Consider the following 71035-nt stretch of genomic DNA (forward strand, 5'->3'; position numbering starts at 1 on the left):
TTTATTACAAACCGGTTTAATGTTTCGCAAAGCCGTGCTTTGAAATGAAGCATTTTCGAGATATACTGTATTTATAAACTGGACCCTTTCCCATGTGTTGTGTATACGTGGTAGTTTTTTTTAGCTAAAACTTTTGGAGCATGGGAATTTCAATCACAGCTCAGGCCTGCAATGATAAGCCAAGGGATTTCACGGACACTCGAGAGAATAATCCCTCCATTCATGGTGCATCTCTGCCTGAAAGTAATATTCGTCATTTTCTGACATTTTTACGAGATGCATGTGACGGGCCGCCGGGTTTTCCATCAGACAGATGTGCCATCGGCCCTGCCTGAAAATCAAAAGAATCAGAAACTTCTATTAGCTAAACACATTTTCACACATGAGAAATTTGCTTTGGCGGGTGCCCATGCAGACAGTTAGGGAAAAAAACAAAACAAAACATAGTAGGCTATGGAAAAAGGAGGGACCTAGGATTTTTGTGTGAGAGAGAAAAAAAACCTAACTATATTAGACTCTGTAATGTCAATTATGAAGTTAGCAGCATTCTATCTGTGAACAAAGGAAGAAGTATAGAAGTAAATAAGCAACTGAAAGGGAAATGGCATTTTTCGAGAGTAAACCAATACAAAATGTTTTAAAAGAAAGTTTGTTACAGCCTTGAAACTCAAGGCCTACTGAAAAAACTAAGCCATGTCTCAAGCCCCATGAGGCTCTGACGTGAGACCGGAAGTGTCTGTTATGACTATGAGCATAATGCACTTCTCAGCCACGAGTCAGGAAACTTGAGAAGATTTTTAACACAGCAACGGGCGCCGAAAAGTCGACATCATAAATTTAGGACGCCGTGCTGACCAAAAACAACCCAGAAATATGCAGAGGTTTTTCACTAGGGGTTGCAAAACAGAAACCAATTTGTGGGCACTTGTGTGTTTGTGTGTGTGTGTGTGTCATTAGATAAGAGCACAAAGGAACTGGTCAAATCCATAACCTACTGTTGATCATCTAACCTCCACCTAAAATGTAAATTTTTGTCACTTCTGTGCTTTCCTGCCTATATTTTTGGTTTCTCAAAGACAAACCGTGGATACCGTCACACATTGGTGGTTCTCTCAACTCAATCTCAAGTCTATTTAGCCTTAATGCAATTTACTATAATGAGCCATATCGTGTGTAGGCACTGGAATCTAGAGAATTCTTACAGGCCAAATCATCACAAGGTTATCACATGCCTCTTTGATACTTTGGAATAAGCAGTGCAGTCCATGCATAGCACAATTCCAGTTGTCATGCTCCATATAGTTTTCATTTTCTCTTGTTTTTCACACACACACACACACACACACACACACACACACACACACCCTCCCATCTACAAAATAATTTAGCGTCTACAGCTCAGAGTTTGAATTAGCACAAATCATCATTAAGTGATGGTGCAGGATTGCTTGTTAATGAAACTATAGATCTGAATTGACATTAGTCTCAGCAAGTTACAAGTGTTACAAGAAAAGTAACCATTTAAAACTCACCTAGTCATATAAAAAAGTCAGACACAAGATGTATCATCTTCCCCCACTAACAGAACTGAATAAGAAATCATTAAGGTATCTTACTATAATTAAATGGATATATTTACAAATATAACCTTTGTGACGCCCTTTCATTTCCTGTAAAGCTTACCTAAACCCTTAAGACGAACGTTCGCAATTTAGTGCTCAACATTTTGATAATTACACTGACCTGGAGGCAAACATGATTAATATTTCTACATTGAAGCCCCTTGTGCGAAATGTTGTAAATAATACATAGAAAGCGGTGCAATGATTTGCCCTGAGCTCGTTTGAAACAGGCCATGAATCAGTGGGCAGGGCATTACACATGACATTTATTCTCCCATCATTCCATTGTCCATGGAGGCTGCATGAGGTGTGGCCACAGTACCATGCGTATGTAATACCACTGAAGCAGTTCACAATCACACACTGTATTATTTAAACTACAGAGACTTCAAGCTCAGCCTAGCAAATTGGTTTATGCTGCCAGTGCTTGGCCCCCACTATGGTGCCCTTTTCCAGTATATACACCCTGAACCATGGGTATGTAATAACACTGAATCAGTGCTCTCTTGCCCTCTCTCTCTCTCTCTCTCACACACACACACAGTATTACTAAGTATTACTAAACTACAACACCTTCCTATACTTTCACTCTCAGCTCAGCCTACCAAACAGACCTTGTGTTAACAGTGCTTGGGCCCCTCTATGACATCTCTGTTGTAGAATTTACTGGGTATCACTGAAGCTCTCTTTCTCTCTCTCTCTCTCTCTCTCTCTCTCTCTCTCACACACACACACACACACACACACACACACACACACACACACACTGTATTATTTAAGCCAGAGGTCTTCAATCTCATCCAGAAAGGGCTGGGGTGGCTGTAGGTTTTCATTCTGACCAAGCAGGAGCTACACCTGATTCCACTTTCAGTTCATCTTGGTCTCCAATCAACTATGAAGTGTGCCACCAATTTGGCTGGAATAAAAGCCTGCAGACACACAGGCCCTTTGCGGATAAGATTGAAGACCCCTGACTTAAGCAATAGTGTCTTCCTATGCATTCGGTCCCAGCTCAGCCTATCAAACAGGCTTTGTTACCAGCGTTTGTTACCCTTCTGTGACGACCCTCTCGCAGCATTTACTCCCAGAACCATGGGTACGTAATACTACTGAGGTACTGCTTACACACAACACACAAACCCACACAGTGAATTATTTAATCTACAGAGCCTTCCTATGTATTCGATCATAGCTCAGGCTACAAAAGATTTGTGCTACTAGTGCTTTGGACCATCTATTTTTCCAGCTTTTATACACTAAACAATGGATATGTAATACCAGTAAAATGGTGCACTCTCTCTCTCTCTCTCTCTCTCGCTCTCTCTCTCTGTCTCTCTGTCTCTCTCACACACACACTGTATTATTTAAGCTATAGTGACTTGCTATACATCCGATCCCAGCTCAGCCTTTCAAACAGGCTGAGTTACCAGTGCTTGGGCCCCTCTGCGACGTCCCTCTCGCAGCATTTGGACCCTGGACCGTATCGGCTCACGCACGGCAGGCATTAGCATTTGCATTTTATTGGAACCGTGGAGATTTAGAGTGCTTGATACATCAGCTCGGAGCAGACAGAATTAGTTAACAATGCATTATCTGCTTTTTATGACTGCCATAACTCTCCTTCTCCCTCGGTTGCAGGAGGGGAAGAAGGGCTAGCGGGGAGGGGCTCGTGTGAGCACGAGGGCTTTTGTCTCAATGCTTTGCTGCACTTTGAATACGGCTGGCACCCAAATTGCAGTGGCGCTGCACCATTGTGCACGAATCAGGGACCGACAGGGTCTGAGGCGTAATGGTGTCCAGAAGGAGCAGCATAAATGGACGACCTTGTACTAGCAAGAGACTGAGTACTGTATCATAGTATAACACTCTGCTCATGGTACAGTTGTGTTCAAGGTCAAAAAGCAGATAATATATTACAACCAAGGGATTTGGAAGGAAACAGCTCTGTTTTTGTTTCCCATATCAGTAAACAGTGAGGTACTGGAACCCAAGCACTGTGTGGAGAGACTGTGTGTATGTGTGTGTGGAGAAAGAAAGAGCTGCAGTGTTAATGCGGCCCTCTGCAGCAGCCCTTTCACTGGACTCGAGCCCCCCGCCACAGCTGCTTGCCAGCCCCCTCGACACTCATCCATTTGGCTAACGCACAGTGGCCCCAAAGCCCAGCAAAGCCCAGCGGAGCTCATTTGGTCGAAAGGTTGCAGAGACAAACTGTTTCCTTGTGCATCCCCGCTTTGAGTCGTGCTGGCTCTTGATGAAACACTCATAAACACCTAGTAATCCAAGCTCCCGTTTTAGCTGGGTGGATTTGTAGGAGCTCAAACTAATTTGAGGATAAACATACTGAAACCCAAACACTCTGTCTTGTTTTATGCTGTTGTGTGAGGCTATTAAGACTGTAGTAAATAAGCACATACTCACTCGGGCACTCTCGTTTTTCATCTTACCCTGATAGCCTTCAGCTGCCTAGTAGTTTTCTTAATTTAAAAAAAAAGAAAAGGTAATCATATGCATAAAATCTTTTCCATGGATTTGTACCATGCAGTAGTGTAGTATAGATAAATGCTTCTATACCTACATCTAAACCAAAACTTAATTTCTCTTATTTGCATTTCCATATCTTCTTAATATTTTCTTGGTTCTCAATCAAATGGGAACATTTGGTCCACATAAACAGACACACACACACACACACACACACACACACACACACGTAGTCTCGCGCACTCTCCACTATGTCTGAATGGGTGTTTTTCTTTCCAAATTCCAAATCGATTGGCTCTCCACCCTTGTTCCTCTCTCTCTTTCTGCAGATCCAGCCAGTCTGAGAGTTTCTCCTCCAGGTGGAGACGTTGGTGCATCAGAAGAGGCCCAGATCCCCATAAAGCATGCTGCCTCGCACTCCCTCCGCTCCCTACGGCTGCAAATTTACTGGTGACCTTTGCATTCCATTTGGAACGATCCAGCTTTTCTCTCTCTCTCTCACTCCCCCCCACCCTCACTTTGGAAAATTCCACTGCCATTGAGGTAGGCAGGAAAGCAACCATCTATGCATAAGAGCTGGAGGGGGGGAAAAATGGGGGGACTGAAAGATTGCTTGTCTTTAGTGCTCTGAGCTGTGCAGAAGTGAGAGGAGCAACAGGCCTCCCAATGAAGTTGTTCCATATTACAGTCCCTACAGGATTTTGTGTGGGTTTTTTTTAGTAATTGTTGCAGACAAAAATTCTTGGTTTTGTTGCAGCTTGTTTTCTTCTAAATTTGCAATGCAGCTTGCAGTTTTTTGTGGAAAACTACCTGAATTGTCGAAATAGCAATTGCAAAAATTCTTTTGGCAGTGATGTTTGTTGGTAAACGAGAGCCATTAGCTGCACTCACGTTCGACGAACATGAATCGAAGAGGGCTGAATGCACGCTGTGATGACGTCACATGATTCATCTTGGCCAAAGTCTGCAGAAAATCTGTGGTTATTTTGAAAAAATGCAAGCTCCTCCGAATATTGCAGAGTTAGCTTGATTTTGCGTTCAAATTCAAACAATTCAAAACAAAAATAAATCTCTAAATATGTAAATAAAAGTCAAAGAATAAACACAAACATAAAACACAAAAACTCCAAAAATAAAATGCAAAACACAAATTCCAAAAAAAGTTTGTTTTTTTTAAATCCAACAATTAAATATTTTTAAAATCAAAATGTTTAAATAAATAAATTTGAAAGAATTTTTTTTTTAACATTTAAATGTTTAGATAAACAAATGAATAAATAGAATGTTTAAAAGTAACATTACAGATGCATTTGTTCTGCCCAAAATGAACAATGAAAGTCTCTCTGAATCTCAAATCTGTTGTCACAGCAATTGGTCTTATTTATAATTTCTTTATTTTGATCTGACAGTTTTGACCGAATGTCCGCAACATTCTACACTTACAAACACAGCTGTGAGAGATTTCACATGTAAGCAGTTGTGTGGGCTAATTTATAAAACGCTCTCCAAGATTATCAATAATAGCCACCATGAGGAATATATTAAGACCAAATGTCAAATGTTGTACTACTAGGTAATGGTGTACAGCTACTGCTATACTGTGTGTGTGTGTGTGTGTGTGTGTGTGTGTGTGTAAAGAGAGTGTAAAACAAATCAAAGAAAAGCATCCATAGAATTCCTCAACAAAAAAAAAATTAAATTAAAACATCTCAAACTTCTTTTTTTGGTCCTTGCATGTACATACTCAAAGTTGTTTTTTTTTTGTTTGTTTGTTTTGCTGCTCAGTGATCTCTGCTTCTTCTTTTTTTTTTTTATAGGAAAATGTACAGTTCTCTACACCAATACAAGTAATCAAATCAACAAATAACATCCAACACCAGCACAGTTTGATATATTATGGGTTGTGTTGAGATTTGGTCTCTGGACATAAGAGTGTAGCTGAATAGCACCATCTGCTGGAAATGTTCAACCATAAAACCTGTGTTCTTAAACTTCCGATCCAAAAATTCACTTGTATTGACACAAACATGTTTCGCTTTCAAGTCTGCCTTTAAACTATCAAATCAAAACACGTCCATATTGTGGATTTAAAATGAAAAAACTATCAAATTCGTGTGGAAAACTAGGTTTACTACAATTTGATACAAGACATTAAAAAATCTATAGGTAAAAGACATCAAAATCTTATTCTGAAAACACATGAGTATCTGATGAAACAAGCAGAAATGGGAAGGAACTTCCAGTAACATGAGATAAAGACAACAAAAAGAGTCAGGCCATACATTTGAAAGTGAGATATATATAGACAACTGCATTGACGGGTAGGCAATAGTTATTTCCATCCAGAAATCTGAAAAGAAAAATAAAACAAACAGACTTCTCTAATTGAGACTTAAACCAACCACACACACACACACACACACACACACACACACACACACACACACACACACACACTACAGTATCTAAATCATAGCAGTCCATAGCACATCTGATGAAGTCTATTCCCAACATTTCCCCTCGGTGTCTAAACATAACCTGGCTGTGAGTTTTAAAAGGGGCTACCGCCTGCTTGGAGACAATAGAAGAAAAGCTAAGAAAACGAAAATCTGAAGAAAGTCAGTTCTTTTCATCTGACTACATTCGGCATGACATAAAGTTAGACTTTTTGGGTTGTTTTTTTCCCCCCCAGAATCAGTAGCTATGTCATGTCAAGGAAAGTCAGGAAGTTTATTGGGTTATTTTAATTTATTTGTCCAGTGGCTCTACAAACACAGCTTTACAATTAAACACCTGAGCTCATAACCCCGTTAAGGACAGGTACAGCTTTGATTCGCTTTGAGAACTGAACCTTGGCAGGGACAGACATGGCAAACAGTAACATGGTCACAGTCTACGTTAGGGGTCTTTCAATGTGGTGTGGTTACAGATTTTCACTACAAAAACAGGCCACACCCAATTTCAATTGGTATTTAAGTGACCATTAGGTCTGACTTCAAGTCTGCAGCCACAACAGCTCATTACAGTTAAAACTGGTGGCCCCATGAAGCGTAAATGCTTAGCAAATGGCCACAAGGTGGAGCACTTAGGTATGAACATCATTGATGCGTGCCCTCCCAAACTCAAAGCAAAACACTAGCATTAACAAAAGTAATGACTGTCCCCATACCTTGGTCTGAGCACAAGCAGTTGTGAGAAGTGCACTGTTTATAATCTGGGCATAATTAGATTTTTATCTAGAATTATTCAGGAAGAAATTTGCTTTGTAAAAAATAATTAAAAAATGGATAAAATGATTCATGTCTAGTAAATTGGTTCTAGATTAGTGAAATTCATGTCCTACATTCTCAGGACATTATTTCAGAGAGAGAGTGGGTGGGGGCGATCTAATTTGGGGGTGGGACAATGAAACTGATGTGACTAATCCAGCACGGCAGATACAGAACAACGATCTCTGATAAAACACTTAAAAAATATATCAGCTGTCTCAATACATTTCACCAACTGCTGTATGGAATCTAAACTATCGAGTCAACACACACACAGGAAAAAGAAAAAAAATATATATATATATATATATATCATTGGGTCACAATACTCATATGAAAAACATGAAAAAAGAGGGTGAAGTTCTGCAAGAATAACAGGGCCAAAACACTATCCATGTGATTCCATCAGTCTAACATCTCCATTCCCCAAGCTCTTGGCATAAGTTCTCAATTACTCGCTCATCCTTCAATACTTGAGATATTGTTTGATAAAGAGTTGCCGTTTATATGGGAGATGAAAGGAGACTAAAGAAGGTGGGAAGTGACCTCTGATGCCAGGAGGCCAGTGGTGGTTTGAAAATGGTCCATAACAAAGGACGGATTGTGAGTGCACTCGTGTCTGTCTCTAGGAGGGGAATGGAGCCTTACACAGCTGCGGCACCCTTCTCCTTCTTCTCCCCATCTTCATGCCAAGTGAGACGCTCCTCGTAGAAAGCGATGACGATCTGGGGACACTTGTGATTGGCCTCCTTCGCGAGCACAAGGTCTGCCTCGTCAGAGTCTTTCCTGTGGAGACAGCGCGAGTTGGTTTTAGACTCACTGTGCAAAATCCAGCTCATGTGCACCTTACACTGTACACCTCACAGCTAGGCCCGGTCACAATAACTACTTTTGTTGGACAATATGCTGTCCCAGAAATAATTGTGATAAACTATATTATAATTTTACGACCACTTATTTGTATGCCACTGATCATGAATAATTATAATTTTCACTCAAATATTTCCAAAATTTAAACTACTACGACTAAATTTTTTCTCAAATTTGTTTATAAAGGGTAGCATACACCCAGAATGACCATCTATTTGGTGTTGCTTTTTAAACTTTATACAAACATCATGCTCAGTGTGAAGGGTTTGATGTTAAACTACAAGTTAATATGCAATGTAATACGCAAATATTTCATGATAATGGCTCTTTGCATGTTTGGTGTAAATTTTAATACCATTTTCAAGAAATTTCCAGAAAATGTTAAGACCTGCACATCATGTCAATCATGATGCACGATACATCGGCTATAGTGTACATGCATACACATCCATTTCTGGGTTTAAGTAAACTATAGCAGGGTAAACTTCTATTTATAATTTTTGCATTAATATTTACTCCAACAATGTTGGTTGACTTAATTAGGTTGTGCAAAAAAACTGGCAGTGAGGTGCTAAAGGCCGGAAAATAAATAAAAAGTTAGCTAGATTTTCCTGGTGAGGCTACAGCGCTATTTTGTTCATTAGGCGAGAGGAAGTTACATTTCCAAAATTGCACAATTTGGTATTCTGTAACACAATTTTACAGTTAAAGCCCAAAGGCATCTGTCCATATTTTGTAGCTAACAGCTAACCAAAACAGCTCTTTTAGAGCTTTTCAAATGGAAGGCAGTGGGACTCTGGTCTTCCCAGATGGCCGGGAGATTTGTAAGAACATGCATCAATGCCAATTCTTACATCTATCACATGTTTAAATGATTTTAATAAATAAATGTCACCTGAATTTCATGCAATTGTTTGCTAATTTTGTGAGCATTTGAGCAGAATTTTAGCATACAAACAAATTGCATTTTGGTATAACTGTAAGGAAAAAAAGTATAAACGACACGTGTTAATTTTGTTATTTTTTAACAGCTTAGTGTGGACATGTTTAACATACATGTTTTAAATGTACTAACACACTGTGTTAAAAGCAACACAAAATGTGTTGTCCTTCACTAGACATGCAGGTGTTAAAAATTAAAACGTGTTATTTTTAACACGTCAATATACATCAATTTTGTGAATACATATTTTAAAAAAAAAGTTTGCACTTAATAATAATAAGAAGAAAATTTATTTGGGGGTACAAATAATAATATAACCATGGTAATATATTTCTGACTTAATCAACCATGAAATCTTACCATTTCATGTATATAGGCGTTGTTTCTCTGAAACATTATCTACATTTTATTGATCTGTGTTAAGCCTAACTCGACCGATACGTGGTCAACAGAACAGACCACTTCCTGGAGTGTCTTTAGTCTGATGGAAAAAAAGTGTACGCTGGTAATAATTACATTACCCCACCTTCACATCCACGCGAAATAAATATGCATATACATTTCAACAATGTGTTTCACACTTCACTTAAACTAGGCGTGACTGTCACCTACAAGTAACTACTCTGAAGACTCTGTAAGTGAACAGTAAACCCTGTTCTAAAGGCAACACAATAAGAAGTAAATTGGTGACCTATTTGCCTCAACAAAAGGTGATAACGTTCTGCCCGAGATCTGCTGAGCACACGTTGACTCTGTATTGTCATGCAATGGTTCTGTTGGTGTGACATGTGTTTCGTCATGAAACAGTCGGGCACTCACCACTTCATTAAGAACATAAGGTCCCCACAAGAGTCGGTCGCACCAATGATCTTCTCTGGCTCCAGGCCTCTCTCAAAGCCTCTAGCAACTAGGATCTCGTCCTGAACAGGGCAGAGAAACAAAACATTAAGAATTTTCTAAGACAACATCATGACCTTCTCTTAGAGAAACAGGACTGTTGCAGTTGCATTTCCTTCCATGACTGCTGTCCTTGACATTCCATTCTGAAGAACCTCACGACCTGCACCAAACCTAACCAGCCATGAGCACACTACTTCCCCAAACAGCAGCATGTAGGCTAAACAAAAACGAAATGTCCATTCACCTCTTTTTTCCGCTTCTGCTTGCTGCCGCCCTCCTCTTCTTCGTCCGAGTTTCTCCTCTTGCTGCCGGTTTCTTTGGCGCGAGCTGGAGTCGCACTGGATGGCTTGGTCCCGCTGCTCGGAGTGCTCGCACCGCTGCCGCCCTTTTTGTACGTCTTCATGAATTCGGAGATGAGATCTGGACAGTCGAGATTTTTCTCTGGCTCCCATGTGTTGTGTTTACTAGGAATGACAAATCAGCAAGCACAAACATTAATCTGCAAATAAGCGATAAACAATATAGACATGCCAACACAGTATCAATAGGAAATGAATCAGGTGATGACTTACTCTGTAAAACCTTTCCACTTAAGATAGTACTCCACTCGTCCCTTTACAACCCTCCTGTCCAAGACCTTCTCCACCACGTATTCCTCTTCGTCCGAGGACGCAGACTCGTCATCTTCACGGTTCTGACTTTTCTTTCCCATGACTGCTTCAAACTCCTTGTTTTCCACCCACAAGTAACAGAGAGACTGAGTGAGGAAGGGAAAGGATCCCTCTGCAATAAAAAGGCATTATGTATTTAAAAACTAGGCACAGAAATGCAAGCCACTTTCATAGTGCACGTATTCAGTGAACTGCATGGGGTTGGACAACGAGAGCCTTCACTGAATCTGTTATTGGTGTGAATTTAATGGCCAGATTTGTATATTCACATATCGGCTCTGTTAAATCCTGTATTCCCAGCAAATGAATTGTTTTCACATACCAGAAACCAGTGCCGGTGTGAAAACACCAAAACATCATGATAGAAAGCAGTCCTCCTCATTCCACAGCCTTGTTTTCATAACGATGTTCCCAGTCAAGGCCGTTCAGTTCCTTATCAGAAAACTATTAGCGGGCAGCTCGGCTGAATTTAGTTACCTATCTTACCCAAGTACCATGAGCAGTGATCAAATGATCAAACACGCTCGTCACAGATCTGACCTGATTAATGTCTCTGCTTCTCTAACAGCACAAATAATATTTTAGTAGTACTAAAGTTTCCTACTCTCATCAAAAAGTTTGATTTCAGGCAGATTTAAAAACACCGCAATTTATATAACTTAAGATAAGATGATGTACAGTAATATCAACACCATGATAAATTGCGTCAAAATTCTGAGACATCACAGCATAATGTCTAAGAACTGTGTTTTATTTGTATCATGTTGCTTACCCCTTAATTTGTTCATATTTGCCCACAGCAGCATTTTCTTAATGTGGCATTTCTTCCCCGTGTTCAAAGAAATAACCAACATCTACTTGGAGCAAATCTCAAATGGCTTCCCATTCACCTTGTTTGTGCCGTACAACAGTATATAAGATAATGGACTAGAACACCCTTCCCTGTGCCCTCAGTAACGGTGTAGACCAGAGACAGTAACGGTGTAGACCACTGATCAACAACCCTGTTCCTGGAGATCTACCTTCCTGAAGACTTTAGTTCCAACCATAATTGTGCAGGAAGGCAGATCTTAAGGAAGAGGCTTGGTGACCACTGCTCTGGTTTGAGATTCAGCAAAAAACTTAATGTCATCCGACATGGTTTTCACTCAACCACCACTGTATTTTTATTTTTTTTAAGAAAGCTTAATCATTTTTATTTTCACCAACACACTTGCGTTTGGGTGTATATGCATCACCATCGACAAGCTCACGCTTGCACAGTCGTTTACTCCATGAGATACGTTTCTAAAGTAGTATTTCATGCCTCCAGGGAAAGTCTGTTCCATGAGTGGATGTTGGTGACGGGAACGTGAGGAACTCGCTCGGCCATGATACGGATAGTTTACATTAGGGTTTGAGTTTTGCGGTTTAATGATGAAGTGCATCATGATGCCTCACATCCTTAGTGCTTACCTCTGGTCCAATTTCAAAGCAAGCCAACCGGGTCTGATGATATAACTGCTGATTAAAACTTCGGCACAAACGTCATCCCTGAAAAAGAAAGGTTACAAGAGAATTGACGTTAATTTGCTTGCTTTATGATTCATAGCTTAACATTGTTGTCTCGCGTTGCGAACAATTATGTGTTTAATAGTGACTAGGTTTGTGTGTGTTTACAGCTGTGCGCCCCCGATTTCCCTCCAAATCTCTTTCACTAATTCTACTTCCCACTATCTGTCGGAAACTAAAGTATTGCAGAACTTTTTAGCACCTTCAGCTCCTTTAATAGTTTTGTTTTGTGAGGAATTCAGTCTAATGTTTTACGTTTATCTGTTACCTAATAAAACAGCTGGATTTCAAAACTTTAACACCTGGAGAAACAATATCCTAACAGCTAAATGAGTGCACTGTTGGGGAAATTTAGACAAAACAGTAACAAAACCGTGCTGCAAATAGTTGTTAATAAAAAAAACTTTAGCAGAAAGCCATTTCTCACAACATACAGAAAAGTCAATGAGTGACACTGACACGAGTTTACAAATGTCCCCTAGCTCAGAGCTAATCAACTGTAAACCATTTGAAATGGTTGTAGATATTCAATGTGTTCAAGAAGGCAAAATATATATATATATATATATATATATGACGAATTATGATATTTTTTATTCATTCCAAGTAAACACAAATTTCCAGCATAAAAGTCAATCGTGCCGCAAAGAGCTAACTCACTTAGCTAGCTTTCATATCACATTTGACGCTAAACAATGTGTCGTTAACGAAAATACTACAATAATTGGTGCATTTTTTAGGTCTGTGTGTTTATAGCAAAAGTTGCCAACATTCTCATTTAGAAAGCACCTGTAGTGTAAAATTGTTTAGTCGGCTAACAGCACAAGTACTCGCTAGCTGTCCTTGCTAAGCATGGCCATGCTAGTGCAGGCTGATAGAAGCCGCCATCATTTCATCATTTCATACAGCGGCGGAGCACAGCTAGCAAACTCAGCTAGTTAGCGTATGAGTTAAGAACTGTGTACGCTTTTTCTTTTACTTAGTGTCGCACTGAATGTTATTACTTGCACCACAGTAACTCACTGTTTGTTTATTAATGTTTATTAAAAAGCTAAATCTGAAGACACTCGTGTTAGAAACACGCCGTGAGATATTGCTAGACGCGTTTGCTAGTTCTGCACTAACTAGCAGCAGGAAAGCAATAGAAAGAATAGCGGGCCAAGTAAACAGGACTTCACTCAGGGCAATACATATCTGCAGAGTATAATCCATTTCACTGGAGCTAATGAAATGGAGTGAGGACAATGCATCTTGGGGGCAGTGTGTTTTAGCTTAGTAGTTAGCTTGTTACTTAGAGTGCTAGCAAATATCTCCATGGTGAAAGCAGCCTCGCTCGTGCGACATCTTATTCGACTTATTATTGCACAAATATCTCACAGCTGTTGTATCAGATTGCGTGCATTAATAAGGTCGGATCTCTTTCCTAATACTCAGCGGTCTTCCTGATTTCAGTCTCCTATCAAACAGAGGCCTAAGCAGAGAACACTTTTAAAGCAGCGGCTTCGAAATGCACGAATAAATAACAACGCATGCATCACCTCAATCCAACTCTACAGAAACACCAAGTCAAGTGCAGTCCACATGAGTTGCATTGCATGTAAAATGCTTAATCGGTTTTTGTTTTGCTTTGTAATAAGAAAATGAACTCACACAGAGGTCTTCTTCGATGCTCTCAAAGGCAACAGCCCTCCACACGAGTCTCTACACACATACGCGCACACATGCACATGCATGCACACAGCACCGGCCTCAGCGCGCCAAAAACACACAATGGCACACAGGGCACTCGGGCTGAATACCAAATCACACCATGTATACTACAAATGTGCACTAAGTAGGCTTCAAAAATAACGGCTTGTTACAATTTGTGTAGAGTCCTAAATTCCCTAAAGGGAGCAGTTTAGGATGCAACCGTTTTCCCCCCTTGAGTTGCATTCCTATACCAAATTTTACACATTAACCACATCTAATCAAACATTTAAAGACACACGTTGACAGTGTTTAACAGAATTCATTTCGGGATGAATGGGATTATGTTTTCATATTATTGCAACCCTATTTAAGCCATACCATGTGTTCATTATTATTATTATTATTATTATTATTATTATTATTATTATTACTAGTACTATTATTATTATTATTATTATTACTATTATTATTATACATTACTGACAAGTAGTACATTGGCTTTAATTTCAGTTCTAAATCTTTATTCAATACACATTACCGTGCACGTTTTAAAGAGTGAAGTTTGGTTGCATCGGCTGGCTATCTGATAGCCCTAGCCCTTTTCTTTAAAAGACGTTAATATAGACCAATCATATACTAAAGAAATGTGATGTAGCGTTTGAGCGCGAATCATGAACCAATCGTAGGCGGTGTAAGGTGGAGCAAAGGCACTTCATTTAATGTACAGGCGCGGTTCGTTTTTCTGCGATTTCATCCAGTAGTGTGTTGTTCAGTTCGCCATGTCGAAAGAGGTGAGTTCAAGCACACGTAGAGGTTTAGGTTAAAAAGGATCGTGTTCGACTTGCTGCGTTATGTAGGGATTTTATTTGAATTATTGCACTTTTAAGTGCAGTGGTGGCGAATTCAGTTGTGCGTGTTGCTCTTTATATACTTTAGCCACATGCTAGCTGGACCGCCATCTTGTTAGGCCGAGTGGGCCTCAGCAGACTAGTTGATTAAAGTGTGTAATATTGCAGACGGTTTGGTCTATACGTGTTCGTAAGCTGTACGAGTAAACTACACAGTTTGCTTTGAAGTATATTGACTTACTGTATTACCGTGACTTATCTCGTGATGGATAGTGCGTGTGGTTAAGTAGCTATTATGGGTGCCGGTGTTCAACATGGCGGATGTGTTGTCTTTCACCGCGTTGTTCATACATGCTGTGCGGAAAACCTGGTCTTAAATGCCAGCGGTTTAAGAATCTGGAAATGTTCCTATTGCTAAAACGTGCTGTTTTTCGAACAGGGCCAGCCACGAGAACCGGAGCAGCTCCGGAAGTTGTTCATTGGAGGCCTCAGCTTTGAGACAACAGACGACAGCCTGCGCTCTTATTTTGAGCAATGGGGAGCATTAACTGACTGTGTGGTGAGTCTCCATGTTATTGGTTCAAAATAAAGTGTTTATTTTTATATATATTTGTAGTACTTGTATGCTGCTGTTTTGTAATTTTAATCCTGATTTTATATATATATATATATATATATATATATATATATATATATATATATATATATATATATATTAGTTAAACACTACAGTTCAGTGTGAGTCTACGTGCTGATTGTCTGTTTCTTTTAAAGGTTATGAGAGACCCGAACTCCAAGCGCTCCAGAGGTTTCGGTTTCGTGACATACTCCAATGTGGACGAGGTCGACGCTGCCATGAAGGCCCGTCCTCACAAAGTCGATGGTCGCCTTGTAGAGCCCAAACGTGCCGTGTCTAGAGAAGTAAGTTATCATGTTCAGTCATTTTCTTACTTGGGATGTAAGAAAATGTATTGGGATAGGGGCTTTATTAATTTCTAAATGTGTCTGCTCTTCCAGGATTCCAACAAACCTTTTGCACACACAACAGTGAAAAAGATCTTTGTTGGTGGCATTAAAGAAGACACAGAAGAGGGCCATCTGCGGGACTACTTTGAGGAATTCGGAAAGATCGAAGCGATTGAAATAATGATCGATCATAAGACTGGCAACAAAAGAGGCTTTGCGTTTGTTACGTTCGATGACCACGATGCTGTGGATCGTATCGTTAGTAAGTGGGGGGGGTATGCTTTAAACAAGTCTCTTAACGAACCAATGTGCTTCTTGGCTTAACACTTGTTTCCTCCACCTAGTTCAAAAGTACCACACGATAAACGGCCATAATTCAGAAGTGAGAAAGGCAGTGTCTAAACAGGAGATGCAGAATTCATCAATGAACATGAGGGGTAAGACTTGGTCTTCACATCTTGTAAGTACATGCTCCATGTTCTTTTTATTTACATTAAGCAATCTGTTTCTTTATAGGCCGTGGAAGTGGAAACTTTGGTGGACGTTATGGTAACAATGACTTTGGAGGAGGCAGAGATGGCTTCAGAGACGGATTCAGAGGTAGCTATTATAGCTGGCTGGATGCAAACGTGGGATATATTTTTAGTCATGGCCATGTGACTCTTGATGGAATTGTAATATGATGAGCTATTTATAACTCTGTTTACTTTGTGTAATCAGGAGGCAGAGGTGGAGGATATGGCGGTGGAGATGGCTACAACAATGGATTTGGAGGTGATGGTATGTGACTTTCATATTTGCTTGCTGTGCTATTGTAACCCCCACCCCCATATTACCTGTTTACTGGTCTTAACGAATTTTGTGGTTTATGCAAGGTTTATATTAAAACCTGTTGACAAGACCTGTATAACTTAACCCAACTGTGTTACACAGGTGGGTATGGCAGTGGTGGCTCTGGGTATGGGGGCAACCGTGGAGGATATGGTGGCGGTGGACAAGGCTACGGTAACGGCGGTGGAGGATATGGTGGCGGAGGATACGGTGGCGGCAGCAGTGGTTATGACAACTACAACAGCGGCAATGGATCCTTTGGTGGAGGTGGTGGTGGTGAGTTTAGATTTTGAGTATTGGTGGCATTTATAAAAGACTTGGAAAGCCTTACTCCCTGATTAAATTCTCATCTTATGCACAGGTAACTTTGGTGGAGGCAATGGTGGTGGTGGTGGTAGCAGCAGCTACAGTGACTTTGGAAACTACAACACCCAGCAGTCAAATTTTGGACCCATGAAAGGAAACTTCGGTGGAGGAGGAGGTAGCCGGAATAGTGCCCCCTATGGTGGTGAGGTTTTATTTGTCTTGTTTTTTTGGGGGGGGGGGTCCTCATGCTCTTTCTCTATCCTTTGCCTAATGTTTTTCTATCCCACAGGTGGATATGGGGGTAGCTCAGGAGGAGGCGGTGGTGGCGGCGGCTATGGTGGTGGTTCAGGTGGGGGATATGGTGGAAACTCTGGCGGCAGACGTTATTAAATCCTTTTAAGGTTTGTATCAGGTGTTGCACTTTTATTTTTTTATTTTTATTTTTTTTGCCCCCCTTCCCCATTTAACTGTAGAGTCCTAATTAGTTAGTTCAAATTAAAGCACACTAAACCCTGTTGATTTTACAAAAATCTTTGGAAGCCTAAGGCAGTGTATAGCTTAATGTTGTTGTTCATATTCAACAGGACTCAGTACTTAGGAGAGGAGACAGGAGAGCGAGAGGGCTGACAGGGCAGCGGCAGGTTTACTCCCTAGATCTGCTCAGCCATTAAGAAGAGATGTACAGTAGTGCTGTCACAAGCAGGATTTTTTTTTTTCCCGTCTGTGGTTGTGATGTCGAGCTTTTTACATTTTTATTTTCTGTATGGGATGCATTCCATATGAGGTTTTGTAGAAGTACTTTATTCCGCTATTAATTATGTGTAACTTCAAGAAATCAAGTTGAAATAAAGCGACTTCCAGTTTTTTTTAAAAAAAAAAAAAGGCTGTTCTCTTTTAGTCACTGGGGATTGTTGTGGGTATCAATGGTTGCATTTTTTTTGTGTAGCTCAGACAGTGATAAGCATTGCCGCATTTTATGGGGAAAGTTCTCTGAAACCCTCAGTCGAATAAATGTTGGCCACCTGCTGGTTAGATTGGTAAAGACAAAGCCGGTTAGCTTGTATCACAACCTTGACTAGCCATGGAAACAAGCTGAGAGAGGCGTAGGAAGACCTTCACCGTAAGAAGAATCAGGGAGCATTTGAGTACAGGTCGTCTCTGAAAGACTAGGAGAGAGCAACAGAATGGCTTTATTGCCACCAGTAGGTAAGAACAGACTTCTCCATTACCACTGGACACAACTTATTTTATTAATTGTAGATGCAGTACAGTATTCTGAACTTTGCAGTTACTTTCCTGTTTTGATGACCATGCAGTTTGTCTGAACTGGTATAAAAATTACTAAGTGTAATGTAGCTTGATTCCCCACTTTATTTTTAATATATGCAAGAATGTGTAAGGCTTTGTGTCTGCTGACTGGTTGTTTTTGGTCTTTGCCTTTTTCTAGGAATATGTATGGGATTTATGATCCAGAATGGAGATGCTTGCCTGTTGTTCTGCAGGCAGTATGAAGGTAATAAACACTACTTTTGTGCTGTTGATGCTTGCAATGCAACTATTTAAATGATAACCTGTCTTATCTGTTGTAGGACCAAAGACCTGTTGGGGTGGGGGGACTTTTAAGAAATGTTTTTACTGCTTAAAATAAAGCTTTTATTCTTTTGTAAAGTGTCTTGTGGCTACTTTTTTTTTTTGTTTGTTTGTTTGTTTTTTTTTTTTTTTTTAAAGCCTGCCAATTTCTGTAATTGCCATTGTATTGTGTTTTTGCTTTTAAGCAAGCTGAGCCAAGAGATGAAATATAACTTGTGGTTGGCACAAATTGGACTCTAGATTAAGTGAGCATCTCCAGATCCAAAGACATATGTTTTAGGCTGATTGGCATCTCTAAATTGTCTAGAGTATGAATGGTTGTGTGCACGATTGCCCTGCAGTGGGTTGGCACCCTGTCCAGGGTGTTCCCTGCCCAGAGTACCCTGGGATAGTCTTCAGCTTCCCTTTGTCCCTGTGTAGGATAAACGGTGCAAAAAATGGATGGATGTAGTGACCCTTCCAAAGTAGTCATGGTTGTGCTGTATGCCATGAACACTGTGCCTTTTGGAGCGATTTTATTTTATTGATCAGAAAGTACTTCAATAGAAACTCTTCCACACCTAAGCATGGGTGTTTTGGCGGTGGTTTTTGTGTAGAAGCTTGAGTAATGCATGTGGGTTATAAACAGTTCATTATAACTACAGTCCACGTTTAATAACTTTCTCTCGAACTGAATCAACATCAGGTTCAATATTTTATGCTGCTACACACCGATGTGGTGACGGCAACTGATTAATTGTATTTTAAAGCACTAGTTGATTTGTCCTTTCACTAACAGTTGCTTTACAGCAGCTCCTTCAAATCATTCCCATGTGAAAGTTTCATTTCTGAATGGACCTGCACTGTTAGTTGGTCCAACAACTTGCTCGCTATTTGCCTAAGCATGGCCTTACATTTTTATTAAAGGTAGCAGCACATAATTAATCCTCGGGTTCTTTGGGCCTAATGGTTAGCACCACTGGTTCCTTTAAGTGGTCACATGAATTTTTGCAAATAACATTTAAGAATTCACAGCCTCATCTCAATCCATGGCTTGATTACTTTGGCTGTCTGTAATAACATGGAAGGTGTGCAACAAGTTCAAAATCCAGTTTTTCAGCTTGCTTTTTCTGGTCACTAGGATCTTTTGTCTATTGAGAGAAAGTCACACGTTACAGCTGATACTGGTTCCCCTATTCACCTTATACAGATATCCCAACCTGCAAAAACTCATTTCAGGGACGTGGCTTCCCTGTCTCCCACCTGCTAACTCGCCCATCACTTTCATCGACCAAAATGCTGTTTGGCCTTTTTTTCTGTCTGGATGAACTTGTATAGATGGTCTGAAAATTCAGATTCCAGTGCCATGTTCATGCTGTCTGGGCTGATGAGCAGGCGAAGTATTTTGCTATATCTGAATCTGGAAACATTTTCCTGAATAACTTGCCTGTGTGTTTACACACCTGGAATGGCAGGTTATGCTCAACAATGAAAAATGTAAAGTACAGCTCTAGTGACCATCTCTATCAGGTGCTGGTTTTCTGCTGAAAAGAACTGAAATACTTGAGCATCCTTCTCTGCACTTAGCCACCCTAATATCTAGTAGTATTGTATATGTAGGGATGTCACGATAGCAAAAATCTAGTAGTCGTTACCGATACCACCAAAAGTACACGATACTCGATACCACAGTGTGGTATAAAATAAGAAAAACTCCTGGAGGACATCTTCCTCTGGCTGATACTGGCAAAGAGAGCAGGGTAGGGTGTTGTAGTTATCAAACACTGTCTGACAATGAGTCTCCGGAGGTGCACTTTTAAAAGCGCGTGCACACACCTTATACTCTGAATGCAAGCATTAGTTTAAATTCACTGATATGGTGGCAGGCCAAAAAGATTTATTAAAAGCATGAACATGTGAATAATTATTAGTGACATTAGGCTACATGTTGCTGACAGGACACGGGGCTGAATGGCGATGCGTGGTGCCCATTCGGGGGTAGTTTATAACGCTGCAATGCGTTAGCATCATTAACAAATAACCGTCTATCGCTAACATTACATGGAGCATAACGTTAGCTGGTTTCACGGCTACAATGCAGCTGCCTCAAACAAACATAATATAGGACCGTCTTTCAGGTGCTTCGCCAAATTCCAGGTGTTTCCTTGCTTTATTTGAAATGAACGATAGCATCGGCTGCACACCGGAAACCGATACTAGCTTTCCTCTCAACGAGTCAGGGCGGAGCTAAACTTGTTAAGCTAAGCTAAACTTCTGTAGTTTTTCCCGTATGATTGTAGGCGTTCCTCTTCTTCTTCACCACTTTTGGACCGACTAAAGCATTTGCGCGTATTTGCTGCCCCCATCAGGTCCGGAAGAGTCGCAACCTCGATACTTTTGTTACAAACGGTACTAACTGTACTCCAGAAAAACAAGTACCGTCACGTTTCAAGAATGTTGGTACCGAAGTATCGGTTCTCGTGACATCCCTAGTAGGGAGTCACCTAGACATCAATACAGGAGCTCCATATAGCAGCTAGTTAAAATAACGTCAGCTATGCTAATGGACGAATGAGACCTATTAATATCACCTCAACATGTCTTTTAGTCATTTAATCCACTATGGGCAATTGAGAAACCACTGCTGCAAACAGTACAGCGAGCTGCACTGTCGTTGTCTTTACCCCTATTATGCATGGGTACACTTTAGTGTAGTCTGGGGTGAAATGCGTTTTGTACTACTTTTTTTTTTTTGGCCACACTGCCATGGAACTGCAGACACTGAATCGAACTGATGAATGAATGAGGGAGTGAGGCACTGAGACTGTAAAACCCGCCTACCGAGAAATCTGATAGGTTAGTTACACAAAAAGAGACCAATCGGGACACGCGCTGTGTTATTCTGGCTCTCGGTTTCTCCAGAGCAAGTCTACTATTAGAAACGGCAATTGAACGCTCTCTTGCTCGCGCGTTCAAAAAAAGATCATTTATTTCCGGGTTATTGTATATAATTGGCGGGCGTCAGTGAGCATTTATTAAAATGCAGGAGACTTCCGGAAGAATTGGGAGGTCTTCCTTATATATATATTTAAAAAGCATATATATATATATATATGCTTTTCTTTGCTACCCCCCAGTTGATATTGCCACCATAATGCAACATATTGGAGGGGGTGCACACAAATGAAGTGAAATCACAAAAATTAATTTGAAGAAAGTGAAATAAAACAATTTGTTCAGCAGATAAGTCGTGTGATTTACGCACTATACGAATGAATCCGGGGGGCTGCAGTGTGGTTGCATTACATATGATGCCCATCTATGATTAACAGGGCTATAAGCCAATCATCTGTTAGAGAAGGTACTCATGGCGCATGCGTGCAAATCGATAACCAATCGCAGACCACAGTAGGCGGTTCCCGTGCGTCTGATTTAAAGTATTCTCGCAGTCCGCTTTATTTTTCTCCTCCCCGGTTTCGGCCGCGTGCGTATTGCGCAGAGCAGTTAGAATAAAACCGCAAAATGCCAAAAGAGGTGAATATATAACAAACCAATACATACGCATAGGGCAAATTGATGTTGAACATAGCCGTACATAGGTGTTATTTTAGTTTGGAGTGTTGTATGTAATGCTGGTAGCTATATGTTTAGCTTGGCGTTTACTACACGGCCATCTTGTGTTTGTTTATTAGAGCCGCATAGACACAGAAAGGGTAGCCTGCTGAGTAGTTGTTGTGGCATTTTAAAAATTATTTTATTGTATTTTAACTTTATATAAAACAAACTAATGGCTGCGTTTCTGAATTTCTTGGTGTCCTGGTTGTTACAGCGTGTTCTTTTGTTAGCCAGTGCTTCCGTCGGAAGCAATCATGGCCGCCGCCATGTTGTTTCACCTCTCCCTGCTTCCATGCACATTCACGCTCCACTTGAAACGTGATCTTCTCTTTCGGATCAGCAGTTTGCTACCGTTGTGTTTCGTTAAAATGATCAATTTAACTCGATATGTTTAAACTGTTCTCAGGATCACCCACGAGAACCGGAGCAGCTCCGGAAGTTGTTCATTGGAGGCCTCAGCTTTGAGACAACAGACGACAGCCTTCGCTCTTATTTTGAGCAATGGGGAGCATTAACTGACTGTGTGGTGAGTCTCCACATTGTTTTGAACAAATCTGCAATTATTTAGTAGGTTTTTTTTTAAAGAACAAATTTATTTAAATAACTTATTTATTTATGGTAGGTTACAGTTTGCAGTTGTGATCATGACACTTTTTTTATGGTTAAACACTACAGTTCAGTGTGAGTCTATGTGCTGAATGTCTGTTTTGTTTATTTTAAAGGTTATGAGAGACCCAAACTCCAAGCGCTCCAGAGGCTTCGGTTTCGTCACATACTCCTGTGTGGAAGAAGTTGATGCTGCCATGAAGGCCCGTCCTCACAAAGTCGACGGTCGTCTCGTAGAGCCCAAACGTGCCGTGTCTAGAGAGGTAAGTGTTCACATGCAAAATATTCCTTGCGTGACTAAAATTAAAGTGTATTGTATTGGGTTAAGGACTTGAGCCATTTCTAAATCTGTCTGCTCTTTGCGTTATAGGATTCCAACAAACCTTTTGCACACACCACAGTGAAAAAGATCTTTGTGGGTGGCATTAAGGAAGATACGGAAGAGGGCCATCTACGGGACTACTTCCAGGAATTCGGAAAGATCGAAGCGATTGAAATAATGATCGATCATAAGACTGGCAACAAAAGAGGCTTTGCGTTTGTTACATTCGATGACCACGATGCTGTGGATCGTATCGTTAGTAAGTGTCTTGTGTGCAGGCTGGTTTGTTGCAAGTCTGAGCAGCTGAGATTTTGACTTAATGTGCTGTTTTGTTTTTTTTCTTCCTAGTTCAAAAGTACCACACGATAAACGGCCATAATTCGGAAGTGAGAAAGGCCCTCTCTAAACAAGAGATGCAGAATTCATCAATGAACATGAGGGGTAAGACTTGGTCGCTTGTTGCATCTTGTAAGTACATGAGCCATCGATTTAAATTAAGGAAACCATTTCCTCTGTGGCTTTGTATAGGACGTGGAGGTGGAAACTTTGGTGGTCGATATGGCAACAATGACTTTGAAGGAGGCAGAGATGGCTTCAGAGACGGATTCAGAGGTATGTGCAGTGTTGGGGTTTGTGGGGCGCTGTAGTATTTGTACATTAGAACTGTATTGGTAATGGGCGGTAAACGTAATTTAAAACTATCCTAATGCTTTTACTGTGTGACCAGGAGGCAGAGGTGGCAGTGGAGGATATGGAGGTGGAGATGGCTACAACAATGGATTTGGAGGAGATGGTACGTGACTGTTCATTTTGTTTCCTGAGCACTGGTCAGAGTTGGTTTATATTGTGTGTGTGTGTGTGTATAAAATACACGATTTTATTTAAATGTTATAATATTTATGCAGTGTTTATTAGGATCTTTGTTCATAAAAATAATTGATGTATAGATATATCTGCACTTATTATTTTATGAACAAAGACAACAATAAACTATGCACAGAACATTTTAAGCAGGATTTTCGTGCATTTGGGCATTTTTACAGCCCTTTAAGTTTCAGCTCAGAAATCCTAATTGTTTACTCACTTCTAAAAGACGCATAGAAGAGTGGTCCAATCTTAAGCTTTCTTGAAATTGCATTGAACTGACAGGTTATAAGCTGAATAATCTCTGAAAATGACAGGTTCATGCAGAATACTGTTCCTCACCTTATTAAAATAAATGTTGCAAATATTTTTATTGGTTATTTAGAGTAATTCTGCTGTTACTGATCATGAATGAAAAATGAAACATCTGGTGTATATTATAAGATAATCTGTAATATTAACCAAACTTGTGTATGTTATACAGGTGGCTATGGTGGTGGCGGTCCTGGCTATGGAGGCAGCCGTGGTGGAGGATATGGGGGCGGAGGACCAGGCTACGGTAACAACGGTGGCGGCGGATATGGTGGCGGTGGATATGGTGGTGGTGGATACGGTGGCGGTGGCAACAACTATGACAATTATAACAATGGAGGTGGAAACTTTGGAGGTGGTGAGTTTTTATGCTTTCAGTATTCAGGGCTCTTTCTGAAATCTGATCAGAAGGTCTGATTCAGTCCTGTTTCCCTGATTGTGAATTCTTGTCTTATGCACAGGTAACTTCGGTGGAGGTGGTGGTGGTGGTGGCGGCAGCGGTGGCAACTACAATGACTTTGGAAACTACAACAACCAGCAGTCAAATTTTGGCCCCATGAAAGGAAACTTTGGTGGGGGAGGTGGCAGGAATAGTGGCCCATATGGTGGTTAGTATTGGACCTAACTATGCTTTAGAAATTTTTTTCAGAATTCTCAATCTTGAGCTAACTTTTTTTTTTTTTTTTCTTTCTTTCTTTCTTTGTCTTCTTCTTTCCCCACCTCTATTCCTCAGGTGGATATGGGGGTAGCTCAGGAGGAGGTGGAGGCTATGGTGGAGGCTCTGGTGGTAGACGATATTAAGTCCTTTAAAGGTTTGTATCTTCTGTGTTTTTACAATTGTAGATGTATATTGAGATGTCCATTAGGCAAAGTGTCTTCTACAGGATGACAAGTATTTATTAAAAAAAAAAAAAAAAAAGTCTATGGAAGCCTAAGAGACATTGTTGTTCATATTCAACAGGACTCGGTACTTAGAGGAAACAGGAGAGCAAGTGGAATGACAGGGCAGCGCCAGGTTTACTCCCTAGATCTGCTCAGCTGTTCAGAAGAGATGTACAGTAGCGCTGACACAAGAGGGACTTTTGTTTTTGTGTATGGTTGTCAGGCTTTTTATATTTTTCTTTATCTTTTCCATATGACGCTTTGTGTAGAATTTCTTTAAACCAGGGTCCTAATTATGTGTAACACCAACAAAATCAAGAAATAAAGTAACTTCGTTTTTTTTTTTTTGTAAGTGTACTTTTGTAGTCACTGGGGGTTATTTGGGGCTTGAGTTGTATAGTCAGCATTGCATTGTGGAGAAGGCTTTGCTGGCTATACATCTCAAGTGGTGGTTGTGCCATAATGATAGAATTCTTTTGACACACAGTCCAGGCAGGGGAAACTTGCAGACTATTTAAAAAGGGAACTGTTCTACAGCAGTGTTGAAATGCAAGATCTCTTCCAAGCCATCTGTAGAACAAATGCTGGCCACCTGCTGGTTAGATTGGTAAAGATGAAGCAGGTTAGCTTGTATCACTACCATGACTAGCCATGGAAGCAAGCTGAGAGAGGAGTAGGAAGACCTTCGCCATCAGAAGAATCAGGGAGCGTTTGAGTACAGGTCGTCTCTGAAAGACTAGGAGAGAGCAACAGAATGGCTTTATTGCCACCAGTAGGTAAGAACAGACTTCTCCATTACCACTGGACACAACTTATTTTATTAATTGTAGATGCAGTACAGTATTCTGAACTTTGCATTCAGTGTCCTTATTTAAAAAAAAAAAAAAAAAAAAAAATCAGGAAAGTAACTAGAGAGTAGAACGAACTGGTACAAATGTACATTGCTTAACAGTCTTTAACTGGATTCTGTCCCTTAAGGTTAATGCATGCAGTGTTCTTGTCTGTGTATTGACTAGCAAATTTTTTGCTCTGCCTTCTAGGAATTTGATGCAAAGCATTTCTGATCCTGAAATGGATGATTTGCCTGTTTTCTTCAGGCACTGTGAAGGTAAATATGTCTTCCTCTTTTGTGATGCTTAATGTAATTAATTTCGTACTAATGTTTTATTGTCTTTTCTGTTTCCTTTGTTTTAGGACCAAAGGGATGATGTCGGAATGAACTTTTTTACTGTGTAATTAAATGTTGTTGTTTTTTTACTATGTAAATAAAGCTTTTAAAGTGGTGAAACACATAATTCCTGTGAGTTAATGCTTAATTATATGTACATAGTATCATGAGAGTTTGGACCACTTTAATTTTGCTAAGGAAAGTAGCCAGCATGCTGTGTAGTCTTTGGCTGTGGCCCTGAGGATGATTTTGAGTTTGCTACATCAAAGACCCATAATTTTTATAGCATGTCTAATTTTTTTTGAGACATCAAACCTTTAACCATGTACTTAATTGAAAGACCCTCATTTATTCCCCATCAAATGAGTTGTCTCGCTGCATTAGGTAAAGGTTACCATCATTACTTTGTTGGAGTGAATAATCCTCCAAAGAATATGGGTGTCCTTCCTCATCCCGTAACTGGGAGAATACTGTAGCGTAAAGCTCCGAGAGACGACACTTCAGCATGGTGAGATTCTGTTGGAACTCTAGCCTCTCTCGTGCTAGATGTTCTCTGCGGGCCCTCAGCTGACCCAGCTCATGCTCCAGATGCACAATGTTTTCCAGCTTCCTCTTCCGGCAGTTCTGAGCCGCTACCTTATTCTTGCCGCGGCGGCGGATGTCGCGCACAAGTGTGAGCTGGGCATCGCTTAGTGCATGTCTGCTCAGGAGCTCGTTGAAGTCATCTACGGGCAGATTGACTATCTTTTCGAGCGGAAAAGGGATTTGGAGAGCAACTGCTCTCCGCTCGTCTCTTGAGAGAGGGCCGGAGACCTCTTTCGTTTTGGGGTTCGGTGACTGGAAAGAGACTGCTCTTGGTGTGCTTGAGTGGCTTACATAAGGATCATGCAGAGTCGCAGGAAAAAGCTGCTCTTTTGTGGCTGTTATGTGCTGATGTGAATGAGACATATGCTGAAGAGAATGTTGTGGGTTTGGGGTAATTGGAAAGTAGGAATGTCCAGAGTAGGAGGCAAACGTGTGTGAATAATCCACAGGAGCATTTAGGTTTGGTCTCATGTGACATGGGTTTCCAGCACAGTCTACGTCACAATCAGTATAGCTGTCTCGGGGTAAGTGAGTGAGTGTCCCATGGACTTCGTTCTCAGGTGAGGCAAGTGGTGGGCTTGAGCCTAAAGAAAGACCAGAGTCTGACTCGAGATCATCTGGGTGTCCGTTGCAGTTTTTCCCCTGTCCCTGATTGGTGTTTGTCATGTTCATGGGATCGAAGAGGCTCATGAGTGGTCGTTGAAGAGGTGGTGCATTTGGTGGTAATCTGGTAGCCTGGCACCCACCGTGTCCATAGTGCATCTCCATGTTTGGGTTCAAGCGTTGGTATGGGGATATTGCATCAGCATACCCGGCTTCAAAAGCAGCAGCAGGGCTTGCCTGACAGGTGGGTGGGTTAGGTTCTGCCAGGTTCATTCCGCAACTCCCATAATGCACCACTGGCTCCGTGGAGAGATATGTACCAGCCTCGAATGGATTCTCATTGGGGACTTCAAATTCCTACAACACAACAACAAAATGTTTACTTACTCATGTCCTTACTCTGGCAGTTTCACCTACTTGGCATCACTCTCCTGATCGCATCTTATCTCTATATTTGCATATCAAAGTTATTGTTGTCATTCAGCTGTTCGTCGTGGAATACGAGGGGAACGGCTTAGACCGAAGGGGCCTTTTCAGAAGTCGCCTGCAGGTTACAGATCACAACATCAGCCCACCTGGACGAAAGTGCCACCCGTAGCTTATGCAGGGCTCGCTTAGGTCTGCTCAGGTTTCAGATAGAAACAGATGGCCATTGTGCTGTGCAGGGGGCTGCTGGCAACCTACTGCACTCACCCTCGTTCTATCTGTCTTTATCCTTGCGTCACTCAATTGGCCTATTGTTGCACATCTTAACGGAATCGCTGCATTTAGGAGGAATTCAGCTTTAGCTAAATGTTACAGGGCTTGATTTTTCATTAAGATGGATCTCTTTTTAAATGGGATTAAGAAGTGTTCTTTTATCAGGAAATGATGATACAAAATGGTCATTTTGATAGACTTGGACAGTCCCTGATCTTTTTTCCCTGCCCTTTCTCACAAAACCAATAAATCCCAAACAGAAATTTAATGCCTCAGACTGACCTGCAATTCTGTGATTGTCATTAGTTCCTGCCAGGTCCAGTCCATCTCTGATTGTTGAGGAGGATAATTGGCCCAGACCCTGCCACTCGCACTGAATCTGTGAGTGCTAGACATCGACACTCCCCCATGAAGTCTGTTAGAGTTTACTGGTCCCTAAGGACAAATATAAATTAAAGACGATAATCATTTAAACATCAATACAACAAGATTATTAGCAGGTTAATAAAAATGTTTTCCCCCCCAATATATTCCACTTTTTAAGCCTGCGTTGAGCATGAGCTTTTTCTAAATTATGCCATTAAGGTCTGATTAACTATTATAACAACTCACCTCACAAGTGAAATTAAAGGGAAGAGTGCTGTTTATGCTTGAACACATTCAGGCAAGGCCCCAGCTGCAGTGTCCTCTTCTGGAATATTTAACCATCATACAACAGTTCAATTGTGTGCAAAAGAGTATTACAACAAAGATTTGAAACGTATCAATGATATACTGTATATTCATTTGTTGTATAAATATATATACTATATTTTGTTTAAAATACATTTACAAAATACCTAAAGCAATTTTAATGCTTTTCCTTGTTTTTTCTTCTTTTTTTGGTGAGTATTTACTGTGTAATATTATTTGCATAATAATGTAATCTTGGGTCAATGTGCTCATTTGAAAGTCCTTTTCCCTCTGAAGTGCATCACAAATTTATACAGTATATTTGCGGTGTGATATTCAGTCCAACTTCATACCTAAAGTATACATTTTTCCCAGTCTGCTTTAGGAACCCAGGAAACTGAAGCTCACACGTTTGGGGGGGGGGGATAGTTCAGGATAGTTATTTTTTAGTAGTTATTTTTTAGATAGTTCAGGATAGTTATTTTTTCTACAATACTATAAAACAGTAATTATAAATATAATGTGTAAAGTGCTGCATATGTGCTGCGTGATATTCAGTGTGATCTTCACGAAGAAACACGTAAATGACACTTTTCAGACAATATTACAGTAAAAGAAACGTCCAATGCTTCTTTGGATGGTTCTGATATGGAAAAACTCAAAGGAAGGGTTCTACATCTACCAGAGGAACAACGGAATATGGGCAAACTGGATAATACTTAATAGACTTAACAAATGTATGGTAAAATATTTTGGTTAAAATGGTTATTCTAACTCGCACAGAACATCCTTAGTTTTAGTTTAACCCTTTTTTCCCATAGTGGTCTAGACTGATTTCATGCTGTTATTAAACTGAACTTGAAACAATTCTGTGTGCTGTGAAACAGTCACAGGGATTTTTCCCACTGTATCTTACAAGCATTAGTAAGCATTAAAAAAAGATGATTTGACTCCAAGAAAAGCATCAGGAAGTGTGTATATAAAATGTTTTGTTTTTAATATATACCGTGATCATTTGTTAGAAATAGGTTTTCTTGTAAAGAATATTGAAAACGTGTAAGTATTGTAAGTATCGGGTTATTGTTAAATTAAGTACTGGGTTATTGTACCTACTATAACTGTAAGCTTTAATTAACTCAGTACTAAAATGCAAACTAACTGTGCAGACCAATCATACTGAGTTTAATGGTAGCTTCATCCTTTAGTTCAATTTTTTCAAAGACAGTTCAGCTCTTGGCCGTAGTAGTGAATTCTCTTTACAAAAAAAAAACTCAGAAGCTTAATGATGTTCAGTTTCTTGGCCTTAGTAGTGATTTAAAGGAAAAGTTTTCCCCTTGTTTTCACTGCATACTTTTGACCATGTGCAACAATTTAAAGAAGTACTTAAACATTTCTAGAGAATAAGATCGGGGGAAATAGTCAGTATGTTGTCTGCTGCACCTCAAAAGGGGACATGAGACAAATATAAAGGAATGATATGCAAACGTCGGAAAGTTAAATTCAGTTACAAAATTGGATATATCAGTGGCTCTTCCCACATTCTCTAAAAGTCGAAGCGTGCAGAGTTCCGTTGGTGTGTATTCAGCCTATCAGCTGAGCTTTTGAGGAGTAATGTCAAAACCTGATAAGACAATCTTTTGGGAACCAGGCTGCTGTACAGAAACGCTACCATGGGGCCTAACCACAGAGTTACAGGAAAATTATTTAAAAGCATGTTGACGGGAAGTTTTCATAGTATTATATCTGAGAGTCCAGAATTGTTGCTGCAAACAAGAGCACACTGTAATACTGTAAGATCAAAACTGTTAAGGGTGATATCTGATGGGGTGATATCAAAAGGCAACAAAGATCTTTTTTCTCTCCCTTATGTTGAATATAGTAAAACTGAAAGTGTTACATCCTGCATTTAGCACCTTGTCTGTAGCATTTCCTTTGACCGGTTCGCCATAGTACATCTGCCACATAGTAGCCCTGTTTCAACATCAGGTGGGATATCCTGATCACACACATATACACTAGTCCATATTGAAATCTACAAACTCCTAGTAAATGTCTAAAAGTCTCAACAATAAGCACAGACGAGGGAGTTCAGTAATAACAGATGCATGTGTCATTCAGTAGCACTTATAAATGCATATTCTCCCCCCAAATAAATAAATAAATAAATTCATACACTAATACATCTAATTCAAATTTTCTAGCTTACACACATTTTGAATACATTATATACCCTATATGATGGGCATCTCCATTCCAAATATTTCCCAGCATTGTCTCAGGCACTCACCATGTTCATATTGTGTTCAAATATCGTGTTCCCCAATTTGAACTTTGTCAAAAAGTCATAAGTATTGTTTGTAAAATGTAACATGAAACGAAGAATAGTTCTAGAAATGTGTCCCTCCATTAATCAACTCACAAAAGCACAGACAAAGTAAATATACAGCATGGCATAAGCACAGATGAAACATAGAACATGTCTTTTTGCAATGTAATTTACAGCAGTAAGACATGCCATGCTAGTTAAAAAGAGAGAGAGAGAGAGAGAGTGTATGTGTGTGTGTAAGAGTATATTAAAACATCTACATCACTGCAGAATATGGCCTCTGTATACATATCATTTAAACTGGAATGGAGACATAACATACCTTAGTAGCATTTCTTTGGACCCATGAGTTCAGGTAAATATCTTGAGCTATAATATTATCCTTCGAGCCAAAACTTTGAATCTGAAGTTCAGCAGAAGTGCAGAGCTTTACAAATCAGTCATCAATTGTTTGGTACTCATTTTATAACTGATAGCTCTGAAGTTGAGAAGTACATGTGAGCGACCTCTGTCTGTCTGTCTTGCTCGCTCTCTCTCTCTCTCTCTCTCTCTCTCTCTCTCTCTCTCTCTGTTTCACTCTCACTCTCTTTCTCTCTCTTCTGCTTTGGCTGTTACTTGCATAAATGGGATGGGTCTGAGGGTGATGTAAGCAGCTTTCCTGTAAAGCTCCCACACAGTTTTGCCCTCTTCATGTCCTTAGTGCAACTCTCACACTTTGACCTCCTAAATTTATGTTACCCACAAAACAACCACAAACAGTTATGTCACAAATGCAAGAGTCCATCGCTAGCCACCCTGCAACCCCCCTTCCCATTTCCCTATCCAAAAAAAAAGACTCTGGGACATCTAAACTCTCATGATGGTGATTAATTGACACGTGATCACCAACTATTTAGATATATTACATGTGCTTTGAGGTGAGATATGGGGTGGGAGGGAGGGGGATCAAAAATGAAGCTTACCTAAAGTAATGCTGTGAAGAAAAGCCACCAAGCCACCAAGAGGGGATGTGGTTAGGGAACGGAGAACACATGCTGAAGCACCTGGAACTAAATCTGGCACTGCTGTGAGGACCTGTGTGAAGAAGGGGTAAGGTGGAGTGGTGGAGTGGGGTGGAGGGGGGGGGGGGGCAGCTTTCTGACTTGGTTTAGTACGGATGGAATGTACACCTCTGACAGGTAAGAAAGGCCACATTGTTCCTATATCTGGCAGCCACGAAGGGAGAGAAAGTGGAGGTGGAGGAACCGAGAGCATGTCTTTACATAGCCAGTGACCGTCTGAGTCCTTGGCCTCTTCTCACAGTGCCAAGTACGCAAGCTTGAACTAATTGTTTCGCAGTAAAAAAAAAAAATTAAAAAAAAAATCACAGCTTGGTAGATTAGGATGCGATTTGAGATTTGAGATTTACGCTTCACCATCGTTCATCTAAAAGGCTATATTTCATTTGACCAGTGCCACTGAGCCGTTTGCCTTATCGTGTTACAGACCTCTCAATAACACTGTGGACAGAGACAGCTGTATTACACCACTTAAGAGCATTCAGGTGTGCTGCCATCCGCAATCATTAGCTACACACAAAGGTGTCTGTTTATGCCAAAGACTGCTCATGTAGCTGAAGTGGAACTTAAATAGGGTAAGGGAGGCAGCAGCCAATTGGTTTGTTACTTCATCTAACGTTGCACTGTCATTAGAGACTGCTAAGCTCTGAACAGGCACTCTGTCCAAGTTCACAGCAGGCCCATGATATTAATATTAATATAATTAAGACCGTAAATACACCATAGAAGAATCCAAGAAGTAATAAAAGTGGATGTAGTATAGTATAAGTCTTTGAAAGAGTGGCATCAAATATCCATTCATCCATTTTCCATACGTCTTATTCTACGTAGGGTTGTGGGGGAGCCTTCAGCCAATCTCAGAGAACTCGGGGCACAAGGCAGGGGACACCCTGGACGAGGTGCCAACCCATCACAGGGTCCAATTGCACCCACATTCACACACTACAGACATTTTGAAATGCCAATCAGCCTACAGCGCATGTTTTTAGAATGGGAGAGGAAACCAGCGTACTCGTAGGAAACCCCCAAAGCTCAGGGAGGAAGGCGGTGTTTGAACCCCCAATCCTGGAGGTTGCAAGCTAAACGTGCTAACCACTAAGTCACCATGGCCCCTAGCATCCAACATAACTTGGCTAAATCTACAGTCCGGGATTGTACAGCAACGTGGGAGCTTTGAGACTGATATATTGAAAGGAAGAACTATACGAGTTGTTACTAATTAATAATGTTAATGAAGAACAATATGCGACATCAAACTGAAACTGAAAGCTTTGATTGTGCTTTAAGTCACTTTAACATCATTGTTTCATTTTGAATCCTGAGTGCTGCAGGAGCAGAAGAAGTCTAATTACTCATGGGCGTTGTATAGGAAATGTCACAAAGTGAGGAATAAAAGATGACAGGGTGTGCTGTTATGGGAAAACGATCAGTGGCTGGAAGGTGTTATGCTGATTCCACTCCTACGGTGATTATTTTCCTATAACACATCACAGTGTTGTGTTTTATTATTATAAATTTGTATTTATTTATTTATTTATTTTAAAAAACAGCCAGACTTTTGATTCATATTTATAGCTACATTTAATGTTTTGGAACATATCTGCAAAATAAATGAGTGATTAGAAGTATACACCAATCAGCCATAACATTAAAACCATCTGCCTGATATTATAAATCCCCCTTGTGCCGCCAAAACAGCTCAGACCCAAGACCTTTGAAGGTGTGCTGTAGTATCTGGCACCAAGAAGTTAGCAGCAGATCCTTCAAGTTAATTTGGATCCATGGATCGGAGTTGATTGTCCAGCACATCCCACCTTGTTCTCCAACCCGCTTGATCAGCTTGAGATGTAGGGAATTTGGAGGCCGAGTCAACACCTTGAACTCTTTCCTCATGTTCCTCAAACCATTCCTGAACAATTTTTGCAGTGTCCCAGGGCGCGTTATCCTGCTGAAAGAGGGTACTGATGTTAGGGAATACCGTTGCAATGAATGGTGTGTACTTGGCCTGCAACAATGTTTGGGTAGGTGGTACGTGTCAAAGTAACAACCACATGAATGCCAGGGCCCAAGGTTTCCCAGCAGAACATTGCCGAGAGCATCACAATACCTCCAGCGGCTTGGCCCTTGTCAAAGTCACACAGATCCTTACACTTGCCCATTTTTCCTTCTTCCAACACGTTGAAATCGAGAACTGACTGTTCACTTGCTCCCTAATATATTCCACCCTATTGTACTGTAGACCCTATTGTGTGATTTCTGTAAAGAACCAGATGGAGAAAAGTATTGCAGCATGCAGCAAGATCTGTGGTATATATATATATATATATATATATATATATATATATATATATATATATATATATACACTCACACACACACACACACACACACACACACACACACACACACACACATATATATATATATATATATATATATATATATATATATATATATATATATATATATATATATATATATATATAAAACAGAGAGGGAAAAGTTCTCAAGTAAGAGTCATCTGGTGAAAAACTACTTGAGTGCTTTAGAAATTACTTGATACAACTAATCCGGAAAGGTGCTGTTTTCTATTCTGTTCTTACATTCAAGCTATGCTGAACTGAACACCACCTTCATTATCAATAACATCTAAAGAAAGTTAACGTTAGCTGGCTAGCTATCTTAGCCAAATGCTGTTGGTGTTTCAGTAGCTTACTAGGTTTGTTAGCTAGCTAGCTCATTTTTATTTTCTCTACCTACCTTGTTGATTATCTATCAACGATGCCCCTTGCACATTATCCTGAGTATTACCTGTAGGCTGTAGCAGCACTTCGCTAAACAACACTCAACTGACATGTGTTAATACACAGCTTTCAGACTGTAAAATATCAAAATATCTGGCTAGCTCATCTTGCTCATTCAGCTAGCTAATGGCTTATCTGTAAAGGTGAAATGCTGATGTTTCCACAGGTTTTAGCTCGCATCATTTGCTGATTATATTCATGCATTCATTCATTTTTTTATTAAAGCATTTAAAACTGAGGATACTTGCTAAATTGGACCATCTGTCTTCACTGTTTCAGACATTGCTGCTAAGCATTTGGCACCTGAAGTTTAGACTTTCATCAGGAAACTGCTTTATGTTTTATTGGGAAATTGAATGATTTAAATGTTGTCTTTTAATTGGCTTAAAGCCTTCTGGGTTTGAATGCATTATTATTATTATTATTATTATTTATTTATTTATTTATTTATTTTTTAACCAAAAATAAATGTAGCACAGTTGAACATTTTACAAATTACACTTTAAAAAAAGCAAGTACCGTTCCATTGAACTTTGTATTAACAGTAAGTACTGTAATGAGAGTACATGTAGTTAGTTGCTTTCCAGCCCTCTTCATAAGGCAATACAATACAAGAACTAGTCATTTGACAAAAGAAATAAATGCAAAAAAAATCAAGAGCAAATTGCAGGTTTCGGTGTTTACAAATAAATTCTCCGCTATTTTGGAAAATGAGGTTTCTAAAACGTGTAAGCTTCGAGAATTGGTGGGAGTGTATAAATGTGATACCATGAATCTGAGACTGAAATAGTTTTTACAAATCTCTTATTGTGGCCTTAACGCACCGCAGTGATGGATGTAGGTGGCTGACATCGTTCACAGGAGTGCGTGCCTGCCAGTAATCAGAGAGATGGGACTTCCCGAGGCCCGATTCCTAGCACCCACCCACCCTATTCACCCACCTACAAACACACACATAAAGCCAGCTCGCTATTACAGCGACCACAGTGGTTTGGGATTCGGCTCATTCCAAGCTAAACACCCACTCCGGCTTACTTTAGGTCACGGGGTATCCTGCTTGTTGTTTTTTTTCTCTACATTATACTACATTATAACTTATACTTGTGTAGTGTACCATACATATGTTTATATTCTCCTCCACAAATGACCATCTCCTTGTGCACTCCTGTGGCCTCATACTTCACTTACTTCTCTTCTCCATTGCATTGCACGACCCAGCACAGACCACGGGAATTCACACACCCTCGCAGTGACCCCACCAAACTATTCCTCGTCCCTCTGTGCAAATCTTATTAACAATCCCACATTTTATGTATGTTGTGTAATGGTGTTGTGTGTACCTAAATATGTGTGGCCTGAGAGAGGAGAGAGCATTTCACAAATAGATGTGATCGAACGTGCTGCTTTTTTTTTTTTTTTTTTTTCAAATGCATGGAAAAAACCCTTCTGAGCTAATTACAATGAGAGCATTTGTTTCCTTGGTTTGTGGTCATGTTGGGAAAGTTCATCCTAGCCTTGTGCTGGGAAAAATGGAAAATATGTGCATGTGTGTTCAAGTTTATTTCATTTATTTCCTAGGCAGTAATAATTCAGGGTGTAAGATAATACATATAATACGAAGACGTTTCACCGCCATTCAATATCCAATATTTTATGGCTTGCCTTTTAAAAAAAAAAAAATCCTTACTGTACTTTATTTCTAATGGAAAAGCACATCTGAGTAGTTTGTATGTGTTTTCAGTGATTTCATTCCCAGTACAGTTCAGGTTTGAGCAGAGGTGCTAAAAATACCAAAAGTGCAATTACTCATCTAAATAATTTCTCTTGTAAAAAGTTGAAGTATAGCTCCTCAAGTTAAAATAGAAAAGAATAAAATCTTAAATGTACTTTATAAAAGTAGGAAATAAATACATGAAAGATACACATGCCTCAAATCACATGCTGATTTTAGTCACTGACCATAAATTAGTGCTCTTTTCAACAAGGAAGCATAAATAACAGGCTCGTGACCATAGATTTTGGTGGGGAAGGACATCGTTAATAACAACAACATAGCCTCAAACAAAATTAAGTCGAGAACCTATGACACTTGACTTACAGTCACCTCCAAAACTATTGGAACGTCATGGCCAATAATTTTTTTTTGTGCTATGTACCAAACTCTCAGTTTGAGATCAAAAGATGAATATGAGAAGAGAGTTTAGGATTTCAGGTATTGTTTCCAATGTTTAACACATTTAAGATGTGTTAAACAGCATAAAACATAGAAGCTTATTGGTTATGTATCAGACCACCCAATTTTTAATTGAGCAAAAATATTGGAACACGTGACTGACATGTGTATCCTGTTAGATTGATCGTTTAAACAATTAATAGCTCTGAACATCTACTTGCGGTTTTGCCTTCAGTTTCACCTGTGAAGACTGCATTTGTTATTAAAGAGGATAAAAATCAGAGAGCATGAAAACATGAAAATCAGAGAGCTGTCTATGGGAGAAAAACAAGCCATTTTGAACATGAGAAAAAACGGAAAATCAAATAGATACATTGCACAAACATTGGACATAGCCAATGCAAGAATTTGGATGATTTAGATAGTTTGCTCTAGGCTACTGTCCAGCAAAAGTTTAGATTAAATTCTGATTATTTGCTGTAAAACAAGATCTTGGTGAGTATCGTTAAACTTGCCCAATTTGGCAACCCTGTCATTAACCGTCCTGTCCACTGTTCCTCTTCTATGGAAAATTTTCATAAAGCGAACATGGGGCAGTGTGATTCCTGCCCCAGTGGGCTTCTATTAGCACTTGGTGCATCTTTTACTTCTAGGTGCCCCACAATTGCCCTAGAACATCTTATAATGATTTATTTATGGCTGTAAAATAAGAATTTTAATTTGTTGTGCTTTGTATGAGGGGGCACGGTGGCTTAGTGGTTAGCCCGTTTGCCTTGGAGGTTTGAATCCCGCCTCCACCCTGTGTGCACGGAGCTTGCATGTTCTCCCCCGCTTCAGGGGTTTACTCTGTATACTCTCTCCAAAGATATACGTTGTAGGCCGATTGGCGTTTTTGTCTGTAGTACTCTGGATTGTGCCCAGGATAGGCTCCAGGCTCCCCGCGCCTATGTGTAGGATAAGCGGTAATGACAGTGGACGGATGGATGGATGGAGTTGTTGTGCTTTGTTTCATAGTAGCGCTTCACATGATCGCTTGTGACTCGCACCACGGACTCCGAACAGATATGAAGCTCACTGCTTTCTGACTGTGGAATGTCGCTAGACCTCTAGTCTGATGAGCTGGCTTCAGCTAAAAAATGCATATGATTGTATAAGACATATTATGTTGTTTCGGATCGTGGTCCATCAGTTGAGGTCGCCTGATGTAGAGAATTAAAAAGTTTTTTTCTTTTGAAATGTAAAAGTTGAAAGTATTAGGTGAAAGAAAACCTTGAGTAAGCGACAGATACTTTATCTTTAAAAAAAATATATTTTATTACACTTAAGTACTGTAATAGTAATTTTACTATGTTACTTTCCTCCACTGGGTTTGAGAATACACTGTATGGTATTTGTGTACATCATTGTGCAACAGTGCATACTGGGATGGACGGAGTGGCCGAGTGATAGTATGGGCATCTCTTCTCTCCCCCCTTCTCAAGCCAGAAACCACAGCAGTTAGCTTGAGCAGCTAGTAAAGCTCTTATCAGCACTCGGCAGAGCTTCCGCCACCCAACATCCCCCTTTCCTCTGTCTTCTCTCCCTTTACTGCCACACACACACACACACACACACACACACACACACACACACACACACACACAAAGAGGACAAGTGCACTCACCTTCACAACTTTAGTTTGTCACCATAGTATGAAGAAGTTTCACTGGACACACACTGGTGTGCACAAAGAGATAAAGATGAGCCATTTCGAAAGGTCTTCGACTATCACTTCATTTTATCTCGAGTCCTATTGAGACATCGCTACAGTGCGCAATAAGTCTGTGGGTACAGGTTCCTCCTTTGGCTTAGCAGGTTCACCATTTTTTACAGTAAGAAACCTTCTTCTGAAAATAAGTTCCACTTAACTGCAGGTTTCTTAGAAGCCCAACGGCATCCGCTGCCATTTGTGAGTTCGTGAACCATTATTAAGAAATAATAAAACTTAAACAAAGAATTTAATTTACAGTTTACAATACAGTCTGATAGTTTGCTAAAGAGCAATAATCAACAATTTAGTTTATAGTCATTGAAACAGTATATATCACATTCATCACATAAAATGAATAGATTTTATTAACAAAACATTTATTTCGTTTAAACAGCAGAAACAAATCCGAAAGAAAATCCATTTTTACTATTTGTTTGTTTGTTTGATTGATTTTGCAGTCAGAATAGATATGTACATTATACAAATACAGTATACAGGCCCAGAAATACAAAACCTAGACCACATGTATAGATACACACACTATTATATTCATGAAACCTACTTTAAAAGTGAGTCCAAACATTGTAAAAATCTATTCAATTTATTGGTCATATTAATATATTAATATTACACAAATTAGGCATAAATGTCGTACCTATGCTGTATTTTTCTCTCTGCATTTTAGTCATGTCATATCAAGATTTTAGTCATCATTCATTAAATGTTACCTCATCAAGAGACTCACATACAACAACCTACAGCCAGTATCTTAAAGAAACAAGCTCTGGGGTCTAAATACTTTGTTTTATTTATTTCTACATTAAAAAGCTGAACATATATTATTTAAATGGCTGAATTTTTTAGAAAGAAATGTTAGGTAACTGTACTTCAAATGAAACAGACACCCTTTAACTCACTGTCATGGTTTCATTTTGCATCTTTCGTGCTGCAGAAACAGAAGTGTGCCACTGTCTAATTACTCATTCGACATCATATAGGTCATGCCACAATGTGATAATGAGCATTACAGCACTGTTGATTTCTTGAATCTGATTGGTCAAAAGATGTTAACAGAAGTAGTTTCAGCTGCAAGGAAAAACGTGGGTTTATATTAACGCACTCAATTTAATATGTTTTCCTTTCTGTAGTAAAAACTCACAGGGATGATCCACATGAACGGGTTAAGAGTGGTGATTTGGTCGAGATGGTGCATTTTTATCTGAGAAGATTTTTACATAGAATTTGTGGAAGGAGTCTGCAGTGTCAGGGCTTTGTAGCAGTCTGAGGTAAAGTTGTAGGGTATGTGAAAATAGTCTGGATGGATGGATTTGTGGTTTTGTTTGTAACTTATTAACTTGTAGAGATGGATGAAAAGACAGACTGATGATGGAACAACAATTTATAGCTGCTATAACGTAAGCGATATAGCAGTTTTGTGGATGATTGACAGCTTTAAAGGTAAATATAAACAGATAAAATGCAAACTGCTGTGGTATAAGACTGATATAAAGGGGGGAAAATCGCCTTTTGAGTGCTAACAATATCGACTTTGCACATCACACCACACTGTTGTTGATGATTTTCCTTTATCAGCACTTCCCAAAATGTTTTTCTTATTTTCTGACATTTACAAATCTTTTAGCAAGGCACAATTAAGAATCTCCATCGTAAATGTCATTTATTCCAACCTGAGGTCCTGTTTATTCCATATGCAGAGTTCACCATTTTGAGATGCACGAAGCCAGCCACAACAACAAAACAGCAATCAACCGTTCTGGCTTTTGACCCTGTGACCTTCAATGAAAAATAGTTTATCTTTTCACCAGGCACATCATGGCATGTCATATTACTCTCTACAACACAGAGGATTATTTCGAAATGCACTTTGTGGTAAACTTGCGAAAACCCAGTACTATATTGTGAAACATTCTGGCGAGCCACACTAGTAGACTTTGATGACGAGTGATACAAAGACCTGTTTAACACAAAATTAAAGAGAGCAGTATTAGCACAGGAAATGCAGCTAGCGCAAATACGTTGCTGTACAATTCTTTTAAATGTGGAAAAAAAACAGAGTATGAGACCAATTCAACAGGGATTGCATGTTATGACAAATAACGCACCACAGGTCTGTAAACAGATCTTGAGTGTAGTGTTTGTAACCAAAAGGGCTGAGCATGGAGTGAAAGAGCTCTGATGTCAGTGGAGCTGGAGTAGTAAATAGATGTGAAGTGCATGCAGGGAAAATCCCTTTGGAGATTGGTTTTCACAGTGGTGCTTCCCAGAAGAGGTGACCAGCCCGATTACGATGGCTGCCTGTAGGAGGATGTGTTAAATTAAAACAGGAGAAAAACACGTGGAATTGTATGGACCCGTGTCATTGAGGCCTGTGAATCATTGTAAAAACCACAAATCACTTAATGATTACCCAAAATTAGAAAAGTGTGTCATAGGGATACTCAGGAGAGATGAGTTTAGCTGGCGAAAGAGCTATTTAAAGAGTTTGGCCTTTAATGTACATTCAGTTACATTTACATTCATATTTATTTGTTGTAATTACATTATGCATTATATTAATATTAAAAGTAAGGAATAAAACACAACAGGTTATATGTTAAGTTATAGTAAAACAAATCAACAATGTGGTGGTGTGATATAGAGTTAATGAAGACACGTCATACTTTTTATCCATTTATAGTTAGAAACAGTGTTATGGATTGACTTACAGACAGGTGTGTCTTGTTAATATTTGGTGTGTGTAATGTTGTGTGTTATGTATGGAATTCTCTATTGCTGTGACAAAAGCATTTGGTTGCAGTTATTGCTGCTAAAGGTGGCACACCCACCAACAATTAGTTTTTCACCTTGGTGATAGGTGTTGGATAATTTATTTTTTAATTCAATAAAAAAATAAATAAATAAATAAACACATAAATAACTAACTAAATAAATAAATAACTGTATTGTGTGTTGCCTTGGTTTTATGTTGTATTTCGTTTGAAAACCTAAAACTATTTAGTATGAGATATACACAAAAACAAGAAAATACTTTTTCACAGCACTGTATGTTTATTTTGTCATCTGCCATTCAAGTCCCTGTGTAAGCTGTTACTTTAGACAATATAACATATTAGAGCGAGTGCATTATTATAAAACTGCTATTTGAATTACAACCAGAACTACTGTCAAGTGGCCATACTGTTTACTGGGCTATGCTTGGCATAGATGTTTGATAAATCCCAAAAATATACAGACATAATAAGGTTTGGGTGATGCCATTTTTGGGAAGATTTGATTATTTTTCTCGACACTTTACTACATTGCAGTGTAACAGATAGGCAAAACCTAATGTGCATGTTCAAATTCAGACAGCATTAGGGAATAATCATTTGTTACTTAAATGCAAGGTTATTTATATATATTTATTTAGAAGTTTTAAGCATTTGTTTTCTTCAACCAGCACTGTAATTTTTATTTATTTGTTTATTTATTTTTACTTTAGCACCCACCTTAAACAAGAATGTATGATGATACAGGACATTAACAAACTCTAGACTCCCACCTCTAAATTGGGGTAAAACTAAGTGCATGAGCCAATGTGTGTGCAAAAAAAAAAAAACTTCCAGTAAAATCTAAGTGGTTTGGTACTTTACTTAGGGCAGTAGGCTTATTTTTGTCGTGGCCTGTTGGTTTTAAATCCAAAATGACAGAATGGAAAATACAATAGGGGCAAGACAGCTTAGAATGAGCAAATAACTCTGGTTAAGTTGTCCACACAGTGGGACAGGAAGGTCTCAGGACATGAGTAGTCCACAATGTGCAAGCAGACTGAACAAAATCTGTTATAGACTTATAGATCAGCATGACTGACACAGACGTGTGTGCTTCTGAGAATTTCAGCCTTCAATTATATCGCATTTTAAACTAAGGATCTTTTCAAGGATATAGGCAGAAATTGACAGCTCTACTCCTGAGGCCCAGGGGGTGGCAGTAAAATTTTGGGCCTGTCCTGAACAGTTTTGGTTCCCCAGAGACTGTCTGGACTCGCTGTCTGTCTACTCAGAGTCCTTGGAATCATCTCCACCTTTCCATATTTATTTTATGTTATTTATTAAGCATTATTGTCTGAGGAAATTGTATAAAAACAGTGAAGCACACATTAAACAAGTAAGGAATAAAACATATAATCAATGCTGGGGTGGTGTGATGTGGTATAATGTGAAGTGGAGTTACTGTTAGCCTGAGGTTAATTATTTTCCAATAACAGAACATCTAGAAGTGTTTTCCTCTTAGAACACAGGAATTTACCATCTATTACAAATGTTAATTTATTAATGAACATATTTGTACTTTTGATCCATTTATACAGTGTTCAAAGCGTGTCAAAGTTCTTGGGGGGGCCCGGGGGGGCCCTGTAGAAATTCACCAACAAAGGTTTTGATTTTGCTACATTTTCAGTTTCAATATTTAAAAAAAAAAAAATAAGAATTACACTGTAACTTGATTATATACATTTAGATACATTAGTACTTATTTTTTTCTTTTTCTTATAATTATGTTAGTTGGCTAGTTACAACTGTCTGATAGTGAGCTAACGTAGCGTTAGATAAAGAAGACTACTTGCATATAAAGAATTTTAACCAGGGACAGTTCAGAGATAAATGCTTATTTAATGTCAGTAAATTAGTTTGGGTTACTTATGAAACTGGGACAAATAACAGACACTGTTTATGTTTCTAGTATTCTCGTTTCAATGAAACACAAGGGGACCCCCGAAGTTAAATTATTTGGCCCTTATGGGGGGGTCCCTTAACACTCCAGGAACCCCCATCACCAGCCCCCTCAATTCAAACAACACATTTGTAATGACATTTAATGTTGTGGAACATCTGCATGACAAGTTAGTTCCTGTTATCACTTGTCATAGCAGTTGTTGTCCCCTCACTAGCTTCTCCATTTTTCTCGTTCTTAAAATTAACAAGACACAGCTTTTTCATTATTACTGAGAAACTGCCCTGGAGTCTGAAAACTTACTGACTGTTACAAAGTACTGACACATACAAGTCTCTATGAATTAACTGTTACTATAGAAATAATGCCATATTAGAGGGAGTGCATTAATATAAACCTGTGATTTGCCTCACAACCAAAATTATTTACAGAGCTGTTTTTATAGAAGATTATTCAACATCTGCTAACCAATCAAAATCCAGAATTCAAAATAAACAAAAAATGTCCATGGGATTAATACACTGCGTTTAATATATATATATATATATATATATATATATATATATATATATATATATATATATATATATATATATATATATATATATATATATATATATATAGTTGACGTCATGTAGAACGTTCGCGGATTACTTTCCGTGACCTTTCACCTCATGATGCAGGCGGAAGTAGAAACCACTCACTACCATTGGGAACACGGTTAGCCACCGCTGGAAGAATGGATACGCTAATTTTGGTAACGCATCTTTTTGAATCTCACTGACAGATACTTAATGGAACACGGTTGGAAAGTGACAGCCTTTCGACGTAATAATTACAGTTTGTACCATTAACTCTAAACGAACACTAGCTCGTTAGCTTTATGTTCCAGTTAGTGCTAGCAGCTGACTGGCTAGTTTTCTTTGGATGAACGTCAAACGACTGTGTTCTCCCTGTGTAAGTGCACTAAGTAGCGCTGGGAATAATGGCTCTCGTGCTGTGTTTAGTGCACTACGGGTATAAAGACGAGCCATTTTGGGACACAGCCTTCACTTCTATACACGGAACGAGCACTTGTATAGTGTGGTACTTAAAAAAATTAGCCGTGTAACCGTTTGAAATTGTGAATGTTTACAGGTCTTTTACAGGGCTCCGAATACTAGCTGGAGAATACAGTTAATCAGCTATCTAGAGTTTGTTAACTAGGTTAACTGATATTTTTTGATGATGGCTATCTAAAGTGACTGCTCCATTTTCATGTTGGGACACTCCTTTAGTAATTGGAGCTGTACATTGATTACAGTAAATGGATAAATAAATAGATAGATTAAAAACGTGCAACCTCCCAAAAATATTTAGGTTTGACCCCCCCCTCCCCCTCCCCCCTAATAAGTATTGTTTATTACACCTTTGAGTAGAGGGAATTGTGTAATAAGTGTTAATGAACCATACAAATGTATGTATTTCAATAATTCAGTGTAAAATGATCAGCCTTCACATTTTCAAAAAGTTTCATATTACAGATCAAATAAAACAGATTTGATGAAAAGAAGTTTTATAAAGTTTATTTATTTATACATTGTTGTGGTAATTATATGTTTCTGGAGCTCTTAATGACAGAAAACACATTTGTACTCTACCCCCTGACTCTGAGTCAGGATATAGTATTTTGTCTCGTATTAGTTCCTACAGCGTGAGGGTATCAGAGCCGACACGACCGGTTGTGATTTGTGCAACCTTTGCCTTTTTGGTTTGCTGTCTCCTGTAATCATGTACGCAGTCTGTGATTAACTCTCACGCTCATGTCCTGTTGCTGTCCTAGGAGCCTTCGCTGTACACAGTGAAAGCTGTCTTAATTATGGACAACGATGGAGAAAGACTCTATGCCAAGGTGAGAAATTCAATAACATTACCTTATATACACACGTTACATACTATGCCTTGTACCCCAACTGTCTCAGGGTGGTTCAGTATAATAAACTGAGAATGTGAAATGACGTTTTCTGGTTACAATCACGCCTCTGAGTACGACACAGTTACTGCATTTCAGTGTGGCATGACTGTAACACAGTGATGAAAGGGAAATGTGGTGCAAGAGGGAACTACATCCACTTCTGACATGAAGCCGGCAATTAATTCTGTATTATGCAATCTCCCTCCTGATTGTTTTTTCACTGAAGAGATCAAGGTGGAGGTCGGCCGATTGATAGCTTTTTGTTTTTTTTGGTTGTTTTTGTTTTTTACAGATTAATCAGCATTGATAACTGATTGCAGAAACTATCGGTTATCAGCAAAAATCCACACTGATAGTTTTCCCTGGTTGCATCCAGTTATCTGAGAAAGGTGTGCTGTCATTATATGGTACAAAAGCGGCCTCTAGAGGCGAGATAAAAACCATTGCTGACCAATTTTGTTGTGTTATTTGAAGTGTAAAATATAATGTAAACTTTTTTTTTTATATATCAACTGGATATGAAATATACTACTCTATAAATATATTTTTCTGTGCTATATATATATACTTTTTTGTCAACTCATCTTCATTTAAATCTTTCATTGGTGTACTGGCCCTTTAATCAGATCGAGCAGCAAAAAAAAAAAATGGACTGTACCAACTTTTATGTAGTCCTACTAAGTGCAGAGCTTACAAACTGCAGTTTTGTCATCATTCCACACAAGAGACATCATCTTTACACACAGCACGAAATCAATGTGTTTTCCCGCCCTCTTTTGAGTGACAGGATTTAATCGGCCCTGATCATCGGATGTTTTTATTATTTTTAAATTATTATTAATTTTTTTTCCAATGAAGCACTCTTCATCCCCAATTCTTCCAGGTAAAAGGTTGTGTAGTGTGCAATCCTAGGCTGTGCTCGGTTGTGCAGTGTGCAAGACAAAAAAAGTCGCAAACAATACAGTTGAGAGATTGTTAAAACATTTTCTCATTCGCAATACGGATGTAGTGGACATTAAGTGTTTATGACAAAAAACATTTGTTTTTTTATTTTCTTGCAAATTTGTGAATTGGGGAAGATATTACTGGTGTGAAGAACCTGAATCTAATCTCACCAACTAGTAACAAACTTGTTGATATTTATGTGTTAATCTATATATATAATTTATATCTCTTTCAGTATTACGATGACACGTACCCTACAGTTAAAGAGCAGAAAGCTTTCGAGAAGAACATCTTCAACAAGACACACCGAACAGACAGTAAATAATTTGTTTTTTTGTATGCAGAGAATTCTTCATCTGTGGTTCAGCTCTTACTATAATACTGTGTTTGGGTTGCTATTCTGTGTGCCCTCTGTTTAAAGTGTCCTGGTCTTTAACAGGTGAAATCGCCTTGCTCGAAGGCCTTACTGTCGTTTACAAGAGCAACATAGATCTGTATTTCTATGTTATCGGCAGCTCGCATGAAAATGAGGTAAATGCTGAACGCTGATCTCTTATGCAGTGAACTGTCTGTCTGCCAGTTTCATGCATTTATCAGTATTTCTTTCTTTACAGTTAATGCTTATGTCCGTGTTGAACTGTCTGTTTGACTCTCTCAGTCAAATGCTGAGGTAAGAGACAATGATCTAGAGCTTCTCTCAGGACATTTTGTAACAATAACCTCAACTAGCTTACATTGAATGCTTTTTTTGTTTTTTGCTTGTGTGTTTTGTTTGTTTTTTTAGGAAAAATGTGGAGAAGAGAGCCTTACTTGAAAACATGGAGGGCCTTTTCTTAGCCGTTGATGAAATTGTAGACGGAGGGTATGTATTTGCTGTTTGCATGTTTAAAATTGACAACTAAGGAAAAGGAAAAAAGTGGTAGAAAGTGAGAATTAAAACTTGGAACCTTCCAAAACGATTTAATTTAATTAACAGTTACAGCAGTCACCGCATCCAGACACTGGTACTCCCACATGTGAACATTACAAAACTAAACCTTAAACATGTTGTGCGACGTGATGTTTTTATTTAATACTATGCTTATTGTAAGTACCATAGATGAGATTGTGATAGAAATGTGGAGCAGTGTAGGTTACAGTTGAGGTCATAAGTTTACATACCCCTTACAGAATCTGCAAAATCTCTTATATTTTTCATTTAGTTCCGCCCTTCAGAAGCTACATAAGATATTTAAAAAATAATAACAATTTACGCCGATCATCTTTCTTGAGCATCAGTGAATGTTTGCTCCTTTTGTTATAGTTGTGTACGAGTCCCTCGGTTGTCCTCAGTGTGCAAAGATGGATCTCAACATCATAATGCCGCTGTTGGAAAAGGCTCAAATATGCAGAAGATGCTGATTCAGCTTATTCAGTGCAGTACTAAATAAAAATCCCTCTTTATTTATTTATTTGTTTGGTTTATTTTTTGTTTTGTTTTTATAACTGTTAACGTTTTGCATATTCTCCAAGACATATGTAAACTTGTGACCTCAACTGTAAGTGATCATTAAACAAAACAAAATATAACAAACAACAACAACAACAAAAAAACAGTTGCGCACAAACTGTACACCTTTGCCAGTTCTCAAAGCACAAACTATGGCATTAAAACGTTATCATTAGCAGAGAGTATTTGTTTTTGCAAGGTTTTTTTTTTTTTTTACCACCACCTTTGATGGAAAAAAAATTGCTAGTATTGTTGTTGTGGTTGTTGTTGTTGTTAAATGTGTACAAATTTGTGGAAGCAAAAATAAACAAAACATGGCCTTCATCCTCATCGAACTCACCCACCCTGCAAGCATTTTATAAATCTTTTAAAAAGATTTTATAAATAGTATTGAATTGTTTTCTTACTAAATATTTTCTGAATAACATTGAAGTACTCTTTTAGTAAATATTTTATAAGTAGTATGAAAGTATTTTTTTGTCAGTAAATATTTTTAAGTAGTATGGAAGTGCTTTATTTTTAAAATTACTTACGTGTTAATGTTTCAGAAAATATTCTTATAAATAGTATTGGAATACTTTCTTATTAAATATTTTCTGAATAGTATGGAAGTGCTTTATTTAAAAAACATTTTGTTTATTAAAATAAGCATATGTGAAGTGCTTTATGTTAGTAAATATTTTATCTCTAGTATTAAAGTATTTTATGTTAGTAATTATAAATAGCATAGATAATATAATAGTATTGGTCTTCTTCTGTGTGAGCACTGTAACTCGACTATGCTTGATATTTCCCCACAGTGTTATCCTGGAGAGTGACCCCCAGCAGGTTGTACACCGAGTGGCCCTGAGGGTAACTTTCATAATCTGTCTCTCAACACTGTCACACACCCTTACACTAAAGATTTGGTTCCAGTCACTCGTAATAACTATGTTTATGTCCAAATGTTAAGCAAATGTTAAGTTTTTTTTCCGGAAAACTCAACAAAAGTACATCACGCAGGATCATATTGTTGAAACACAGCTAGAACATCCAGAACAGCCATACTGCTTTCTAAATCCTGCAGCATGTCAAAGTAGAACAGGACCATGTTATAACCGTTACTAAGTAGGGCTGGGCAGTATATCGACATAATATTGTGATAAATGATTACATGATGGACTTTTCTGAGAGATCGTTGGTATGGTGATGTATTATGTACATTTTTAATCATTACAAATTAAATGGTACTGGATGGGTGCTGCTGGGTTTTTTTTTGTTTGTTTGTTTGTTTTTTGGATTAGATTTATTTTTAAGTTAATTTTCTTTGTCTTAGTAGACATTAAACTCAGTTTAATGTTTTTTTGGTTTGTTTGTCTATTTTACTACTGTTTTGCAGACCGTTTGTTAGTTAAATTATATATCGTGATGCACATTGTATTGTATCATAGAAATGTCCTCCGGTATCGTGATGATATTTTTGTCATATCACCCAGCCCTAATAGTAAGTCTGTTGTAATTTTGTATGAAACATGCCAATATTAAATTCAGGTCATATACATATTTGACCACTTTTAAAGCTTTTTTTAGTAATGGACATGCATAGCAAATTATCAACACTGAAAATACACAGATCAGCCATAACATTAAAACCACTGAGAGGCGAAGTGAATGACGTTGATTATCTTATTACAGTGGCACCTGACAGAGGGTGGGATATATTAGGCAGCAAGTGAACAGTCAGTTCGTGAAGTTGATGTGTTGGAAGCAGGAAAAATGGGCAAGTGTAACGATCTAGGGTTAGTTATGTGATGGCTCGACAACTGGGGCAGAGCATCTCCGAAACAGCAGGTCTTGTGGAGTGTTCCTGGTATGCAGTTGTTAGTACCTACCAAAAGTGGTCCAAGGAAGGAGAACTGGTGACAGGGTCATGGACGCCCAAGGCTCACTGATGCGCGTGGGGAGTGAAGGCTAGTCACAAACTGCTGAAAAGTTCATGCTGGCTATGATAGAAAGGTGTAAAGCATCTGTGGGATGTGTCAACATGTCCGATACATGAAGGCCCCACCTCGCAACTTACAGGACTTAAAGGATCTTCTGTTAATGCCTTGGTGCCAGATACCACAGCACTCCTTCAGAGGTCTTGTGGAATCCATGACTCGATGGGTCCCAGCTGTTTTGACGGCACAAGGCAGACCTGCTCAATATTAGGCAGTTTTTAATGTTATGGCTGAAATGTGTGTGTGTGTGGTGGTCTGGGAAAACCCATTGGATGTTGCCTAAAAAATGACAAAAGAAAATATGGTTGTTCTTTTCTTCCTCATACTCTGACACCTCATATATATTTCCCCAACCTGACCTGGACATGTTTTTATTATGCTATCTTCCTGCAAAGATCGTGCAGTGTAAGGAACCAGTTTTATAAACACATCTGTGAAAATAGTCAGTCTGCTTAAAGATGGCCATGGGATTTTTTCACATACTGAATATCATGCATTGGTCAAGTTGGATAGCTACGTGGCGTAGAGAGACAGGCATAATCCTAATTAAATTTCTCCCGTTTCACTTTTAGAGGTAATGTACAGCACTTATTAGCACATTGAGGTTCAGTATTCAGTATAACGGAAGTGAAGAATGAATTGTTGTGTTGAAGGATACTGAACTCCATCGGTCATTTTTCTCTCCCCTCTTACAGGGTGATGACGTGCCTCTGACAGAACAAACGGTCACTCAGGTAAAGAGACTCTTGATATTCTCTCTCTCTCTCTCTCTCTCTCTCTCTCTCTCTCTCTCTCTCTCTCTCTCTCTCTCTCTCTCTCTCTGTGTGTGTGTGTGTGTGCTCTCCTGTTGTCTCATTGTAACCAAGACTAACTGTTATTTGCCACGGCTCTGAACCTCTCCATGCGTGTCTCATTTATAACATCAGTCTGTGGTGGTCCGTTTAGCTGCTCTGAGGTTTCAGCGCGTGCGAGCTCCCCCCGCGTTTGCCACATGTAAAGCATGATGGCTAATTATTGGCGGCTGTCTGGCAGCGGCGGCTTCCCATGGCCTGATTGATGGTCTCATTTAAGAGGCCTGTGACAGACTGCCTGCATCCCTCGCGCGCCCCTGATTAATGCCGCTCCTCATCCTTTTGCTTTATGGTTATGCTATGCCTCGCCTTTCCTCAAATTAAAATGATTAATTAATTCCTGGATATTTCCCTGCGCACGCATTACTCAGGCATCAGGTTTCGCTTAAATTCTTTGTGGGCGTGTGTGAGACAGTGTCTGCTTTCTGGAGTATGTGTTGTACAAGCTTTGTGTTTAATGGGTGCTATACTTACAGTAGTAACATGCTTAGCGTGTTAGGTTTTTGGTCAGAGGTGACATGAAAAGGTGTTAACGATGCACATGGACGTTTGTTTGTTTCTTCCTGCACGGTGATGAATGATTGTGTAATGACACTGTAAATAAAAACGAATGCTTTAATGGCACACTGTTGAATCAGTAGTGTTAAGAATCGATTAGTAATTTTAGTCTGGCACCAGAGAGGAAAGGCTGATAACACACATCACATAAATGAAGATTTTCTTATTCTGCTGATTTAAAATTCTAGTCTATAAATAGTCTAATATTGGAGAATATGGCAATATATAGCTATAGAGCGTGCAAGTTAATTTAGCAAACATATCTAGTATTAATGACGAACATTTTACGGACCTACCAACCCCCCCCCCGATTACACTGCTATGAGTTTTCACTCAAAAATATACCATAAGAACTGTCCTGTTTTTTACTGTGCGGTGAAACAAAACCTCAGACGGGCCAATCAGTTGACACCCCCGTGAAATCCCCTCCCCCTTCCCATCATCTTTCATTAGTAGTGTTTTGCCAGATGCTTTAAAGTTATGGTTTTCTATTTGCTGCTTGGATTAATGGATTAAAAGTGTGTTGTAATTCTTGATATGGTGAAGTTTTCTGAGAGACTTCAGTGTCAGCACTTTGTAACAGTCAGAGGTACAGAGGCTGTAATTTTAATGTTTTCTCACATCTTCAGGATGTGGTCTTAAGTCCTGCTATAACATAAGTGATTACAGGAACTACCTAGTTTTGTTCTGTTTTTTAAAATTAGAGGGTCATAAAGATCGCATTGTGTTTTTATTTAGTTCTGCCCTGAATAAGCTATTTCACATAACACATGTTTACATATAGTCCACAAGACACAGTAATAACTTATACAAATAAACCAGTTAAAACGTTTACACACGATTGATTATTAATCCTGTGTGTCGTTACCTGGAGGATCGACGACTGTGTTTATGTTTTGTGAGAGTTGTTCATGAGTCTCTCGTTCGTCCTGAGCAGATAAATTGCCCACTGTTCTTCAGAAAAATATGTCTCTATATGATGTTGAGATCCGTCTTTTCACACTCACGACAACTGAGGGACTCGTACACAACTATTACATAAGATGCACACATTCACTGATGCTCAAGAAGACAACACGATACATTAAGCGCTAGGGGGTGTAAACTTTTGATGATCAGTGTAAATTATTTTGTCTTCTGGGAAACATGTAAATATCTTATGTAGCTTCTGAAGGGCAGTATTAAATGTGGGAGAAAATCTTCAACAAAACAATAACAATTCCTGTTCAAAAGTTTACACCCCCCTGGTCCTGTATTGTGTTGCTTTCTTTGGCATCAGTGAATGTTTGCACCTTCTGTAATAGTTCGAGTCCCTCAGTTGTCCTCAGTGTGAAAAGATGGATCTCAACATCATATAGTCGCTGTTGGAAAGAAGTCAAATATGCAGAAAGCAAGGAATGGAAAAGCAAAGAATGTACAGGAGGATTGTTCTGAAAAAAAAATTCCTGGAGTATTTTTCTGCTCCCTTTTTTATTTTTATAAAAAAAAATAAAATGTAGTTATAGTTAAATTGCTGTGGTATAACTGGAATAAAACATTTAAGACAAAACACTTAAACACAATTTTATATATGAACATATAGTTTTGTCCTTCAAAAATCTGGAGTGTCCTATAATGCTTGGATGTGGTTTTAAACAGCTTTTTTATTATTGTTATTATTTTAATTTTTAAATGATTTTATCTTTTTGATTTTTCTCCTCTAGGTGTTGCAGTCAGCCAAAGAGCAGATCAAATGGTCTCTTCTACGATAGGTCTCACCTGTTCTTCTCTTCCACCAAGACAATGGTGCATTCATCATCACTCCTCCCATCACTGTTGCCTTTCCCATTTTCTTTTTTTCTTCTTCTGTTCCTTATGTTTTTCTATGCTGTGAAATTGTAGGCTCTCTAAAGGGGAAAAAAAACATTACATACACTCAGTGTACACCTCGAGAAGACTGAACAACAAATGGAGTCCTCAAGTTTTAATGCAAACTCTGCTTCTGTAAAGTGATGCAGACACAGCATGAAGTCACGGTTTCATTTCATACAAAGAGCGAGTGAGGACCTGCATTCCTGTTCTTAGCAGAGACTTTCTAATTATTCCATCCCAAGCGGTTTTCAGTATGTGTCTGTGAGAGGAAATATCACAAGGCTGTGTAAAAGACAAATGTGATTCAAGTACATTCCAGTGATTGAGCCTTCCTGCTGTTTTCCATGTTATGATTTAAATAAATACGACTGTTTGGCCATCAGGACTGTGTTCCCGTTTGTCTTTTTTTTTAAATGATATATTGTTCATGTTATTGTCCTTATGCCTTGCTTTATTTATTCATAACAGGATCTACTTACACACATGGAATTCACAGCCTGGATAAGGGCTCCATCTTCTGGAGCAAGCTCAGAGTCACAGCTTAAGGTTTTATTTTCAGCACACAACAAAATAAATTAAAATAAATTTATATATATCACACACATTAGCAAGTGCAAATATGTTGAATATGGGCAAAAAGATCTTAATGATATTACTATAAAGCAAATATAATTGTTCTTTACACATTTCAAGCTTAAAATTTCCTTATTCTATTGGATCATTCTTTCTGGAAGAAAGTGCTTGACATTAAGCTTGAAATGAGTATTTTTTAAAAATCTAGAAATAGATTTGGTAATCATATATTTAGTTTGTTGTCATTTTATAGTAGGAAATACTGGATCAATTTGATTATTCAAGATCTTTTCATTTGCTGAGATGTTTATTTGCAGTGCACCTTGCACATGTACAGCATTAGAAGCGATACAAAGAGATCTAATACCAGAAAATCCATGTTATGTTTAGAATTTTAAGGAATTATTATTAGTACTTGGGACTGATTTAAAAGTCTTGACTTAAAAAAAATAAAATAAAATACTGTAGCCTACAGGTGCCTTAAATAATCACACAGCTTGCTTTAATAATTACTATTATGTAGTGTAAAATGTATGTGAATATATGAACATATTTGCCTATTTCTTCTGTGTTGAAATCCCGTGGGTATCTACACGTTCTACACGTTAGTGTCAGAACACCAGCTGTGAAGGTTGAAAATTTCATGTCCCTTCCTTCTTTTTTTTATGCAAATGAGACCTTGTCCCTGGAGTAATGCCGAAGACAAGCAGTGTGTGATGGATATGCAGTGATGATGTATAGCTGGGGATTGGAGGTGACACAAGACCACTCATGCTGATGTACTCAACTCCATTAACAGCCTGGTCTCATGCATGTACCTAAAACAACAGCCTGGGGACGATCTGTGGCATCTGTTCTCAGATCAGCTTTCACACCTTCACTCCTCCTGTTCATATAGACTGAGAGCGTTCAGTCTGATCCTGAAACAGCTCTTCAGCACATTATTAGATCTTTGTTACTGTTTTGAGAGGGAGAGAGAGAATCAATCTTTAGTCTTGAGCATGCTCAAGCATGATGTCTCCATTCTGGACCATTTTTTTTTTACACTCTTCACATCTGTCTTTAATAATTACCTGGTATTCATATGAATGAAAGAGCTGCAAAACACCTTTATCTTGGCTGGTGGTGAAGTCCTGAGGCGTTTAGAGGGGTTTTTTTGCAGAGGAAATGGAGCTTTATTTCAAACGGGATGGAGCCTTCAGCACTGAATTTCCTCCACCGATTAAGTGGAGTAGCTCCTTTGTAGGGAGGTGATTTACTGCTGGATAGGAGTGAGTAGCTGCGGCAGATATGAGCAGGACGCTGAGGCCAAGTATAGAGTATTGGGTGGACGTAAATTTCAAGGCTGACCATCGTACAGCTTTTGGATTTTATCGATTACTATGACGCCAGATTTTTGTGTGTAAAAAGCAAATATGTATAGTAAAGTAGGAATATAATGCTTATGGGCATGCTGTTATAAAACAAAAAAAATAATCAATGATGCAGCCTGATGTGAAGAGGAGTTAATATAACCACTCTGAAGCTGATTATTTTCCTGGACACATCCTAAATATTATACCATAGCAATTCACCAATGTTTACAACTTTTCATTCATTTAAACACTTGCTAAAACTGATAAACACTTGTTCTCTCACTTACTGACCAGTACGAAGCACTGACACTGGAGACTCCTTACATAAAATGTTTTTTGTTTTTATTAAATCTCCTTTGAGCAAACATCACCATATCAACAATTATGCACTTTTCTTTAACACTTCGTATTTTTTTAATCAGTGTGTTATTACCCTTAGATTGTGTAGTCCCTGCGGTTGTTATTAAAGAAATTATAATATATTAGAGGCGCGTTAATATAAACGTGTGCTTTAAATTACAGCAGGAACTACTGTCAGAGCTGCTGTTATAGAACGTTAATCATCATCTGCGGTATAATAATATAGGCCTAATATAGTAGTATTCCAGGATTATTATGGTTAGAGGGAGAGAGAGAGAGAGAGAGAGCACACTAAGGAGTTGTACTACCTAATTGTGTATAGAACTAGGTTGTGTTTTGCAGAATGTAATGATTTATTCCTCGGTGAAAAACAGAGTGGTTATCTAATGAAATCATTGTGTTGACTTAACAGTTCTCTATAGTTTCTAATATTTTAATGATTTGGTTTAAAAAAAAAAAACAACAACAACAAACCACTACAGTGATTTGAATCGCCAGGAGCTGGATATGATTCATTATTTCTGTATGACCTGCATAGGCAAATTTCTCACAGACCACTGTGATTTTATTTGAGGTTTATTCAAATAATTAGGGAAGCTCCAGTCGTGTTTTTTTGTGTGTGTGTGTGTCTTTTAAAATTCAAATGAACACACTTTTTTCTTTTTTTTTTGCAAAGTCCTGTCATTGTCTAAGCACTGATTTTTCCTCTTGTTCCCTTGCCACAAATCGATTCATGTCTGTCCAAATAATAATAAAAATAAAAAAACCCAGAGTAGAGCCTGAACAATCTAGGAAGAAAGGTTCATTCTTGGCTGAGAAATAACTGGAAAGGACCTGGATTGGTTGGAGCACCTGCAGGCATTCGGCTACTCAGCTTTCATCTCTTAATTACAATGGCAGTGCCATTAAAAAAAAACAACCCAAAAAGCTTATTTAGATTAATTATACAGTAACGGGCATAATAGAATAAAACACAGCAGCTTGACGCATTATACATAATACGCCATAAAGTTGTCAAGGACGTGTAGGCCCATGGCCTGGAATTGATAGATGCTCAGAGCATGTGTATTTGCCTGTGTTGTGTTTCCAGTGGCTACATAAGTGAGTAATGGTCAATAGATTACTATTATGAGCATGCTTAAATCAGTGTTTAGGTGTGTATGCCAATGAGCCTGAGCCTGATTTGCGTCCAGAGAACATCCACAACCTCGATAGTAGAGCTGTCTGAGAGATCACGATGACTGCAATGGATCAGCCTAATCAAGGACTCACACACACACACACACACACACCGATCTGTGGGTGAAGCTGCACAAACAGCATGGCTACGATAAACGGTAGCAGATTATATCCTGCCTTTGCTATAAACAAATTTAGCTCGAGGAAATAGATCAGGGGCCGCAGTGAGGAACGGCTTGGATTGAAAGGGTTGAAAGTCAGGTTGTGGATGTGCACAAGGCCTGAATGAGATAAGATGCCAGAGGCTGTTAGACTAGTCCCACTGCTGAGACACACACACACACGGACACACACGCCAGGCCTTGCACAACCTGACATGCTTTACGGCAGCGCACACCCTCACAGGGCCCATTTACGGATTCCTATCGAATAAAAAAATCATTTCAGCTTGGAGGCTGAGGAGACCAAAAACAACAAGCAGAGCTGCTGCCTTTCTCTGCCTCAACTATAACTCACAAAGCCATTTTGCTCTCCACACAACGGCCTTCAGTTTTATTTCATTTTGATACCAATGGCAATTAAAATCAATATAAGACTTTTTTTGTGTTTGTGGATTTCCTCATTCAAAACTGCATGAAGTAATACATCTGAAGGGCAGAACTTCAATTTTTACAATGTCGTTTTTTGCTATTTGACAAAAAAAAGAAGATAATTGATCAGAAATGATATTCCAGGATCTCAGTGGGCAAGGCATTTCATTTCCCCTGAAATGTCCTGAGAGTGAAATTGCTGCTTCTATACTTCCACAATATTTCTATACAACACATTATGGTTTTAGATCATTCCGACAAAGAATAAGATGTTATTCCTCAGGCTAGATTTCAGCATAAGAACCTCAGGGAGAGAAAAAAAAGCACATAAATCCAAAACAAAGGTATGCCACATCCATCAGCCTGGCTGGTGCACATGTCCAAAAGCGTGTTTGGATCTTTCTATTTTTCGATTTGCCTGCGCTATTAGTCACCAGCTTTGGCAGTGGGTCCCTATTGAAAACAGGCAGCGGTGCAGAGTCCAGGTCCCAACTGCTAACTGCTGACGAAAGGAACCTCCTATTTGGGAAAAAAAATCCTCGTGTGATTTAGGACGAAACAGAGATCTCTTCAGATCCTACAGACTGTCCTGCTGTGCTACATAGACATGCTGCTGTCCTAAGCCGTGTCTGCTTGTATGCGTCAGAACATCTGGTTGCCACTCACTCTGGTTGCACACAAGCATGTGAGCATGCATTTCAGGGTGGAGATTGGTTTCAAGGGTTTACACACCAAACTGTTGGCCCAGGACCTTATAACCAATAAAGATGTGGAATTATCGTATCATTCATACTCCTGTTGAATTAATAGCTCTTGCAACAAGTAGCTTAGTGAGTTGCTTTGAATGCAGATCAAATTTTGTGATGAAGTCTAATGCGAAACGTTCCCATAATGGCAGACACATGACACCAGATAGCAGTGGTAGCAATAAAGCTTTATGACTTTTTTTTTTTTTTTTTTACAAGGTGCTATTTATTCAGGATGCAGCCGTGAGGCGGACATGTGTGCGCTTTCCCATGTGCATGCATTCTTCAGTTACTAACTCTTTTATTTTATTGATGCATTGATGCATGGTGGTAAAAAGGTAAAGAGAAAGGAAGAAGGATATTGCATTTTGGTGGTACACCTTACAACCTCTTTTTGTCCTTCTACCTTCCTCCAGCTTGCTCAGTTCCCATCCCCCATAGCTCCTTCCTCTCTCTCTCTCTCTCTCTCTCTCACTCTCCATATTCTCTCACTCCTGCTACCCCACCTCCCTGCGGATTCCCCCGTCTGCACCACGGTGCCCATTAACAGACCCTGGCCTGACAGATTTACCGCCCTTGCTCTGCCATTGGCCGCCAGCATGACAGGGCTGATTTAATGCCGCCTCCTGATTGGTCGGCGAGTGACAGGTGGATTTACAGCTGCGCTGTGATTTGACGGCGGGTGCCTTTGATGTGAGTTACAGCACAGTTGCTTATGGGACGCAGAAATGGTGTCAGGTTTCAATCGTTAAAAAGCCTTCTCCCTGAGGGAAGGTGCAGGGCGTGCACTACATTCCTGATCTCATGAGAGAAGCAATGAGAAGGGGGGGGGGGCTTGAAAGAAAAGAGAGTGGCTGGATGATTTAAGCCAGGAGTCATTCTCGCTTCTCTGCACTTTTGCACGTTTACTTTTGGAAAAACATCCCTTTTCCAACACCCAAACTAAAAGAAAACATTATGCAGGCCTCCCTGTCTACTTGGAAAATAGTTGGGAAAGACCTCTGGATGTGTTAACTCTTCAGGAGACAGTCAGTCAGGGTCAGAAAAATGCCATGGAGTAATGGTTCCCAATCCATGTCCAGGTCCTGGTCAGGGTTGGGTGCACTCCCTGGCCTGCATAACACATCTATGCACAATACACATACACATACTCATGTGTGATTTATATTGTGTAATGCTGTGGACATGCTCACGCTAGTTCACAAAATGTCTGACTTTAGGGGTTTACTGTCCACCAGAGTGGAAATTTGCCTTTGGCATACACAGCATGAAACTACCATACACCGACATAATAATAATAATAATAATAATAATAATAATAATAATAATAATAATAATAAATGCACGATAATACGATTAGTAAAAGCAATATAAGCAACAAAATAATAATTTAAAAAAAGCTGCTAAATATTATTGCCTACTTATAATCTGGATCATGAATTGTTATTATTCATTAATGTACTAGAAGGCCTGCGATAAGGAAAGTTACTGTAGGTGACGTATTTAGAAAGAAATGTTAATCGTTGTACATTTATGCAATCATAGACTACAAATTAAATAAAACATCTCTTGCACAATGCACATGGGTTCAGTGCTGTAGAGCGAAAAAGCTTTTCTACTGTACTATGACTGGTGCTTACTGAGACTATGTATGTAAGATTTTTATATTTATACACAACATGACACTAAATAAAATCTATAATAATAATTTTTTTTAAATGTGATAATTATAGTTAAATACATGACATGCAAGACAACTGGATTTGTACAGGCAAGTAGTAGCAACAAAACAGACCTACATAATAAAGTATAATGTTCTGAATAAAGTAATAGAATAAAGTTATGAAGTATGTTTTTAAAAATCACTGAAAAAACATTGATAATAGTATTTATTGGTTTAATGTACTAGTAGGCCTATGACATAAAAATGTGGGCAATGCATGTGGAAAAAAAGCATACTAAATGTTAATTGACTGTTAATAAAAAAGACTCTTTGACATGGGTGCTTATTATTTACCATGAATTATACTATGATACCTGTCATTTATTATACCTACCTTATTTTGCCCCATCATCATCTCCCCCCCCCAGCACTTTTCAATTAAGCCTATTTAGCTGATTAGGAAAAATAATAATTGGGATATTCCAACACACAAACTACACACTACAGCTTTCAACATCAATATGTTCAACTATCCTTCATTTATAATACCTAAAGCAGCTAAACTAGATTTGTAGCCTTACATAAAACCATGTTCATACTGTAACTGTACTAAATGGTTGTATTTGGTATGTCTAGTTCTGTCTTGTGGTTTGATTCTTGAACTGCTTGAGTGGAGATCAGGTGACGGTTCCTCAAGATAAATGGCAGCACGCAATTAGTTGACTGTCACATAAATCTTCGCTATATCTCCCTATCTGTGTGTGTATGTGTATGTGCATGAGAAGAGAGAGTGGAGTGTGTGTGTGTGTGTGTGGGTGTGTAACTGCACCGCAATTTAACTTGAAATATGACCGTTTTCAAATGGAATCTTTGAAATTAAGCAAAACGTTGAGCTTCTCCAGTCCATTTCTTTCCCGTTTATTATCAGCTCTTAGATGTTCAGTAGGTATCCATGATGTGTGGGACAAACCCCCGAAGCCTTAAATTAAGAGATCTTAAACATATCTTCAAAAATACATCGGGTCTGGAATTCATAAAGCATTTGAGGAGCTGTGCTGATCTGGGAGCCTCAGATAAAACCGAGGAAGAACCTGATCCCTAGATTAGTGCCCCTACTGTGAGATGCCTTTTTTATTTTATGAACACGGATCCAGAAACACTGTTTATCCCACCTGCCCTTGTGATGCCCCTAACATATGCCTCATATCTCTTCAAAGTGGTTCAAATGGCCGCTTATAAATCAGCATATCGCCGAGCTGATCAACAGAGGCAAACTGCCAAAGTCACTTTGGCCTAGGGTCCACGTGGGCCCTGGTGGAGCTTACCTGCTCGGAGCTCTTATCTGTCTATCAGCACACGGGGCTGACAGCTCATCGTTCAAGAGCTCATTGGCAACCTGAGTGAACCCTTGTCACAGCTGTGGCCCATCAAAACGACTCAGGCTAAACAGCAAGGCCGCTGCTCTTCATCAAGGCCCAAGGATTCACACGCCATGTTCAGCCCGCTCGATTCTTGGCCTGCTCATGTGGAAAGTTACTGTTCATCAGAGTCCAAGAGAAGGAGAAAAGTCATTCCAAGCCCTTCCCCTTTGTCAAAATAATAATTGTACAGCGTCTAGAGGCATGCATCAAGATCCAGGTCACCGCGTGAACCTCCCTGCCCCTGTATCTTTCTCCGTCGGCGGTAGATTGCGTAGTTGCTCTCGCGCTGCGCCGCATTCTTCCAAACAAATCAGGCTTTGTGGAAACAATCTGCAAACAGAGGAGCACATTTGTTGCTCACCAGGTGCTTATAGAAGGTTGGGGACGCCTAAATTGTTGTTGCTTTAATTAGTTTCATGAGCGTTAGGCTCTGTCCCAGGAAAAACAACCGTATAAGCAGCTCACAATTTGGGACCTGAAATCATTCTTGGGTTAATAATGTTGTTAAACCCATGACACACACCCAATTTTAGGCAGAACGCCCAGTGCATAATTTGGATGGTGTTTAATTTAGAACAAAAGTAATTAGGCAAGCAAGAAATGTAATATTCATCACTAGTAAGACATGTTTTGGAGGAAAATTGCATTGTTGTTGTTCGGATCTAACTATCAAAATTTTTGTGAAAATCACGTGCATGTAATATACTCATTCACTTGAATGGGTTATAACCAATCCTCAATAACTCAAAAATAAGTGTATAAATAATGTCAATAAAGATGTTTAAATAAAAATCTGTTCTTTAAGTGGAAAGTTCAGGAATAAAAAGCTCTATAGATCTATTTCTCAAATAGTATTATTATACACATTAAAAAAAATAAACCTAATGTTTTGGACAGTTGAAGTTGTAAAAGAATTTTATTTTACAGTTAAAAGGGTTCCTGAAGGAGGTCTTTAGGATAGAAAACGTTCCAGGCAAAATTGAGATATAATGTGATTTCAGTTTAACTCGTGACTTTCTGCCTTCAAACTTAACACTCTTCCAACATGTCAAAATGTAAACATGAACCCAGAAAAGGGTTTAGGTTTCCATATAATTCTCAACACTGATTAAGCTTTCCATCGTTTTTGTGCTACATATGATGGTTCCTCTGTTACATGGTGGACTATCAGACACCATGACACCAACACTGGATCAGTTCTCATCTCCATGCCATTCACATGAGGCTCCGTTTGAGTGATGATTGATAAATCTCATAAATGTTTACGATGCCTCTCCATTTGAGACATTACACCCACACACGACACCATGTCTTGACCTTTTTCATGGTGTCTTTGGAAGTTAAACCCAAAGACCCCTTCAGCTTACATGAGAAGTCATGACCTAGGAGGAAGGAGTGGAGCCGGATTTGGGACGTAACCCATGGGAGAGATGTGGCTGCCTGGGCGCAGCGATCTTCATGGGGCCCTGGGATTGCGTTGGGTCCCCAACGAGCTGCAGATTGATGAGGTGACACGGGACTGCCGCCTGTTAATGTATCTGTCGAGGCTAAATGCCTCTTTCGGAAAGTGATTTTTACGCTGTTGGCAGGGCGCCGGGGTGTTTGTCCTGTCACAGAGAATGTGGATGGCTCATGAGTGAGATAAATCTTTTTCGATGAGACGCTGGTCATCGTGAGTCAGCCTGATGCTTCAGGTTTCCACCTCTGAGAGGCCAAACGCAGCACGAGAAAAACATTCAGATGGACAAGATATGAACAAGAATGCCTTTTGGGAAAAAGTTGTCTACGAGACAATTTCTAGTATGATTTAAACAATCGTGCCTAGCGAACATGCTGGGTGTATCAAGTCACAATGCTTACACAGATACGTTTCATTTCATGGCCTAGATGTGTTGTTACATTAACACACACACAAAAAAAAACGTTATATTAGCTGAATCAATCACATTTCTTGCAAGGACAACAGGACATTCTTAAAATGACAGAATGAGGGTGTCATTCATCATTCCAGAGGTTTATTTTTTACACCGTATGAGGGCTCAGTCAGTGGAAAACTATGCAGATGCAAACTGAAGCATTTTAATTGTTTATTTTACATGAATATGTATGAATTATTTGGATAAGGCTGCATGTGGGTTGCAGGATCTGTTTCTAATTCCCCAGCGTCGCATGTATTGTTGGTGACAGGACTCATCCAGGTCAGGAGAGAATTGCAGCTAGCTAATTAATCTTCCACTGTATTTATGTTTATGAGTGACATAAAAAAAAAAAACTAATCCCATGCAGCAAAATCAAGCCGTTTTGATGTTCAGTTTTAGTTTAATGGATGCTTCCTGGACCAGGCTTGAGAACTGGAGAACTCGGAGGCCTCAGAGGGAGCATGCTGCATGACTTTGATTAATTGATCTGATAGTTAAGAAAGTTTTCATTCATAAACCACAGCAATATCTTTGCCTTTCTTGTGTAATTACTGCAATGAGGAATTTTGCTAGACATACACATTCACTGATAATTATAAGCTGAATAGGAACTGTCTCTAAAATGGAACTGGTGTACTTGTTAGACCGAGCCTGGAGCTTTCATAAGGAAAAGGCAGACGCTTTATTAATATTTCATTTTCATCAATTTGGAGCCCGTCTGCGTTAGTACTCGGTGTGCAGCTGTGTCCTGAGACACATGAGGGCGGGATTGAAATCTTAATGAGGATAGCTGGCGCGCGCAACACCTCAGATAATTAACACGAGCGCGCGCTGGCGGGAAAGTGACAGATGGTCGCGCGCAGTCTGTTCGCGCGGCTAGATTTGTACGCAATGTTCCTCTTCATGGCGAGAATATGAAAGTAGGAAGTACAAACTAAAGTATTGTCTGTGGAACAATCACAGGATAGGACGCCATTTAAGCACTGTTTTTGTCTACCTCATCCTTCAGTACGTAGTGTGGTAGCTAAATGTTTTCACTTAGGGTTAGGTAGCTGGGGCACGCGCTATGCAGCACGTTTGTTAGCTGTTACACATGACTGAATGACTTCACGACATAAACTAATATTTACCAAATTAAATATAGGTTAGTCACAACATCTACAAAAGCAAGGAACAAACTAGAAAACCATATGCTCAATTTTCTCCCAAATACACTGATTTAAGAGAACAGCAATAATTATAATAATTCTGAGGTAATTTATTTTTTTTAAATCAAAGCCCCCCCCCCCGAAAGAAGCAAAATTACTTTCAAATCATTGTCAAAACAATAGAAATTATTTTAGTAAAATCAACTGAGTTAAAGAGCTTAGCAAGAGTTACAGTTATAAGATTAGCTAATGCTAATATTTCACCAGAGTGGTACAATAACTAGCTGTTTGTCTCTAAGAGTTTTAATCCTCTTCTTCCAACGGCGATTTGCCAATGATTACATTATTTTATTACTTAAAGAATAAAATAATTTTTATTTGCTTATAGTGAAAATGAAACAAACTGTTCCTGTTATCGCTTATGTTTGAGCAGCTATAAACATTTGCTCGTTCGTTAACTGCTAGTTTTTGTCTTTCATTAAGTTTGAAAGAACAAAAAAAATTAGCTTACCAAGAAACTGGAAAGCCATCCATCCTGAAGACTTTCCTGTGTTTAGCGTTACCTCTGATTCTTACAATGTGCTGACACTGGAGACCATTTCCATAAATGTTAATCTCCTCAAAGAAAACATCACCTTTATCAACATTTGCACACGTTTTTCAAATCCGTTTATGTGGAGTGTCTACAAGTTGTTAGTTGTTGCTGTAGAAATGATAACATATTAGAACGAGCGCATAATATAAACCTTGCAGCCGGACCTACTGGCAGCTATTGCTGCTGTTAAAGAAAACAGACACCTTCTGACCAATCAAAATTGAGCATTCAACAGCACGGTTTTAAAACAGAACATTTTTGTACTACTCCAGGGTTTAATAAATTTAATGCTCCCACAACATGTAAAAAAAAAATAAATGTCCTTTAAAAATGGTTAAGTATTCTTTTGTCTCTGTATTGTTAAATCTGTTTTAAACCATTTTAAGTTGTTTTGATTGTTTGTCTTCTATTTTGTCCCTTGTCTACTGTCTGTTTTGTTGAGCCGTGCTGCAAGCCAGTTTTCCCATGTGGACAATAAAGAACTGAACTGAGCTGAGCTAAAGGTATTGCTCAGTAGAAGAATGGGACATCCCTGATATAGACTATTCAGTCCATCAAACTAGCTCCAAGAGGCTGTATACTCCTTATTAGCCAGGAGACGGCAATGTGATGGACACATTAGAACGTAACAGGTTCGTATAAGGTTACATTAAACTGTACAGTGCTGAGGTATGCATCAGACACTCCTGCATTAGATGATTGGTTGGGTTGTGTGTAGGAACCTTCCCAGCCCCCCATTCTTTCTGTCCCGTCACTGTACTCATCATAAAGAAGACACTGCAGTAATTGCTCGCCATCCACACACACTGTAAATCAGAGAGAAAGGATCCATAAAGCTCTCTACTATCCCAAAGCCAGACCACTCATTACAGTACATTCATTTATCTAGCTTTCCAGCCATCATGTCCGTACTGTACACCTCATTAACTACCGTCTGTATTGAACGTCAACGTTGATGCTCCAACAGGACATTAAATTGAGCCAACTGAGCCAAAGACTTAATTGCTTCAGTGATTAGTATCAAGAATCTTCCCTTATTAACGTCAGCATTGCCAGAGAAGTAGACATGACTTCACTAAGTAGCGATTCGCCCTCCGCTGGCTAAAGCAGCCTTGAAATGACCCCTGGACCCTTTTGTGGACCTCTAAGATGCTTCTTGAAACCAGTTCAACAGGTCAAAGGTATATGTCATAAACTGTAGTAATGGGCAGCAAATCATCACAGGCCCAAGGCACCCTTTTTAGAGGTTAAGAAGTCACACATTTGCACTTTTGCTAGAACTTGAATTAGGTGTGTAGTGCCACCTGCTGGCAAGCAAAATAACAACACATCAACTAATAAAATAAAATAATAAAAGTCTACGTCCAAAGCATGTCTTTTAAAAAAAAAATTTATAGAATAGAAACAAAAGCATGCATCTCTGGGAAAAGAAATGAATTTATTGTTATCTGAGAACCTAAATTTCCACTCACTACACAGTGCCTAGATGGGTAAGAAAGATTTTAGTGTGCATGTTTTGCGTATGACAAAAATACCAAAAAAAAAATATTAATGGGTACAAAAAATACATTTTTCTTTAACAAACACAATACACACAATACAGGATGGTTGAGGAACTGAGCTTCATGCAAATCTACTTGTTATAAAAATGTGGCTACTAGTTTAAACACCTGTAGAAGTCTAAGAACAACTACGGAAAATGTTAAGAAATAAAATAAAATATGATTCAGCACATGAAATCAGCATGTAGTCTGTGTTCAGTGTTTTAAAATCTGTAGTACCTGGCCTTCTAAGGAACTAAAGCACACACACACAAACACACTGTTAGCCTTATTTTGGGCCGACTGATCCAGTGTTTGAGTTCAGAAAATTGTACTCAATAAACGATTGAGGATAAAAAAATACCTCACACATGAGTTCACACATTTCTAATCTGGACAGTTCTATGCACATAAATGTACAGATATGCATTTCAATGAGGACCTGAATGACATTGGACCACTTTGTCTTAGCCTGGTTAAAATCGTCTGACAAATAAATGTGAACGTAAGAGTCCTAGACCTATAGGAGATACTGCAGTGATATATTTTGTTTCTTCTTCGATACCGTTATTATGAATATGGTTTAAAAAAAAAAAAAAAAAAAACTTCTTTAGAACTAAAAAGAGATTTATAAGCAATGTTCACTGATGTGTCATGAAACTAAATGTAAATCCCCTACTTCCTACACCCTTAAGAGCCTAACATTCCCAAAATGTCTTGAAATAAAATGGAGTTATTGGGAAAAAGATTTTAATTGTTGTGTTTACACTAGCAAGCGACAAAGCAACAGACCACTAATTATTATGTACCACGACTTGTCCAGGAGCCTTGATTTGAGCGACAGTGGCCAGTGACAAGCAACAAATGCAACCGACTGGCTCGATTGATTCCCCGACTGTGGTCCGACGTTTTTTTAATTTATTGTTTGATGCAGGAAAGTGGAAGAAACGCTTATAACCGTGGTTTCATCTTATTCTGTTATAACAAATGCTTGCTTTACTAATCTTTCAGCAAGGCTGGTATGAAGTCTAGCATTTAACATGTAAATCAAACAACCAATTTTCACACTGATTAGTGATTTATTTAATTTGTGTTTAACTAGTGAGCTTTACAATTAGTTCAATTTTGGCTAGTACGGGTTCCTCACTGGAAATAAGAAAACGCCGGACAGTGTACGCCAAGAGCTCCCAAACGTTTTGGGCAAAATGACCTCGAGTGGACATTATGAATTTTCTGCAACTCCAAAGCTTTAACCATCCTACATTTTTTAATTTTTATTCCAGATACACAATATACAGTCAGATGTCTAGCAGAGGAACCTGGTTTATACTTCCCGAACTTTAAAATGTTTCGCGATTTCATGCAGAGCAACGTTGAACACATTGATGAGCTCGGTCTCTCTTAAAACTTTCTCCCGTTGTCGTGATTGTTGTCATGGTCTGCATCGCAAATCGAAACCTCTGACCTTACATACATCTAGAAAATCCAGAAGGCTGGTATGCAAACAGACCTTTCAGTAGGTTTGAGGTTTTGAGTAGTTTTTAAAATTCAAACGCTAACTGTAACAGGGAACCCGGTTAGTGTTAGTACTCAATAACAGTCTAAAATAGTACATAAGTATATAAAATTAAACACAGTTTGTTTAGCGAAGATAGACCAACAGGGAAATTTGTCCTTTTTTTGTTTTTGCTGAACTACGACAAAGCAGCGTGTCAGCGTGATGAAAAAGACTAAAATAACAAGTACGTTATTCATTTAAATGTGGCTTTCCGTAATATTAGCGCACAGAATAAATCGTTGATGTTTCTAATATTAATTCATAAAATATTGTGAGTATCTCTCACGACCCATGTTTGTAAATCAAGTGACGTGTAGTTTGGGAAGCTCTGGTGTACGCCCACATGCAACAACCGTAGTGGCCATTAGAGACAAACTACAAGCAACACGAGTGACTTGTTTCTTGCTAGTATGAATGTAGGGTCATGCAGTTTAGCACCTCCTTCACTAATTCCAGGTTGTCCTGACACTACTGATGAATGGTGGAGAAATCAAAAGGCCACGTGTGACAACGGCTGAAGAGCTGCTCACAATTTTCTGTGACTGTGTAACACATTAAACCGTCTTATGTGTGTAAACCAATCTCCATCCATGGTTGTTATTAAACATAGGGATTAACCCACTCCTTGGTCCTCTACATTACTCATTATTGCCTGTGCAGTATAAAAAAAACTACGCCAATCCTCCCAAGGGCTGATAGCATCTATAGAAAATACTACAAAAAACCCATCCAAGTCAAGTCAAATCCGCTCAAAAAATAGAAGTGGAGCTCGAGACTCCTCCCACCCCTTCCCCCAGAGTCTCCAGGATCAGTCTGATACAGTAACGTGTCCCCGAGTGGCTGTGCTGAGTCCACCCTGCTCTCACCGAGCTGAAAGGAGGCTTCGGAAAACCGTCACACTGCAAGCCGGCTGCTGCTGTTGTTGGCCTGTAGGGGGCTCCACGTCTGCTGCGCAGGTTCCTGTGAATAGGATCGTTCCTCACAGCATGACATGTTCTCCTCCTTAGGGATGCCGACGACACACATGCGCCGGTGCCGCAAGAGGCGGTCTGTTCTGGAGAAGTTCTGCGAGCAAGAGAGAGAGAAAGCCACTAATTACATATGCTCATGAACGAATACTTCAAAGTTGACTGCTGTACAATGTTATCCAAGAACCTAAAAAGATATTTCTCAAACAGGTCACTAGTAGATGCTTAAAAACACTTATTTTTAGTTACTTGAAAGCAGTACAATGCGTATGAATTACACGAAGGGGCCCACATCAATTCAGTCAACATCAGGTGTTCATTATTACACATACATACACGTGTTACTATTTGAATGTCATATTATATACGAAAACGTTATTCATTGTCACCGAGTAAGGAAGAAAACGCTCTGGTCATGCTGTTCTAGAAAAACCATCAGTGATCGAGTCATCAGTGGTGTGATGTGGCCCAACACGAAGTGGTTTTACTGCCAACACCCCGAAGTTGATTCTTTTACAATAACAGTACAACAGAAGCGTTCTATTTCTCTTATACCACCGCAATTTACCAAAGAGCGCAAGTTTGTATTTATTACAGAACATGTAATACTTTTATTTTATCCATTTACAGTTCAATTTCATGTTGTAGAATATCCACAAGACAGTGTAGTTCTGATTACCACTTACGTTATAGCAGCTTACAGCCTGTTACAAAGCACTGACACTGGAGACTCCTTTCATAAAGGAGAAATAACATGTCTCCTTAGAGAAATTCAAAAAAATGATATGTTTATCTGTATTAAATAACATGTATTTTAAGAAGTTTATTAATGGTTTTAGATTATGAGGAGAATCTACCTTGCAGGTCCCTGTGAATTAGCTGTTACCATAGCAACAATAAAGTAAGATAGTGTGGCTGATGGGGGAAAAAGTGAGCTTTTTCAGATACACTGATTGCCCAAATTCAAGATGTCTTATAGCGATGTTGTTTTCTTTATCAACATTTGACTGCACTGTATAGTATACAATGCAAGAAGTGGTGTTCACTCAGTGTGCATCTGTTTTGCATTTCAATGTGGCTGGGAAATGGACTGAAAGATTTTTGCGTACACGTGCAGAAGCAGCGGTACTGCGTGCGTCATTGTTCACACACTCAAAAATGACATTCAATAGACACGTCAGAGCCAAGACGTCTCCATCCATCAGGTTTCCAAGTCGAACTGTAAAACGTCTCGTGACTTCACGCACAGCATCGTTAAACACACTGACGAGCTCGGTCGCTCTTAAAACTTTCTGCCGTCGTCATGATTGTTGTCATGGTCTGCGTCTCAAGTCTAAAACTGTGACCTGACATTCAAAAAGCATTTACCAGTCCCTCCAGGATTTCGAGATTTTGCGGTCGCTGAAATGAACGTGAAATCGAGCAAACGGTGTGATATTCGGAGGAGCTTGCAATTAAAAATTTTTAAATCACTGCAGATTTGGGTCGAGATGCATCATGTGACGTCATCATGACGGGCATTCAGTCAGAGCCCTCTTCAATTCACATGCGTTGTACAGCTAAAAAGGTCACACTTACCAACAAACATCGCTGTGAAAGACCGTGCGAAAAAATTCGTGTAATTGCAATTTCAAGTACTTTTCGGCAAAAAAAGCACAAAAAATTCTACAAGCTGCATCAGAAATTGGTGGCAACAACCACACACACACACACACACAAAAAAAACCAAAAAAAAAACCCTCAGCAAAATCCTGTACATCAGTCTGATTTACTAATCTAGAAAATCCAAACGGCTGGTAAGCAACATTTCAATGTGGCCGCGAAAAAACAATCTAGTGTGGCCAAAACAAAAACAGCACTGTTAGTCTGGACTAGTCTTCAGACTTTGGGCCCTTACCAGAAGTCAAAGCATCTACATTTCTTGTGTGTGTGTGTGTGTGTGTGTGTGTGTGTGTGTGTCTGACCTGCTGACAGCGGTCACACTGATAAGGCTTCTCTCCACTGTGCACACGTTTGTGTCTCTCCAGGTGGTAGCGCTGAATAAACCGCATGTCGCACATATCACACCCGAACGGCTTCTCACCTACACACACACACACACAC

General features: G+C 39.1%; 6 protein-coding genes and 1 long non-coding RNA gene across 11 annotated transcripts in view; 4 read left to right on the forward strand and 3 right to left on the reverse strand.

Annotated features, from left to right (window-relative positions):
* The first annotated feature begins 2566 nt into the window (after positions 1-2566).
* On the forward strand, positions 2567-5281 carry LOC128635104 (uncharacterized). Its single transcript, XR_008397972.1, has 2 exons — positions 2567-2718; positions 4433-5281. It is a non-coding gene; the product is annotated as an uncharacterized LOC128635104 (long non-coding RNA).
* A 931-nt stretch (positions 5282-6212) lies between these two features.
* Positions 6213-14109, reverse strand: cbx5 (chromobox homolog 5 (HP1 alpha homolog, Drosophila)). Its single transcript, XM_017487214.3, has 6 exons — positions 13958-14109; positions 12212-12289; positions 10658-10868; positions 10330-10549; positions 10005-10105; positions 6213-8158 (listed from the first exon to the last, which is right to left on the reverse strand). Exons 3-6 carry the CDS (start codon positions 10795-10797, stop codon positions 8017-8019), a joined length of 603 nt encoding a protein of 200 aa, XP_017342703.1. The 5' UTR covers positions 10798-10868; positions 12212-12289; positions 13958-14109; the 3' UTR covers positions 6213-8016.
* A 557-nt stretch (positions 14110-14666) lies between these two features.
* On the forward strand, positions 14667-18618 carry LOC108275985 (heterogeneous nuclear ribonucleoprotein A1). 2 transcript variants are annotated; one of them, XR_001814808.3, is made up of 12 exons: positions 14667-14790; positions 15287-15406; positions 15622-15768; positions 15865-16075; positions 16158-16250; positions 16330-16413; positions 16534-16593; positions 16747-16920; positions 17006-17152; positions 17240-17351; positions 18398-18463; positions 18540-18618. XR_001814808.3 is itself a non-coding variant. In XM_017487211.3 (11 exons), the coding sequence occupies exons 1-10, from the start codon at positions 14779-14781 to the stop codon at positions 17338-17340; spliced, it is 1149 nt and encodes a 382-aa protein (XP_017342700.1). In that variant the 5' UTR covers positions 14667-14778; the 3' UTR covers positions 17341-17351; positions 17535-17856. The 2 variants fall into 2 exon arrangements, 1 of the variants encoding a protein (XP_017342700.1); XM_017487211.3 differs by lacking the exons at positions 18398-18463; positions 18540-18618 and adding an exon at positions 17535-17856.
* Positions 17278-25467, forward strand: LOC108275986 (heterogeneous nuclear ribonucleoprotein A1). Its single transcript, XM_047160216.2, has 12 exons — positions 17278-17351; positions 18398-18463; positions 22541-22660; positions 22857-23003; positions 23111-23321; positions 23411-23503; positions 23591-23674; positions 23790-23855; positions 24411-24593; positions 24700-24846; positions 24972-25050; positions 25200-25467. Exons 2-11 carry the CDS (start codon positions 18425-18427, stop codon positions 25037-25039), a joined length of 1158 nt encoding a protein of 385 aa, XP_047016172.1. The 5' UTR covers positions 17278-17351; positions 18398-18424; the 3' UTR covers positions 25040-25050; positions 25200-25467.
* A 538-nt stretch (positions 25468-26005) lies between these two features.
* Positions 26006-31756, reverse strand: nfe2 (nuclear factor, erythroid 2). Its single transcript, XM_017487209.3, has 4 exons — positions 31496-31756; positions 28788-28866; positions 28458-28610; positions 26006-27833 (listed from the first exon to the last, which is right to left on the reverse strand). The coding sequence occupies exons 2-4, from the start codon at positions 28833-28835 to the stop codon at positions 26637-26639; spliced, it is 1398 nt and encodes a 465-aa protein (XP_017342698.1). The 5' UTR covers positions 28836-28866; positions 31496-31756; the 3' UTR covers positions 26006-26636.
* A 12583-nt stretch (positions 31757-44339) lies between these two features.
* Positions 44340-53698, forward strand: copz1 (COPI coat complex subunit zeta 1). Of its 2 annotated transcripts, NM_001200454.1 has the most exon segments (10): positions 44375-44446; positions 45512-45580; positions 46824-46905; positions 47028-47119; positions 47203-47258; positions 47373-47450; positions 48878-48929; positions 50752-50790; positions 53169-53250; positions 53347-53698. In NM_001200454.1, coding segments are annotated over 9 exon segments (534 nt in total). In that variant the 5' UTR covers positions 44375-44428; the 3' UTR covers positions 53217-53250; positions 53347-53698.
* A 12586-nt stretch (positions 53699-66284) lies between these two features.
* Positions 66285-71035, reverse strand: part of znf740b (zinc finger protein 740b) — an 8974-nt gene continuing 4223 nt past the window's right edge. For all 3 annotated transcript variants that reach the window (XM_017487451.2, XM_017487453.2, XM_017487452.3), the window contains 2 exons: positions 70897-71015; positions 66285-69029 (listed from right to left, as the gene is read on the reverse strand). In XM_017487451.2, coding sequence (XP_017342940.2) covers positions 68859-69029; positions 70897-71015 — 290 coding nt within the window. In that variant the 3' untranslated portion in view covers positions 66285-68858. The remainder of the gene's footprint in view (positions 69030-70896; positions 71016-71035) is intronic.

This window comes from Ictalurus punctatus, chromosome 15 (assembly GCF_001660625.3).
Source record: "Ictalurus punctatus breed USDA103 chromosome 15, Coco_2.0, whole genome shotgun sequence".
In the NCBI taxonomy this organism is placed as follows: domain Eukaryota; kingdom Metazoa; phylum Chordata; class Actinopteri; order Siluriformes; family Ictaluridae; genus Ictalurus; species Ictalurus punctatus.

Coding starts and splice junctions, on each gene's coding strand:
- cbx5 (XM_017487214.3), bottom strand. CDS start 10,797: ATGGGAAAGAAAAGTCAGAACCGTGAAGATGACGAGTCTGCGTCCTCG. Junction 10,106..10,329: donor AGCAGAAGCGGAAAAAAGAG/GTGAATGGACAT, acceptor TGCCCTGTTCAG/GACGAGATCCTAGTTGCTAG. Junction 8,159..10,004: donor CTTATGTTCTTAATGAAGTG/GTGAGTGCCCGA, acceptor CTGTCTCCACAG/GAAAGACTCTGACGAGGCAG.
- nfe2 (XM_017487209.3), bottom strand. CDS start 28,835: ATGTGTTCAAGCATAAACAGCACTCTTCCCTTTAATTTCACTTGTGAG. Junction 28,611..28,787: donor CCTTTAATTTCACTTGTGAG/GTGAGTTGTTAT, acceptor ATTTGTCCTTAG/GGACCAGTAAACTCTAACAG. Junction 27,834..28,457: donor TGACAATCACAGAATTGCAG/GTCAGTCTGAGG, acceptor GTTGTGTTGTAG/GAATTTGAAGTCCCCAATGA.
- LOC108275986 (XM_047160216.2), top strand. CDS start 18,425: ATGGAGATGCTTGCCTGTTGTTCTGCAGGCAGTATGAAG. Junction 23,504..23,590: donor TTCATCAATGAACATGAGGG/GTAAGACTTGGT, acceptor GGCTTTGTATAG/GACGTGGAGGTGGAAACTTT. Junction 23,675..23,789: donor CTTCAGAGACGGATTCAGAG/GTATGTGCAGTG, acceptor CTGTGTGACCAG/GAGGCAGAGGTGGCAGTGGA.
- LOC108275985 (XM_017487211.3), top strand. Junction 16,251..16,329: donor TTCATCAATGAACATGAGGG/GTAAGACTTGGT, acceptor GTTTCTTTATAG/GCCGTGGAAGTGGAAACTTT. Junction 16,921..17,005: donor CTTTGGTGGAGGTGGTGGTG/GTGAGTTTAGAT, acceptor TCTTATGCACAG/GTAACTTTGGTGGAGGCAAT.
- copz1 (XM_017486289.3), top strand. Junction 47,259..47,372: donor TCTCTCAGTCAAATGCTGAG/GTAAGAGACAAT, acceptor TTGTTTTTTTAG/GAAAAATGTGGAGAAGAGAG. Junction 47,451..48,877: donor GATGAAATTGTAGACGGAGG/GTATGTATTTGC, acceptor ATTTCCCCACAG/TGTTATCCTGGAGAGTGACC.